The sequence below is a fragment of the Astatotilapia calliptera genome, chromosome 16 (genome assembly GCF_900246225.1).
Source record: "Astatotilapia calliptera chromosome 16, fAstCal1.2, whole genome shotgun sequence".
NCBI classification, from domain to species: domain Eukaryota; kingdom Metazoa; phylum Chordata; class Actinopteri; order Cichliformes; family Cichlidae; genus Astatotilapia; species Astatotilapia calliptera.
The window spans coordinates 3,405-67,500 of record NC_039317.1 but is presented as its reverse complement, the minus strand read 5'-3'; the positions used below and the strand labels follow the sequence as shown (position 1 = coordinate 67,500).

Below are 64,096 nucleotides of genomic sequence, written 5' to 3'. Positions count from 1 at the left end.
TATTTTAGGATGTAAACTCAAACTGTACATAGTGTTTAGGAATTCGTCGGTCATTTTATGCTTTTTTGGATTCAACAGGTCAATATTAAACTCACCACAGATAAACACAACTTTTTGATTTGTTTTAGAGAATATTTCCTCTATGAAGTCATTAAATACTTGAATACTAGAGCCAGGTGTTCTATATATACAGCTAATTATTACATTTTTTTCTTCTTCCTTATAAATTTCAATTGTTATACATTCTAGTAAATTATCAATTACAGTTGTCATACTTTCTACCACCTTGTAGTTTAGGTTTTTATCCACATACACAGCTACTCCCCCTCCACTCTTGTTCCTTCTATTTACAAAATTCACTTCATATCCCTCCAGTCCAAAATCCGTTCCTTTCTCCGCATTGATCCATGTTTCAGAAATGGCAATAATTCCAAATGGATTTGTCAACTCATTTAGATATTCCTTTATATTGTTGAAGTTGGCATACAGACTTCTGCTATTAAAATGGATTATTGATCATTTATTTTCCGTGTTGATGGTGTGCTTAAACTGTTCATCAGTGAAGTAGCAGCAGTTACAGCTGATGTTGTAGAAGAAATTATTTTCCGGGTCTATATCCTTTTCTAAGTCTAGAACATTATGGTCTGTGTATCGAAATGTTCTCAGTTCCAGATTATCATAAAGAGAATTCCAATGAGTTATGTTGATATTGTTGCCGGATGCAGATGAAGTTCTTTTGGACTGTGCCATGTGTTGTGTTGTGTGTCACGTCACATGTGTATTCATGAACTACCAGAAGGCAACATTGCAGACATAGAGGACAGTTACAAGTACCTGGGGATCCCGCAGGCTAATGGGAACCATGAAGAGGCCGCTAGAAAAGCTGCAACCACCAAGTACCTGCAGAGGGTCAGGCAAGTCCTGAGGAGTCAGCTGAATGGTAAGAACAAGATCCGGGCCATCAACACGTACGCCCTGCCCGTGATCAGGTACCCTGCTGGGGTAATAGGCTGGCCAAAGGAGGAGATAGAAGCCACTGACATGAAGACAAGAAAGCTCCTGACCATGCATGGAGGGTTTCACCCCAAGTCCAGCACCCTGAGGCTGTACGCTAAGTGGAAGGAAGGGGGCCAGGGACTGGTGAGTGTCAGCACCACAGTCCAGGATGAGACAACGAACATCCACGAATACATTGGGAAGATGGCCCCAACTGACCGAGTGCTCAGTGAATACTTCAGGCAGCAGAAACCCAAGAAAGAGGAGGGAGACGAGGAACCATCATGGAAGGACAGGCCCCTGCACGGTATGTACCACCGGCAGATAGAGGAGGTGGCTGATATCCAGAAATCCTACCAGTGGCTGGACAAAGCTGGACTGAAAGACAGCACAGAGGCACTAATCATGGCAGCACAAGAACAAGCTCTGAGCACAAGATCCATAGAGGCTGGGGTCTATCACACCAGGCAAGACCCCAGGTGCAGGCTGTGTAAAGATGCCCCAGAGACAATCCAGCACATAACAGCAGGGTGCAAGATGCTAGCAGGCAAGGCATACATGGAACGCCATAACCAAGTGGCCGGCATAGTGTACAGGAACATCTGTGCCGAGTATAACCTGGAAGTCCCGAGGTCAAAATGGGAGATGCCCCCAAGGGTGGTGGAGAATGACCGAGCTAAGATCCTGTGGGACTTCCAGATACAGACGGACAAAATGGTGGTGGCTAACCAACCGGACATAGTGGTGGTAGACAAACAGAAGAAGACGGCGGTAGTGATCGATGTAGCGGTTCCGAATGACAGCAATATCAGGAAGAAGGAACACGAGAAGCTGGAGAAATACCAAGGGCTCAGAGAAGAGCTCGAGAGGATGTGGAGGGTGAAGGTAACGGTGGTCCCCGTGGTAATCGGAGCACTAGGTGCGGTGACTCCCAAGCTAGGCGAGTGGCTCCAGCAGATCCCGGGAATAACATCGGAGATCTCTGTCCAGAAGAGCGCAGTCCTGGGAACAGCTAAGATACTGCGCAGGACCCTCAAGCTCCCAGGCCTCTGGTAGAGGACCCGAGCTTGAAGGATAAACCGCCCACAGGGGCGTGCTGGGTGTTTTTTATTTTTTCTATAGATATATAGATATATACACACACACACAAGGAAAACTTAGGCAAATGTGTGTACAAAGCTTAGAGGTAAAGGTTGGTGCAAAATGTTGCTGTTGAGGTGTGATCACTCACCTGCCTTTTCCGTGTCCTCTCCCAAATGTTTCCCCAGGGATCTGGACACCATTTAAAGGTTCTGGGAGAGGCCAAGGGTGGGAACTCTCTGTGCATGGGGTTTTTAGTGGGTTTTATTTTTGTAACATTGTTAACGTGTAAGGGTGAAATAAAAACCATTCAATCCCATAAAAATAATAAAATGTCTATTTATTTATTCAAATGGTGTATTGTACAATGTTGGGGGAAGGTTAGAATTGGGAAAACTTGCCTGACAGTAAAATAATGGTTTAGTCCTTAACAGCTGAGAGTATTTAGGCCTGATTGTTTGTGCTATGAGGCTTGAAATGGCCTTAGAGATATGTGGGCAGATAAACGCCTCTTGCTTCCACTATACTGTATCTTAGTCTTCCTCACTGTAGTTTCCTTCATATATTACCAATGGACTGAATTTTGTTTGTGTGTACTCATCTTTGTAGTAACCATCAACCATCAAAGAAAAGTGAAATCAAAGCCTGAAAGGTGGATCTAATGGAATAAATGTGTTATTAGCTAATTTCAAGGATCATCATGTAGCTTTGGCTTTTCTCTATTGTTCATGTGCTTCTGTGTAACTTAGAGTCTGTATGTATCACTGAGTGGGATTCTCCTTGTCAGCTTACCATTTCCACAACACTTGCCACTTCCAGGTGAGTCCACATCATGTACAAATTAATGTAAAAGCTGGCTTGCAGTAGCATACTACAAAACAGGCAACACAAGGTTCAACCAGTGAAAAGCACATGATTTATTTGTTTTCTCTACATAAATCAACTTCAAACCAAGTTCATTTCCATGGAAACTTAAAAAAATTGCCCTGCAAAAACCAAGAAAGGCACACAAGGTCTCAAGTATTAATCTTACCACTGACACATAATATTTACATGTGGTCTTGTTCCAAGGATATTGTCTTAAGAGTACCACCAAGATCCCCTTTAAAATACAGTTACATAAACCTATTTCATAGGTTAAATACATACAAGATATCACTCTTAATGATTAAAACACAAATCTGCAGAAAAATAAATCAATGTTTTAATTCATGATATACAGTTTGTGAATTTTTAATGCGTATAAGATCATGAGAACAAGAATTAAATGTAGTGTTCAGTCCTTCTCAATAAATATTCTTTAAATATTCTCTCCACCGTAAAACAGAAACAGTCTTATTCATCTAACATAAATACCCCCCCCCCCCCCCCCCAAATCACCACACAGATGTGTGTGTGTGTATAGAGAGAGAGAGAGAGAGAGAGAGAGAGAGAGAGATCAGCTACATTCATTTTATTACTAAATCACAGACTACCACAGGACAATGGAAAAGGAAACAAAAATGATTTTCAAAATAAATACACATGTAAACTAAACCAATCCCATCATCTCTTTGGTTCAACGAGGTGGTCTTTGTTTTCCTTCTTCTCTTCAACAGATATGATGGAATTAGTTCTGCATCACCGTTTCTAGATGACTGCTATCTGATTAAATTTAATTTCAAAAAAAGTTAACAGCTCTAGGCACGATATTAAGAAGTGGTTCTGTCCAGGTTTTGGGTAGAGGTATATGAATTTATCCCAGTACAACAATAAAAATAAAAATATCAGTCCTCCTCATAAGCCTCAAACTTTGACAGACAGCTCACATGGCACCAAATAAATGAACTGTATGAAAATTTTGCCAATACAAACACCAACAATATAAAACACTATTCATACAAAAAAGACAGTAAGGACACAGAGACCTAGCAACCTGTGGTGTTTCCAGTTTTAGTGGTTCTAATTGGCAGAACTACAATCGTTAAAGTGCTATTTATCATGAAGTCCTGGGCGAGTACAGTGTTACCTGAGACTCTATCATGTATGTTTTCTGTATATTTGCTACAGAACTACACAGGAAGTAAAGTGTAAAAACTGCATGCTTGCTGTTTTTGTAGCAGGTCTGACGTTTTTTTAGTCCCGGCAACGACCCCAGCTTTGATGAAGCTCTTCTTAATTCTGTGATTGATAACTTTAAAAAACAACTATCAAAGCTAGGTACCACTGTAAAAGGCACACAATTACAAATAGCCCCTTAAATTAACTGGACAGGTAAGGTTGAAAAAGTTCCAACATACAAGTGAGCAGCAAGACATACCAGTCATCAAGTTCAAACTGAATTCAAGGGCTAAGAGGGACATTGGGAAGTTAAGCAAGTACAGTAAGTGCACATGAGACTTTTAAACTGTGTGCCGCGCTGCTTGCTCAGCGCAGCAGCTACAGCTTCAGTCATAGCTCTTCATCAGTAAAGCACTGCAGCATGATTGTAGGCGCACACAAGCATACACGCTGGTTTATTAACAATCAGTTTCATCTGTCAGGGCAGTCCAGTCACAATCCATATCAACCTTAAGTGGTTTCATTGCACTCTGCGTGTAGGTGTGTACGCAGTGCAATCAAAGTGCTCAGTGTTCCTTCAACCTGTGAATAAGAGACAAACATTAACGCTGTGTTGATAAGTTGAGTCATTAAGCTTTACAGTCAACACCAGTGAACTTCCTGCCCACGAGGGAACATTACAGCTGGTTTGTTTTTAGGAAATAAATCAATCTGCACATGTTATGTTCACATTCAGCCCCGAGATAGAACACATAGTCGATCACTGACTGTAGTCGTACAAGGACAAGAATATTCCAGTCATGAACCAAGTTTGGACTGGTTTTTAAGAAACTCAAGTATAAGCTCAACCAAACACACACACAAAAAAAATAAGAAAAATAAAGAGAATAAGATGTGTAACATGTCTGGTGCTGGTCTTCCATAATCTTACAAGACCATAGAAGAATTTGGCACAGAGACAGCAGCAACATAATTTTAAATTATGTCTGAGTTATTTCAGATGTGCAGTTCTTGTGTAAACCTCCTGAACCAACCAAACACACAGAGTTTTAAATCTTTTGAAAGCCTGACACTTAGTTTGTGCATCTTAGCCAGAAAATTGGAAAAACAGTTTTATTTGCTGTAATCCATCGTCCACCTGGTTCTTACTCAGAGTTTCAAATCATTTTAAAATGATTATTGTGGGTGACTCTAACATGCATGTAGATAATGAAAACGACCGCTGAAACGCATCATTTTATCTGTTATTAGACTGAACTCAAACTCATCCCAGCAAACTTTGTGAAACCCAACATCTGCGTCATTCTCAAAACTTTTGGCCACAACTGGATATTCGGCATGTCTAACTGAAGACATGTCTGCCATTTTCATTCTCCACTAGTGATATTAAGATGATGTCGGTGTGTGTGGCTGCTCTTCTGCCACTCACACAGATTGCTTGTGTTTATATATTGAGCACTCAACAGGTAAAGGTGAGGTTTTCCCTGAGGTATGATTCTGCTGTTGTCTGACCAGCACATGGATGGCTCCAAAGATTGTTTTGTGCCTCTCCATTTCCCGGATTCTGTTGATACCTGCCTGGTACCCATGATCAGCTGTAATGAACTCTCCGGCCCTGCCGGCTATGCTCTGGCTAAACCTGCACGAGAATATCTCTGAAACCTGAGATTGCTGCACCGGGTCTCTCAGCTTTCCGAAGCCAAAGCTCCAGCTCCTGCCTGGTGAACACCAGATCACTAGTAAGGAAAACTTTTATTCTTCTGGACTTTTTCAGTTCCCATGATCTCGATGTTTTGTGTGTGACTGAAACATGCCCCCCCCCCCCAATAAGAACTTCATAAAGAACTTTCTGTGCTTCACTGACTTTTTAAATCTGGAACACTCTGTACCGGCTCTATGAGCATGGATATGTTGGTCACAGGCAGGCCTGTTGGTTTTACACATGCTGCAGTTACATGTTGTGCTCCTGTTTGGCCTTCGGGTTATTATCTCCCTTTTTTGTTTTCTGCTGTTTTCAATCAGCTCTGTGGCCATTCTGACTGAAAGGAGTTTAGTTCCTGGTTTTATTCTTGCTGTCAAACCATCGTGGACTCTGCGGCTCCATTTAAAAACCAGACAGCTAAAGCTAAACCTGAGCCTTGGTTTAATGACTCATGCTGTCAGGAGGAAATGTCGCAGAGCACAGCGCAGATAGGAAAGATTAAACTGCAGGTGTCGTTTTACATTTTAAAAGACTGCCGGTGTCATTACTGCAACGCTATCAAAAAGCCAAAAAAGAAATATTTTGCAAATGTCATTTCCTCCAAAGGCCATAACTCACATGTGTCATTTAACACTACTGACTCTGTCCTTAATGCTCCACAGCATGTCTGTTTAAGCTTCTCCTGATATATGCAATAATTTCCTGAGCGTTTTTATTAAAAGGCTGTCACCACCAGGGCTCTTATCACAGCTCTCCTGACCCCTCTGTGCTGCTGCCTTTACTCAGGTTGAGTTTGTGACTTTGTCCCTCTTAGAGGATGTGGTTTCCCATTTTAAGCCCTCATATTCCCCTCATCCCTGATTTTTTAAAAAGAAATTCAGCCTAGTATAAGGCAGTCTGTTCTTGCCATTATAAACATCAGTCTGTCCTCTGCTGTAGTTTAAACATGCAGTAATACAGTGACTGCCTAAGAAACCTGGACATATAAGCTCTTGAATATTCAGGCCCAGACTTATCTTAAAGACCTCATACGACCATATCACCCCAGTAGAGCACTTCACTCTCAGACTGCAGGCTTACTTGGGGTTCCCAGGAAATTTAAAAGTAGAACTGGATGCAGAGTCTTCGGCTTTCAAACCCCTCTCCTCACTACTTTTAAGATTAAGCTTAAAAATTCCCTTTTTGATAAAGCATATAGTTTGGGCTGGATCAGGTGACCCGATCACTCCTGTAGCAACACTGGAATGGACCTAGTCTGGTAGGGCTTCCCATGATGCACTGGTGTCCCACGCTGCATTTAATCCTTAGTTATTCTTAATCTGCGGCTCTCTTTCGTTGTTAAAACAGAGTTTTACATCTGATTGTTGTAGACATTTTACATTCATTACCATCTGTCATCTTTGCCCACTGATACTACATTAGCTACAATGAGTGGAATGAAGCTCCATGATGGCTTTGAGTCATGTGACTACCAACACAATCAGAAGCATTGTTTTCTCCATGTGAGCGATTCTGATTGTAAACTAAAAAAAGATCATAGTGATGGTAGATTAAGCCTATTTATTTTTGGGGGCAAAGCCAGTGTTCACACTAATCATGTTGTATTTAATCCATATGAGTAGAATTCAACTTTATTATCTGCATGTTTGAAAGATATAATATAAACATTGAAGTACTTCTAAGTGTATTATAACTGTTTTGTTATAAAAACAAAACAAAAAAAAACAGCAGCCCAACATTTGAACATCAAATTAATGCAGATACACAAGAATTACAGTACAGCACCAAAAGCAGCAGTCAGGCTGAGTATAATCATGATCGAGATAACAGGAGGACTTACTCTACAGTGGAGATAGGATGGGATTTAGATGAGGCCAGCTCCTTTGTCACGAGCCGTAGCAAAAGCTGCAAGGTTACACATTAGTATGAGCATCTGTTTTTCTATAGCAAGCAAGACCACTCGTCATTCAGTTCATTTTATTCATCAGAAACAAGGGTAAAAACACAACATTGTCTTAGTTTTCTCGACTCCAGCTCCTGAGCTAAATATCTGACTTTTCACTGCTTCACCAGCTGGTCTCTGCATCTGTCTGCTCTTTGCTGCTGAGCAGGTAGTGACTGATTTTCTGAAAACAGCTGCTTGTTGTTACAAAAAACCTTTACAGCAGCAGTGACTGAACCAAAGAGCTGGAAAACTATCAGTGTGTTCAAAGAGGCCAGTATTCTGTGCTAATGTGCACATAGGTGCAAATTTTCTGCTTTCGTTTTGTCATTTTGTAATCTTCTTATATGATGCAAGTTAAAGGCCTTACCAACAGAGCAAGAAAGTCAGCAGTCATCAGCATGTAGAAGACCTGATCCCAGCCGCCTGCAGACAGCAGTCCAGCTAACAGCGGGCCGAGTGCTGCGCCTGACATCACAAACATGAACAAGATTATTCGTGTACATGAATCCTCTCTTCACATTTCTACATGGGATGATTATAAATGAGTAAAAATAACACAAGGCATGCTAATGTAATCATCATTAAATGGTAACTAAACTGATATTTGTATCGTTTATAATCATCAAATCCAACAAAGCCAGAGCTTCGTTGTTTAGCCTGAGCCAATGAGATGCCCTCATTACTCTGAACTACTACTACATTGTACACAAATTTAAAATCAATTCTTGGCTGAGGATTCATGCACTTGTTAAATGTAATTATTAACAATTATTACTATCATACATATCACTAATAGGACCCTAATAAGACCCCTCATTCTCATCCAAACAAGCCGTAAACATAAGCTGAGCAGCAGTACTGACCTACAGATCCTGTGCCATCAATGATGGCTGTGACTGTAGACAGTGCTCTGGCGTTGCCTTTCAGGCTCTTGTGGGTGCCCTACAGCCAAATAGAAAAAAGGGGGGCAGAGGAAAAGACGACAAGGGGAGAAAGGTGATTTTAAAATGAAATAAATGATGATTTACAAACACAATCACACTGGAATTACAGTAGTGTTAAACATCCTTACCAAATCAGCAGACACTGCAGTTGTGATGAGCGCATACGGTCCATTCACTAGACCTCCGCACACTAACAGCATCCCTGAAGCACACAGATTAAGGACGTTTTATCCTGGTTGTAAGGAATGGAAATTCTGCAGCCACTGAAATCTTACTGCTGGAAACAAATGCATGCAGGCTGAGGTGTTTGTGTCCTCCACAAACCTGCCGGTAGTGTCTTACTAGCATGTGCACTTCTCTTCATTAGAATGTGTGTTCATGTAATTACAGTAAATGTGAGCTGATATTGCTCTGAAGGCACTACATTGTATCCCATAATGCCAACTTCCCTTGACCATCAGCAGCTCAGAGGGAATAACCAAGAGTCATCATTTATGCCACAGTAAACAAGTCACTTGTGTTTATTTAGATTTGATTGGACATTCAATCGCTGACTGATAACCTACTGTAATAAATGCAACCAGCTCATGTGACTAAATTTGTACGGACCTCAGCACCTGGAAACAAAGGGGGAGCTAACTCTAGTGCTGATATGAATTTATTTATTGTCCAACTCGTGAATCAAAGTGGGTGCTGGTTCCACAGAAGGAGGCCAGAAAGCTGCAGGCTCTGCCTCCCATTAAGTAACCTGGGAACCAGGAGTAAGCCTGCAGTATGAGAGGAATTTGATTGGCTTCTGTTTGAACAAACAACACATGACAGGTCTGGACTGCAGGCCGCTTTTGAACCTTTTACTGCAGAGCCATACTACTGAAGCATATGCTAACATGCCTTTATCCTTTCATTTACATATATTACAATTAAGGAACAGAAAATTGTTCCAGACCTACTGATTAACTATCATTCAGTGCTAGCTGGTTCTTACCAATCATTGGCCCCAAACCAAACTCACTGATCATGGAGAAGCCGTAAAGCTGCAGGAAAAGAATAAAACAGGACAGTTAACACTTATGTGTCTAATATCACCTCGTACTCTTACATGTAAGCCTTTTACTATAAAAAATAGCATGAAATGTGTTGTAATCTTTGCTCCTCAGCAATTATACTCACTGGACACTTTATAGGGGACACTTGTTCAACAAGTTAACGCAAATACACAGCCAATCACATGGCAGTAGCTCAATTTAGGGATGTAGACAAGGTCAAGATGCTGATGTTTAAACTGAGCATCAGAAAGGGAAAAGAGGTGATATAAGTGTCTGTGAACGTAGCATGGTTGTTGGCTGCTCGGCGCTGATGATGGCTGATGTCAGATGGGGGTCACTCCTCTCAGCAGTAAACTGAGGCTACATTTACTGTCCAAAGTTTGGACAACAAAAAACTGCACAGACTTGGTATTTTGAGACAGTTTCTGTCTGCTAGTTTTTTCACATGTGAAGTGAGTTCACTGTGCTCAAAGGGTCTCTGCAGTCACCAGATCTCCACCTGACAGTGTGCCTTCAGGATGTACTGGGACAGAAAATATACTTTCTAGACAATCAGCCAACAACTGAAGAATGTTTTGAGCACCTATGAAATGAAGAATCGCGGTAGTTCTGAAGGCAAAACGGAGCCAACCTGCACCACCTAATGAAGTGACTGTGTCAAGTGCTGCACAGCAGGGGGAGCCAAAAACCTGGTCTAATCTCCCCTGTGCAGGCTTCATAATCAAAGAGTGTTTTCACAGTCTTGCAGCACACAGTGGACGATGTTTCCTGACTGTTGCAGTACAGTGAAGACTTACTGTAGGAGCAGCTACCAGTAACATGACTGCACAGGTGGTGGCTCGCTTCCCCAATTTATCAGAGATCACACCTGCTAAGACGCCCCCTATACGACAGAAAGACACATTCAGTCGTTAATCATCATAATACTTCATGGTGATCATGTTGTACATTGCTTCATAAACCCTGACAGCTGGTCTCTATCAGGGTTAATTATCACAGACCAAAAACCACAGACATGCAAAGCATGCACGAAGCTTCCAGGTCTGAAAAGTGAAGCTGAATAGATTTTAAACCTGCATTCTGTCTGAAGGCCAGCAGGGAGAGACTCTTTCTGTGTATGCACAGTGTGCATGTCTACGGGAAAATGTCCCTCTGTTCTTTTGCTCTGTAAACTGCATGGCTTCATTTTCTAGATCACAAAAACAAACACAGTCTCTAACTTTGGGACATCAATTTTGTCCCCAAGCATTGCTAAACAGTGAGGCTGAAGGTCCACTGGGACAGACGAGCACACACAAACAGCACATACCCACAATTCCTCCCACATCAAACAGTGTGGACAGATCTCCAGCCTTTTTGGCATCCAGGTGAGCTGAAACACACAAACACAGAGTCTATTATGTCAGTTCTCCTTCTTCAGCAGTCTGCTGACAGTCTGACACATGAGTGGACTGCTCACTGTAGAATATCCTGAGGACAAAACATCTGCTCCGTGATCTGTGAGAAGCCTGTGCAACTCTGCCACACTCTGTATCAGCCTCTTTCAGTTTAACATACTGGTTTTATATCTACATAACCCAGTTACTACATTACAAACAGACAATAGAAAAGTCTTTAACTATGTTATATTACATGCTGACAATGTTTCTGTGGATTAATTACAAATGAAACCAGAAGGTCACAGTAACTCATGAAGCTCAAGGTCCACCACAGTTCACATGTTTAAGGACTGAAAGAACGTTTTGTTGCCACTGCTGGCTGTACTGCACAAACAATGAGAAGTCGAGGAGGCTTGCATTCATCTTCAGAACAACTTAATCTTGTTTCACTGACCAACACTCTGGGACGAGTCTTAACAGCTGTGGAGGGTTTTAATGCCTTGCCCATTCATAAGCTCATTGGTCGTTGAGTAACAAAAACAAGTTTCAAGCAGCACCCAAAGAAACCAAAATGAATCCATCTTCACACAGTCCTATAGATTTCTCTTTTTCCAGTGTGAACTGGCCTTTGTTGACCAAACCAGGCTCATAAAAACTGTTCAGTTTATGTAAGGACCTGGCTGACTGTCTGCTCTCACACCTACAGGACATTATCAGTATGACCTATTGTTTTTAACAACACATCTAGTATGTATTAAATTGCAGCACAGTAGCCAAACTTTGAACTTATGGTAATGTGTGTGTGTGTGTGTGTGTGTGTGTGTGTGTGTGTGTGTGTGTGTGTGTGTGTGTGTGTGTGTGTGTGTGGCTGAGCAGACTCCTCCCTTACAGTCATTCTGTTGCAGCTGTGTGTGTCCTGTGCAATATGCTGGCAGATGTGCAATTATCATCCTACCCAACAGTTTCACCATCTTAATGACTAGAGCTCCTTCACCCTTACTTGTTAAATGATGCCTTATCTACGCCCTCACAATGTTCTTGTATCTTATACATTGTGTAAATAGTGTTTTTTTATATTGTTGTTTTTAAACTTGTCACTTTCTTGCACCTTTGTGGTCTTGTTGGCTAATTTCACTGTACAATGACAATAAATGAAGTTCAAATGTTTCTGTTGACTGATGTCATGTTTTTTGACAGGATCAATACGGCTGTAAACACTACTCCAGTCTCTCAGTTGGCCAGTATTTTTGCAGATTTTTTTTTTGCCAATTTAACCATAATTCAGTGTCCTGCTTCAGATAGCCAACGTATAAATTTTGACATATTGGACGTCTGTCAATGTAATCTGTTTTTTTAATCCACAGTCAAAATCTATGCATGAAGTCGTGCCTGACGGGTTTCTATTTGCTCCTCACCTGCTTTGGTGATGTAGAGCGGCAGCCAGAAGAGGAAAGTATAGCTGACCAGCTTAGCAAACAGCAGACACAGAGAGAACTCCACCACTCCCTGCAGACAAACAAACGCACACAGTAATCAGACTTACTTCATAAGTTACGTTAGATCTGCCTCAGCTTGCAACTCAGATAACTGCAAGCTAATCGCTCCAAAAGCTGTCCAAATATAAGCCTTTCAGTGTTGTTTCTTTCTCACTTTGAGAGAAAAGATCTAAAAACCAGAGCAACTAAACAAGATGATTCTTCTGAATTGATTTTCTATCTTAAAGCACTTACACAACAATCTTACACATCCTGCTCTTACTTAGAGCATCACTCTTAAAACAACATCACAAGACTTTTGCCTGATAGGAGACTTGGTCAGACTTTGTTGCAGTGAAAGCATCAGAGTGACGCAGGTGATGGACACAGGTTCGCACGTGTGACTTACAGGTATCCGTAGCGCTCCCATGAAGCTGATGGCAGACGGCTCCGACTCACTCTTCACCACCACAACCGGCTGCATGGGGATGCGCTCGCTCTCTCTAGGCAACAGGAGCTCTGTGTCGTAGCTCTGAGGGAGAGAGCAGAGCAAAGATCTGTACCCATACCCAGACCACCGGACAGCTGAAGAACAAAGGGGACCCCGAGGGGTCAGCACTGACAGTACTTAGACTGGACTTTTGTTTCATAAATAAAATTACAAAAATAAATAAATAAATGGAAAAGAGTGAACTTAGTCAACCTGCAATTTAAGACCAATTATTGAAAGATTCTCCTTTCTAATTAAATAACCAAGGAATATTTCTCCCCTTCAGATGGTACAGACCAACACACGTCGTGTCACCATGTATGTGAAGTATAACTGTACGATTATGTCAGCAGTTTGGTGTTATACTGTAGATGTTTGCCAGCAGTGCATTCATGTAAAGGACCTAAGGATAAAACTCCCACTGATAAGTTTTGAGAGAACAGGAGCTGGAAAACCTCGCCCAACTACCTTCCAAACAAGGAGAAAAAAAAAGGAGAAAAATAGAAACCCTGCGGCTGAATCCGAATGTCCTGATTTTTCTCATATTTGCAGACTTGCTTTCTAAAACTAAGTCTGTGCAGACACACTGTGCTCTGCAGGGTAGGACTCGCTTTGATGACACTGTACAGATGTGGATAAGTACTATATTTAAATTCAAACATCTCCTTACATTAATACTAAAAAAAATCATGGTCATCAGTCAGAGCTCCTTGTTGCAGTCAGAGTGTGCTTGACTGCAACCCCCCATCACCTTTAATGCTGACCCTTTCTGCCTCCTTAGTAGAGTGGTTAAAACACGAGTTCACCCTGAGCATTCTTCAGCGCTCCAGTCATTCCTCATGTCCAGACATTTGGATTCAGCCTAGCAGTGATTTCACCCAGCATCCAAAGCTCTGACCACCAGCAGAGATCTCGGAAGAACTGACCTTCCTGTTTTGAATACTATCCTTGTAATAATAGCAGACCTGAATGGATTACAATGACATAATAGAACATGTTTCTGTGGTGCTGCATGACAATCGGTCCTATTAGATGCACACATGAAATTCATTTCTTGCTTCCAAAATGTGGCCTATACAGTTTATTGTTCAACAGTCTGAAATGTGCCACTTAGAAACTTTTCACTGACAAAGTATTAAAGTTTTATTTGAACATGGACAGAAGGCTGATTTTGTTCTAGAGTAAAGCAAAAAAGATTACAAGCTTATAATCTTGTAATCTTCTAGTCTGATCGATGATAGATGTTTGGAAATACAGTACATGCAGTCCACACACACAACATACTTGGCGATTAGTTCAGTGGTGCGTGCGTAGGATTGGTTATCCATCATGACCATGTGATGTGTGATGGAATAAGGCGTGGCCTTACAGTAAGTACAGTAAATAATCTCAGTTTTAAGTTAAACTGTGAGACACACCTGATTTTTGTTGTCCTTGTACTGTAGATACACCTCTGTGTGTCCGTTCACTCCATTCCAACTCTTGCTTGGGACCTAATCAAAGAGAGACATTCACAGCTAAACAGGGCTGCTGATTGATAATGCAAATAAAAATAAAATACTTTTTCCTTCATTTCCACATTTAATTATAAATGACAGAGTTAATATTACACTGAAATATTATTCATGCTTAATGAACCAAACTAGTCTTCATTATAAGAAATTAAAACAAACAAAAATTGTGTACTTACAGTCTTGCCTAGAGATGAATTTTGTGTATAGATGTTTTTTAGGTCATTAGGATCTGAAGAATGAAAACAGTGCCATCAGGTTAATACAACATAATCCATTTACAGCTATAAAGTCCATTCTTCAAAGAGCCAACGTACTGAAAAGACAATCACAGGAAGCAGCCTGCCTCAGCTAACTGAATCTAAATGCATTCATTTCATTTGATAGCAAGCATTCTTTGAGCAATGAATGTGTGCGCTTAGAAAAACAAGAAACTCCTTATAACACTCATCAGAAAAACATGATGAAGCTGTACTTACGCTCAATGAGAAAGAGAAAGCAAACCACGCCCATGATGATGATGATGAGCCCTGGTACGATGAAGGACATGCCCCAGTTGGAGGAGACCCAGTAGCCGGCAATCAGAGAGCCCAAGATGTTTCCCACTGAAGTGTGAGAGTTCCACAGCCCCATGATGAGTCCACGCCTGACTCAGAAACAGAGACCTTCGGTTCATACAGTGCTGACGCTGACAGAGACACAGTCTGCTCCACAAGTATTTGGGCAGTTGTTTGGTTTTTTTTTGATGCATGCTGAACTTTCCAGGTAAGGAAATCCCAGGATATTTGGAAAGAGTTTTACCCTCCGAATGCCCCCACAGTTGAAGCAGTTAAGACATGACTAAAGTAAGGACATGTATTCAAAGATCAATTGCTATTTAACTCCTATGGACAGATATTTCTGCTCTTTTCAGCTGTGCAGACGAGCTGAAATGAGCTTTCTCTGAAGGGTGGCTGGCTTCTCCCTTAGAGACAGGGTGAAGAGCGCAGCAGTTCGAGGGGCTCAGAGTAGAGCTGCTCTCCTCCACATGGAAAGTTAAGGTGGTTTGGGCATCTGACTGGGATGCCTTCTGAGTTAGGGGTTCCAGGCATGTCATACTGGGAAGAGGCCTCAGGGTATACCCAGGACATGCTGGAGAGATTATATCTCTTCACTGACATGCTAATGTGAGTTCCCCTGGCTAAGTGGAAGAAAATAGATGGATGGATCTTGTTCGGTCATAAAGTCCAACTTTTTATTTCTTTTGTTCTGCTAACAGCCAGTGTGCATTATACAGCCAGGAATTCTTAGACATTACCTTCCCTTTCCAAACCAGTTGCCGATACAGGTCACTACACTAGGCCAACCAGCGGTCTGAACCAAGCCATTGGCCACCTGCAAAATGACAAGAAGGTGAATCACTGTGCAGAACAGTTTGTTGTTATGCATTCCTTACAGGGTCACATGTGCACTTCCTCTGTATAAACATACACAATGGCAAGTTTATTGCTACATAAACCTGTCATTGTGCATTTTCGTGTGCATATCCACTTACACTCCTATGTGTGCTGGAGAGTCCTTGTAAAAGTAGGAGTCGTAGTAATGTCTCTGAGCCAAGTCAGTGTCATGTGAGGTTGTACCTCACCGTCCAGCAGCTCAGTGCTGCTGACAGTGAGGTCCACATCTGGCATGAGATGCCCAGGATATCACCCACTGCTTCATTAGGAGCAGGCCTTGATGTGGACTAGCCTGCCACATTATTTTTACACTTTTTTCACTTTCATTGTTTCTTTAAATTTATCCCTCTGTAGGTTTATAATTGTCATTTTCATCAAACGAAGTCTTTTAATTCCTATTCATACCCAGTCTATATCAGTACAGACATATCTGATGTTCTTTTTCTTTACTATTGAGCTCTGATGTGTGTTAACGTGTTACTTTAATTTTTTGAGCGGTGTAAATGAACATATCATCCTATAAAATGATCATCCTGCACCTCACCTGGACAAATATATAGAAGCTCAGGTTGTGGATGTTGTAGATGTAGCCAAGCCCGAATAGGCAAGTGAACACACCGCTGGCCAGCATGCCCACTGTGAGGTACAGACGAATGGGCAGGCGCTCCCCGATAATGCCGCTAGATGGATGCACAGTGATGACATCATATTAACCATCACACATTTCAGCACATAAAGTAGTTTAAATATTTGAGAGTTACTGAGAGAAAAAAAGTTTAATAATCCAACTAATAACGGCGGGTGGCAGATGGTTAGTATTGCTGCCTCATAGCAAGAAGGTGCCTTATTCAAATCCACTGGCCAGCTGCGGCCTTCTCTCTTCATCACCAGTTCACGTTTACTGTGTAAAATCATTTCCTCCTCCACACCTTGCCATCTTACCTCAAGTACATTCCAATTGCGTAAGCACACAGAAAGGAGTAGTCCATGGCTCCCAGCAGCTGTTTGTAATTGCTTTTATCTGTAAATATGGGGAACAGGTGTTTAATTCAGGACAGCACAGCAGGTTTTGTTTATCTGCGAGTTTTTACTAATTGCTCGACACATTCATCTCTGTTTTGCATGCATGAGTATTAAGAAACCTGCTGCTGATGATGCTTTAGTGTAAACTTGTAACATTATAAACATTCTAAAAAGATGAAAACATCTCAAGATAAGACAGACCAAAAGGTTTCCAGCCGCAGTCGACATCTGTGTGGAGAGATAGCAGGGAGGGCTGCTGGCTGCTGCTGGATGCAATGATGGCTGCTTCACTGACAGCTGAGCAGTTCTTATGAAGCTCACTCTGTAAGCACAAAACCATTAAGCCACACAGAAAACACAGGAAGAAGAAACAGGGGTCTTTACTATGATTGGGTAACTTTTCTCCCTGACTCCATGATGGTCGCAGTAGAGAAAGAAATATTTATGCGTTACCATAGCGACCAGAGAGCATTAAGGGGCAGAGAGGAGGATGTTACTCTCAATGTTGTTGGTGCATTTCAGGAGGACGCTGCTAATAAAGTTATTACACAGTGAATTCACGTTTATTATTATATTTACAGAATACCACCGTTTTTGTCTCGGTAGTATAATTTTATTTTGTTGTATTTATCTGCAACACCTTAAAGGCCGGTCCGTGACTATATTGTCTGACATTAAACCGGTCAGTGATGCCAAGAAGGTTGGGGACCGCTGCTGTAGAGCACACCACTCAGCGTCTACTCAGTCTTTGTCCCACCTCCGTTGATTTTCTGCATTGAGTTCTTTCATAAATTTGTCCCGGGTCCAGACTGCATCCATTCCAGTTCAGTGTTCTTTCTTACTGGGATTACAAATCAAGCTCCTTTGCTACCTCTTTTAGCTTTCTCCTGTTCTTTTCTTTGGGGGAGATTTGGACAGAGCCCAAGGCTGCGGGTGTTTATTAGGACAATGTACACCAGCTGGTCGTAACCAGCGAAGGCTGTAAACAAGCTGTGATGGAGCACAGACTGGAATGATGAGTTTATTTTATACGGAGGTCTTGACATATAAATAATTGCTACAAACATCTGAGATTTGCTATTTTTTCAAAGTATTCTTTTAATCTTTTGGAGCAGTGTACAAACATCGCACAACAGTGCAGCACCTATTAGTACAATCATTAATGCCATGTACTGTTTCTGGAATACCATATCTTACCTTGACAATACTAATTGGTTTCCTGGACAGGTGGAAACTGGTGTAGAGCAAGAAGGTTAGGATGAAGGTGAGAGCTCTGTACCTGAAGGGAGAGCACACAGGAAGGCAGCTCTGAGAAATGAGGGAGCTCATAACATGGAGATCACAGGTTTGAGATGTCCATAATTATGAGTCATCTGCACTACCCCAGATACAGTGGGCTACAAAAAAGATGTAACTGACACCAAACTCACAACTTTGAATTCCCCCAGGGAAATTATACTTAACAAAAGGATGTTGGGGCTGTGTTCATGTAGCACAGCCCCCTGCTGTGAGAGTAACAGTGTCACAGTGCTTTATTTTGTGCTTAAATGCTTTCTAGCTGTTACCAACAAACTCACACCTTGATGGGGCAATGTGGAGTTCAGTATCTGGCCTATGTGGTCTGGAGGAGCAGAGTATTAAACCTTTCTTCAGACTGTTGGGGATGAGGGTGGAGAGGTGCAGGTAACTTGGCCATTTCTCTTCTTTGTTTAATAATAGACTGTTTGAAGAACAAGGGTACAGTGCGCTTAGAGATGGACAGGCTGAAAAACACCATGTATACAGTAGCTGGCTGGTTGGAGTGAATTTAAAAAAATGGACTTAATAAGTGAGCACATTTACAATACAATAAAGAACACGTAATTGTTATAACATATTATTATTATTATATTAGCTGTTGGATGATATTTGTCAGCTTATGTTAAGTTATCATGGAAACGGTAAATCAGGCATCACTGTGTGCAGTGTGCTTACATTTGTGGTGGAGGAGAGTGAAAGTGCTACTCTAATGGTTATACATGAATCTATTCGCCCAGTCTGGTGACTGGTGACTGTCATTGGCGGCAGTAACAGTATCAGTCATCTAGCATTAGCCTATGGAGTCGACCGCCCAGCCCAAGTTTAAACATTGTTGCAGTTGTTGTATTTTTAGATGTTACTTTACTAAGAAAGTCCACATCTCAAACTGTAAAATGCACAAAGGTTCACTGCAGACATTTTGTGGCCCTACAAGGAAATGTTGCAAACTGATTTGATGCCCCAAACCTAGCTGACCAACGCTACAACATATGTAAATAAAAAGGCAAAAGTACTGTGAAATATTTAGGCAGATTAAAAATCTCATTTCCAAGAGAGACCTGGCATCAACTGATTAAATGTATCATGTGTTACAATAAGCAGGAGGAGCCAACAAATTCTATTACATCCTGTAATAGAATCCTGATATCCTGTACCTGGATTGCGTACTTTACTGTTTGCGTTACGTCAGTCATATTTACGCTCGTCTTTGCTCACACACGTCTGACTTGAGTGTAAGGTCATTTCTAAGCAGAGGCTGGCTCAAGACAGAAAGTCAAATGCAGTCAAATAAGACGTGAGAGAAGGTGTGGCTGTGCCCAAAATCCACATTTCATTTGACCCGCAGTACAGACTATGGTTGGCTTTACCAGGCTGTGCAGCAGAAACTCAAAATGGGCCGAGAAAAAGTTAGATACACTCTTATCCAGCAGTTGGACAGCATGTGGTTAGTATGTTGCAGCAGTGCATCCTGGGTACAGCAGGGTGACCAAATCCATCATCTGACAAAGCAGCTTGAAACCTGACAGATACAAAGTGCTCACAAACCACCAGGTGTGTTAGGCTGCAAACGTCTCACTAAGACATATAAGATGATAACTGTATGAAGAGAAATGTTCAAGGGTAACATAAGACATTAATGTTCCTGATGTGAATCACAGTGCGTCTGGAAAGTATCCACAGAATCAGAATCATTATTATCATTGTAGCAACAAAACACTGAACAATGTGCAATATGTGCAATTCTCTCAGTGCAAACAACCCGAGGAGTCTGCTCAGTGACAGGTTGCTTCTCCCAAAGTTTAGGACCAACAGACCTAACAACTCCTCCAAAATGTGTGCTACATTTAAATGAGATGACTTCTATGTTTAAACCTGATTCATTCTTGAACTAACATAGTGGGCAACAATTTGTCTTTTTTTTCCTTCAAATAATAAAAGCTAGATATATCCAGTGCACAGCAGTCTGAATTACAAGTAGCTCAAGTGAATAACAACCACTTCCACCAACAGTTTCAACCTTGTAGATGAGCAGAGCAGCTGTGCTTCCTACCAGCTGCTCTGATGATTAATGACCCCTACATTTAACGCATGGAGTGTCACATCAATGCCCCTTTCTGTATCACCAGTGTTACCCTAAATTGGTCATTTATAATAGGTGGCCGGGACCAACGCACTAGCTGTTCACAGAGGAGTGCACAATTAATCTAAGTTATATAAACACACAAGTAAGTAAAAAAACAAAATCCCACTATAACTTTTCAAAGGCTTAGTGAAGACAGTGTAACTAATGAAACCTTTACAAACCCAAACACAGGGTCAAATGTCTTAAACGTGTACCTTATTACTGCATTTGTCATGCAGTAGAAAGAAAACTTCGGATGTTTCAGAAACATTAAATAAGATATGTTTCCTATGAAGTCTGTGCCCTCCTGCTTTTGCTGAAAAATTATTGAACACATTTGTTAACAAAAAATGGGTTTGTTCCTGTTCATTCCAACGTAACTACTTAGATGATATTTCTGGATGCAGGCCAAAGATGAGCCCAAACAACTTAAAGCCTACTTTAAAAAAATCCTGATCTCTTAAAAAAAGAAAAGAAGAAAAAAAAGGAAAAGGAAAGAAAGAGATCAAAGTTACTGCTGTTCTGCTTATTCAGCATTATGGAAAGATTTTTAAAAATCTTTTCAACAAAAATATTATAAATAAATCAATCACAACCAAAAATAACAAACATTCCAACATATTTTCAGAAACCTGAAAGTCGAGTCTACACAAAGCATCAGGTATGTGAAACTAGGTGTAAGCACAGGTAAAACTACCTGCCGGGAATTTTTGCTGACGCAGCTCCAACAATGCCACTTGGCCGGCTGCAGCCTCAACGGCCAACTACTACGTCAAAGAGGCAGAAACTGACTGCTCGACCTTGTACAGTAAACTTTACAGGGTGATCAGAAAGATCGGTTTCAACGTATGCAGCGAGTAAAATAAATATTGAATATGTCACCAAATTTCTAAGTAAATATATCTCTAAAGATGTTATTGACATTAAATTATCACTAAATGTTGGTAGCAACCCATCCAATCCACACATGCAAAGAAATCCAACCATAGAAGTCCATAAATTATGTGTAATAATGTAATACTCACGCTTAGTGAAATGCATTTAATACTTCATACAAAAGCCTTTGTTGGTGATGACAGCTTCAACACACTTCCTGTGTGAGGAAACTGTCTCATGCGTTGCTATTAGTTTCATTTTAGTCTCATCTGACCACACTATGTTCTCTCAGTAGTTCACAACATGCTTTTTCCTCAGCAGTGCAGTCACGTATGTGAGCTTGCATACAGCCCACCGCAAATGTGACATTACTTATTGTTTTCTTTGAAACAATCATGCCTGCTGGTTCTAGATATTTCTGGAGCTCTCCATTGGTTTTGTCCAGTATGAGATGTTTCTTGTGTGACACCTTGGTAATGAGAGCTCGCCAGTTGGGACTGAACCAGTTGATATTAATTTGCACTAAGTGAGAGGTTAGTTTTGTAATTACTGATAGATTTCAGCTGGTAAAATCTTTCCAGGCCTTTTTGCACCTTTCTTTCTTTATGTGTTTCTGTACTATTTCCCTGTTCCACTTCTCATTATTACATATAATTTATGGCCATCTATGGTTTGATTTCTTTACATCTGTGGACTGGGTGGGTTGTTACCAACATCTGGTCAGAATTTAATGTCAATAGCACCTTTAGACAGCCAGTCCAATTTAAACTCACCATTGGTCCCTGTCAAAGGACACCAGCAGGCGGACCCCTGGAGGAACAGGAGCCATGTTTGAACACAGGTATGGACAATCCCACTAACAGGCAGCTAATGAGGGCTCAGCATTCAAATCTCTTCGCGCTGAAGGAAATCATGAAGTACATGCAGACATGGCCCTGCTGTCTCTGTTCATATCCATCTTCAAAAGAAACTACAGTCAGCTGATCCACAAAGCCATGGAGCTGGTTGGAAGATGTCAGCAGTCTGAAAGGATGAATAGAACAGTGAAGAAGAGATAATGCTAATAATAAATAATAATAATAATAATAATAATAATAATAAAGATATTAAGAGGGCAAGAAAAAGCCTAGTTTACAATATGACATTTTTTTACTGCACAGCTTAATTCAGATGTGGTCCGCAGCTTCATACTACCTCACAAACAAACTCTGAGCTGCTAACGAGTATGTGTGAGCCCATTCAGTCCACTGAGTTGGTCAACTTGACTTCAGGAGGACACGTGGGTCATTCCATATTAATTTACCAAATTTCACAAAAATTCCCAGTTTGACCACCTCTGATTTTCCAGAACAAAATTCAAGGGTGATGATACACTTTTTAATAGGAAAACTGGCAAATTGTAGACCTATAAAATTATTAGTTTGATCATAAAAAAATACTTTTGCGATAGGTCACAGGGCGATTTTCAAGCCTTTTCTGTGGCTGAACATTCAACGATATAATAATACTCTGTACTAGGGCTGGGCAATATTAATGGATCATTATTATATTATTATTATCATCATCCACTTCACATACTCACATAAAAGCTTCTCTAAAAACTATGAACAGACTCTGTAACAGGACACCAGGACAGCCCTGGTAGAGTAAAACACGTGTGCAAGAATGAGTATGACTTATTGCTGGCAATGCAGACCAAGCTCCTGCAATGGTTATACAGGGATCAAATGACTCGTAGTAACAAGCCAGACACCCAGTATCCTGAGGTCAGCAACACCTCGCCCCCATCATACACCGTGCTTTACCTTCCATAGTCACTTGACAGTTTGCTAGAATAGTTTTGTGGCAGGCCGAAATTCTTTTTCCATGGCCTCCCCAAACTCCTTCCACGCCTGAGTTTTTTGCTTCAGGTGTGGAAGTGGAATTGGCCTGCCAGTATCTGTCAGCTGCTTCCTAAGTCCTACAGGCTGAGAAAAGCCAATAGGACTCCAACTTGACTGCTCCCTTCAAAGAGATGTTAGAAATCCTCGAACTACAGGTTTGACCTCTAGTTAAGGGTTGGTTACCACCATGATGGTCAACCACCTTGCAGCCGCCTCAGCAAAGGAGTTGCAGAACATGGTCTACAACAAGGTCTTCATGTGCCCAGCCTCCCCCCAGAATGCTGTCGAGGTTCTGCCAGAGGTGGGAGTTGAAGATTTTACAGACTTGGGGCTCTGCCAGGCGTTGCCAACACACAGGTAAAATTCTTAAAGGAAAGGTGCCTCGAGAATGCCAGGTCCAAAAGGAGATGGCACTTAAGACTCTTAGCTTTACCAGATATGGAAGACAAGAACACGAGAAGTGGTTATTAGAATATTCACTCGCATCACACTGGGATGATTCAGGATACAGTGGATACAGTGCCTCAACTGGGCAAGAAAAACAATGCAGAGAACTGTCATCATCCACCTCTGCATGCAGAATGTATGAGATGAAGCTGATGAAGATGCAAAGGTCTGTAAAGAATCGTCAGAGAGACGATTTCCCGAAACAGAAAGCAAAAAGTAGTCATGTCATGACATGTCAGACTACTTTTTTGAGTGATCGGAAAACCCAGAAAACCGATATTTAAATGGGAGTGCATCTTCACTTACAACAAAGCAATCAATGTATTTCACTTCCGAGATCTCGATTAGTTACTAGCCTTTCATAATCACAATCACCAAAAACACTCACAAATCTCAAGTGACATCAATATCACATGATATAGGTTTAACAATCTTCTGACATTTTAACATCCAACTATACAGGCACAACTCTCCTAACAGCGCGGTCACCGTTTCTGCTTCCTTGAAAGAAATTAATATAGCCAGAAAGGAGAACGTGCTTCCGGTGTTCCAGATCTACTGGCGTTTAGATCAACTGGCGTTGGTCGAACAGATGTGTGGCAGTCTTGCGTTTCAACACGTCGGCCCCCGGCAAAGCTTACTCGGACACTGATGAGAAACGGGTTAATGCACCGACTGTGAGATTTGGCGATATTTTCCCTTCCTATTTGTAGCTATATCAAAACCGCCCTGTTATCTGTAAACCATTAACAAAGGCAAAAACGAGAGCCTCCAACGTCTCGGAGTAGCCCTTCGATCCTGTGGGAGCTTCCGATTCATTGTAAAGACTGCTAGCTAAACCGCTACAACTGTGGCAGCAGCAGACATCCAACTGCAAACAAACACGCCATAGCTGCTCAGGGGCTTACCTCGGAGGGGGAAACTAGCGCTTCACGTTCGTTGCAGGTTTCCCTTCAGTGACATACCCTCCACTTCCTTGTTGTACGAAAGCAGGCGACGAACTGTCACACACTCTCGCGCGCGCGCTCACAGCTGGGCTTGCCCGGGCTGTCGTTGACGTCATCATCGCTCTCTCGCGCTCGTGTTCAGATGACCCTGTCTAGCTTGCTTCAGGGCTAAAACCAGCTCACGATAATAATAATAATAATAATAATAATAATAATAATAATAATAATAATCTTGTGAAAAATAATAATTCAAACTCACATGGGATATTTCATTTTGAGCTTGAGTAAACTCTACAGATGACAGCAGGACCAGAGTTAAAAATCCCTAACACAATATCTAAAACACACGCACACAATGATTAAACCTCAAAGTAGCGATGTGAAGCTGAAGCTCCAGCTCATGTGTCAAAAAATAGACAGCGCCCAAGTGATCAATGACGTCCGAAGATTTATTTAGCACGTCACAGCTCCAGTACCTGATTCAATGGTTTATAAGGAAGTGAATCGTTGGCCGGATTTATGTTGTGTTTGGGTGGAGAAGGCGATCCAGTGTGCAACATAATGACATACAGCGAGGGAGGGAGGACGTTCTGCTTCTTCATAAATAAAAACAAGTTCATATGCCATTCTAAGCCCAGGTCTAAAACCCACATAGTTATAATTATATAAGGTATAGTATATTATATACAGGGAGAAGCATTTATATGGATACACCGCAATAACATGGGAATGGTTGGTGATATTAAAGTCTTGTTTGTGGCACATTAGTATATGTGAGGGGGCAAACTCCTCAAGATGGGTGGTGACCATGGTGGCCATTTAGAAGTCGGCCATCTTGGATACAACCTTTGTTTTTTCAATAAGAAGAGGGCCATGTGACACATCTAACTTATTGGTAATGTCACAAGAAAAACAATGGTGTGCTTGGTTTCAATGTAACTTTATTCTTTCATGAGTTATTTACAAGTTTCTGACCATTTATAAAATGTGTTCAATGTGCTGCCCATTGTGTTGGATTGTCAATGCAACCCTCTTCTCCCACTCTTCACACACTGATAATAACACCGCAGGAGAAATGCCAGCACAGGCATCCAGTATCCGTAGTTTCAGGTGCTGCACATCTCGTATCTTCACATCATAGGCAATTGCCTTCAGATGACCCCAAAGATAAAAGTCTAAGGGGGTCAGATCGGGAGACCTTGGGGGCCATTCAACTGGCCCACGACGACCAATCCACTTTCCAGAAACTGTTCGTCTAGGAATGCTCGGACCTGGCACCCATAATGTGGTGGTGAACCATCTTGCTGGAAAAACTCAGGGAACGTGCCAGCTTCAGTGCATAAAGAGGGAAACACATCATCATGTAGCAATTTCAAATATGCAGTGGCCTTGAGGTTTCCATTGATGAAGAATGGACCCACTATCGTTGTTCCCCATATACCACACCAAACCATCACTTTTGTTGTTCCAACAGTCTTGGAGGCATCCATCCAGTGTGGGTTAGTGTCAGACCAATAGCGGTGGTTTTGTTTGTTAACACCATTCACATAAAAGTTTGCCTCATCACTGAACAAAATCTTCTGCGTGAACTGAGGGTCCTGTTCCAATTTTTGTTTTGTTCATTCTGCAAATTCTGTGCGCCGATCTGGGTCATCCTCGTTGAGATGCTGCAGTAGCTGGAGTTTGTAAGGGTGCCATTTGTGAGTAGCTAATATCTACTGAAGGGATGTTTGACTAATGCCACTCTCCAGTGACATGCGGCGAGTGCTACGCTGTGGGCTCTTGCTGAATGAAGCTAGGACAGCCACTGATGTTTCTTCATCAGTGACAGTTTTCTTGCGTCCACATTTTGGCAAATCCAACACTGAACCAGTTTCACGAAACTTAGCAAGCAGTTTGCTGACTGCAGCATGGGAGACGGGTGGTCTGGTAGGATGTCTTGCATTGAAATCTGCTGCAATGACCCAGTTACAATTTCGATCCGCTCCTCGACATGTCAATGGCTGTGAACAAAGAGAAACTTGTAAATAACTCATGAAAGAATAAAGTTACGTTGAAACCAAGCACACCATTGTTTTCTTCTTTTTTTCTCTCTCTTTTCTTTTAAGCAGGGAAACAGTTTGCCCAGCACCTGAGCAACACGTTATCCATTTTTTTAATCTCCTTTCAAGTTAGTTGAAAATCATTTGCCCCTTGTGTCATTTGTATCATGTATATTTATATGTAGCTAATCTGCAGCATGAGTACTGTCAAGAGAGATAAAAACGGATCCAGATTGTTCTTGAAAATGTGATGCTTTCCAAAAATCTGCCAAAGTTATGCTCTGATGCTATCAATTGCGTTATTGTAGCATATTTCATATTTACCATAAAGACGTAAAGAAAACATCTAGAAAGGGACTAGCAATCCTTTTTGGCAGGTACTATTCTCTTTTTTTTTCCATTTGATTCACCTTTTATTGTTTATTTTATTTTCACTTACTGAACATGGGACAGACTTGACTGGGGGAAAGAAGGGGAGAAAGAAAGAGGGAAAGAGAAACAGCTGAGAAGAGGGACGGGGGAGAAGGGCACACCATTGTTTTCTTGTGACATTACCAATAAGTTAGATGTGTCACATGGCCCTCTTCCTATTGAAAAAACAAAAGTTGTATCCAAGATGGCCGACTTCTAAATGGCCACCATGGTCACCACCCATCTTGAGGAGTTTGCCCCCTCACATATACTAATGTGCCACAAACAGGACTTTAATATCACCAACCATTCCCATGTTATTACGGTGTATCCGTATAAATGGCCCACCCTGTATAATTGCGCCTGTCCACTGGTTAAATACAATTTTCTAGATCCGCCAGTGGAGGGGCAGTTCAGGGAGGCTCTACAGCACGGGGGTATTAGTCCCAGCTCCCAACCTAGTATAAGATCGTGTTGTAAAATATTATATACAATGTATTTTTTTTTTTTTTTTAATATCTACTGATACAAAACATCAAGTCACAAGCAAAGGGGGAACACAGCATGCCACATGTTTAAACAAGGGAAGTTTATTCATTAAACTATTTATGAATCAAATAGAACATAGATTTTCACCCAAAAACATTCACAAGGCACCAAGTCCGGTATCACACAGACATGTCACGTGATATTAAACTGAAGCTGTCAGCTCGGTAGAGTGGGCAATCCTGATAAAGCTATTCATTTTGTAGACTCAAGCTGCTCTTCATTACCGGCCACTAGATGTCACCAAAAAGTGCTGTGTTGAAAAGCTTCGAGTAATAAAGCTTTTTTCAATACAAGCTTGATTTAGCCATCAGTACTTGGTTGCAATAAGTAGATATTTCAGTACCTACATTTCAGAGGGTAAAGATAATGAAATACTATCTTAACGATTTAATTTTGTTAATTGGTTTCTTTTACTCATTGTTGCAATCTTGAAAACAAAACAATGTTTATCTAAAAAATACTAATCATTTTGCATAATATTTGCATAACATCTTAGAGTTTACAGTTAAACTATTTCTACCTTTACTTATGTCAACATTTCAGCACATTTTAATCCTTAAATTTCATTTTTCAAGATTGTGAGCACTTCAGGTGAAAGCGTGTCCCTGCCACAAAAACAAGACGGCTCATCTTATGGTGGGATCAACAAGTCAGTCCAGTGATGATTCTAAAATATTTTCAAGGATTAGAAAGGAGTTCAAGATTAACTGTAAAATGAGTTCACTTCTCACTGAGGATGCTCGTGTTTTTCTTAAGAAAAATTGAGGCTGATAAACCGGAAAACTATCTTCTGAGAACTTGTCTCTTTGTGCAGCAGCGCAATATCTTCAAACTCTACTAAGTACAGCAGAAAAATGGTTTAACACAACTGCGGTTAAAAGGGCAGCCAAGGTAATTAATACAACGGTTATTCATTTATTGAATGGGTCACTCTATAAATGACTAATTTCAAAGACAAAACATTCACAAGCTTTGTGGTGTCAGCATTATTTAAGCTTTAATATGATTATAGATATGGTCAAAACCACTAACCACTCTGTTAGTGTTGAGGCATATTACACTCGGTATCCCAGAGCCTGTGTTCATCTACCCTGCAACGTCTTCATAGTAGGAGTATCAGGTGGTGCGCTGGTGAATATTGTCCCTACAAAAGCATGTGTCCCCCACAACGAGTGTCGGATCACTTTGCAGCAGCCCAGGTCCTCAATCTGAAAGCCCAGGTGACGGTATCGGTCATCTGTCTCATACAGTGTGTTGTTGGTGTACGGGCCAAAGTACTGAGAAATAAGAAGGGACACACAAATATGAGACAGTTATCTGATCAAGACCATCGCCTGAAAAGCAACAATAGTCTCTATCTATTGTGTGTGTGTGTGTGTGTGTGTGTGTGTGTGTGGGGGGGGGGGGGGTGGGGAGTTGCAATTGCACACCGCTGTCTGCACAAGTTTGTCCTGCCAACATTACAGCTTCCAAGAAATTTTCACCAGTTTTCTTCTGCAGAAATGTACATTTGTTATACACACAGCGCACTGCCACAATGAATCACCCTTAAATACCAGCCCAGGGACAGTTACTTTGAAGGTTTGTTATTCTGCAGCTGAATGACTGTGGAACAATCCAGAAAGGCAGCGGCCTGCCAAGCTAGCTGTGGACTTAGAAACAGCTTTTATGATGTCCTGTCTTCAAACCTACTGAAACATGTGAAGTTAAGCACAAAGTCACGCCTGTGCCAGAAAAGCAAATACATCAGCTTCTGTCTGGTGACCAAATATCTAACCAGAATCATGGTGCAGCCTCCAATGGACGTGTTTACATTTGATCATGTGCTTATTTCAGAAAACTCCAAATAAATCTAAATGTATGCACCAAAGACAAAATACCTGAAGATAAAAAGAAGAATTTAAAGGAATCACTAAAAGCGCCACACTGTAACTGCATATCTAAATGCATCTGTCACAGACAGCTACCTGCATCTTGACTGTGCTGATCGTGGCTAATTCAGAGTTAATTCCATGTAACATGAGCTTCTAACAGATTTCTCAGATTTATACTTTGTCATTTGATGCCATGTGATGTCTACACCCAATCAGCCATTTCATTTGTTGTTATTGTGATAAAATATCGTAAAAACACTGAACAGTTGTTGACAGGCAGAGTCAGAGATAACTTACAGCGAGGCCTGACGATGGGTCGATGAAGTCTGCCCAGAATCCTTCTCGCTGCAGCGCACAGCAGATCTCCCGTGCACCTGCAACAAACTACACAGCAGACACCACAATCATTAATTACTTCATTAATTACTGTAAAATAAATAATAAAGTGTCTCCTCCCCTTTCTCAATGAAACTCACGCATTTATTATCCGTTTCATTTTCACTTCTTTTCACACTACAGATGGGATGTACTACATGGATGTGCTACTACTGTTTTTAACATTAGTAACATCTCATATAATGCAGTTTCTGTAGTTCTCCAGAGGTGGACAGCTTTTCTAATAAACTCTTCAGCTCATCAGTGTTTCTTTTACAGACCTCTAATATTTGCAGTGCTTAGCTGTTGTAAAAGGTTTCTAAAATAACACTTACATTTATTTATTCTGAGTACTTGCTGTGATAATGTAGGGAGAAACCCTGTGATGTCTTATTATAGTGTAAGACATGTAAAACAGCTCAGCTTAGCATTTAACCTTGTCAAGCATCTGCTCTCTCTCATCTTCCACCTCAGCAGACCATGACGCCATATCGTTCTGCGTCTTCTGGGTAACCGTGACAACCATCATACCACAGGATGGAGCTTCAGGAAACATTGACTGGAAATCTGTTTATAATTAGGAAACACTCGCATTAGACAGGAACACAGCTTCTCATGAGAAATACAAGCAATTTCAAAGTTATGCAAGGCTGAAAAATAAATGTATGAAGGATGCAGTTACAGCGATGTACCTTTCTTTAAGAGTTCAGGACACGCCTGTGTGGCACACTCTACTCTCGAGTTGTCAAAGTACTGTTCAGCTGTGCTGACTTTGCCAGAGGACGCAGGATTGCCCTTGTTCTAAGAAAGAAAAACACAGCTGTCAGAAAAGCGAATGTCACCACTCTCAGCGTATGAGCAACAACGCCAACGATACAAAACCTGGATATAGTTTCAGCATACACTGTTTTAATGTCTCTTCATTCTAAAATATTCAGACGGATGCTGGAGGTCTGGCTGCATGAATCATGTCACACCCACGATTGGCTAGCGTTACATTTTTTACACTTGTTAGCACCACTAAGTCCACACCACACTCCAATGAAAAGTTCATTTTTGACTGATTAAAAATGCATAAAAAAAAATGTCACACATCATTTTATCTTAAACATGTGTACGTGCTTGTGTTAGTCCGCGTAGGGAAATGACTCCTCTGCATTTAACCCATTCAGCCAGTGAAGCAGTGGGCAGCCACCGAGGAGCAGTGTGTAGGGACGTAGGGGTACCTCAGGGTAGCCGTTCAGGGGAATCAAACCCCCGACCTTCCAATCATGGGGCAACCACTCTACCTACTGAGCTATCCCTGCATATGATTATTCATTGATAATCTATACATACTTCAACATAAAATTCCTCTGACATTTATTTAATTGCACCAGTGTTTGTGAAATTTGTAGCAAGATTAACATTAGTAGTAATAACACAGCGTAGTTTGGTCCATATTTGTTTTGATTATTAAAAACATTCATAAGGTTCTCATTGGACTTACAGAGAGCTCTCTAACAGACTGGGCTAGAAGCCACTCATGCTTCTGATAGCAGGATGGAGCAGACAACACATCTGGTAGCATTTTGTCTGTCAGGCTCTTCTGTTGCTCTGTCAATCCTTCCAGCTGGCAGTCAAAGCCCACATTACCGGGCAGCAGGAAGCGCTGGTCCTGGGGCCCGAACGGCGCCATTATGTCATCAGGCCGTAGTGTCTGCAGTCCTTAAGCACAACATAACAAAGAAAAGTAGCATGCACACAAACTGAGTTTACACAAAGAAATAAGAAATTACAAATTTTGGTCAACGCCAATATCACTTCATCAGAGTCCGAGGTAACGACTCTGTGTCAACCTCCGTATATCTCAATTTATTTTGTGTTATTAGGTCTATACCTAATACCTAATCTATACATAAGATGCATTAGATTAAATTACTGACTAGAAAAACATGTTGTAGTTAATTAATGTTCAAATGTATAAACTTAAAATAAGGCCATACCTTTAGCAGAGTGAGAAGTGGCCAAAGCGGGCTCATTTAAGCCTGAAGAATCAGCAGCAGGGAAGGCTCTGCCTCCAGCCACACGATACACCAACACATGGAGCCCTGGAAGGTAACTTACCAACCTGCTTCTGCTGCAAAGCACCTGCACATGCAAACAAACAGTACAACTGTAAATGGCAGTCTCTCAGGTACTAATAATAACAATAATAATAATGCTGCTGAACTCAGACACCTGAAACACCACCAAAGGTCTACATCACAGGTGTCAAACTCCAGGCCTCGAGGGCCGGTGTCCTGCAGGTTTTAAATGTGTCCTTGATCCAACACAGCTGATTCAAATGGCTAAATGACCTCCTCAATATCTCTTGAAGTTCTCCAGAGGCCTGGTAATGAACTGATCATTTGATTCAGGTGTGTTGACCCAGTGTGAGATCTAAAACCTGCAGGACACCGGCCCTCGAGGCCTGGAGTTCGACACCCCTGGTCTACATGGTCAAAGGTTTACAGCAGGGGCCTCGAGCTCCGGTGTCCTGCAACTTTTCCATGTGTCCCTGACGCAACACACCTGAATACAATTAGTAGATCATTCGCAAGCAACCTGACTGCATGCTGAGGTGGCAATTCAGCCATTTCATTCATGTTACAGCAGTTCATGAGTGAATGAACATGGTGCAATAAATGTACTGTTAAAAGTGTATTTTCCTTAACACTTACATTTACTTGAGTAGGGTTAGAGGTTGCCACTTCAGCAACTTCAGTTCTATACTCTTGCTAATGACCTACTAATTGCATTCAGGTGTGTTGCAACAGGGACACATGGAAAGGTTGCAGGACACCGGCCGTCGAGGACTGGAGTTTGAGACCCCTGGTTTACAGCTTCATCTTGTCATCTGTCAGTTTGGAAAGTGATACAAAGGTTTTGGGATTCTAACAAAGTTTTTCCAGGAGTGATCAATGACTCATCCAGGAACTGCAAGCTTCATCTGCCTCAGGTCAGAGTTTCAACAATGACATGAGGGTCCCAAGGCAGAAATGTAACCTTTTGGAAGGTCTCATTACATATAGAGAACAGAAAAAAAAACATATCAACAGTCAAACGTGGTGGTAGTGTTAATTGATGGATACATGAATTTTGCTCTCAACCAGAAAATCCTACAATCCTGAAGTCCAGCCATAAGTTTGTACCCTGTAGCTCAAGCACACTTGGGTTATGCAGCAGGACAGTGATGTGAAAAATTCCCATTTTAATAAATGAATAAAAAAAACTAAAAAAAACTGAAGTGCTTAGACAAAGTTCAGACTTTAATCTGAAGATGCTGTGGCGTGGTGTTAAACAGGCCATTCATACTGAAATACCCTCTAAAGTTGCCAAGTTAAAATAATTCTCCAAAGTGTCTCTACAGGAATGTCAAACATTAATGGCCGTTTATTGCAAACAGTCCAACCAGTTATTAAGTTTATTCAAAAACAAACAGAGGTGGTCTGGCATCAAACTGAAGCTCCCTACATCACCTCGTTCTCTGGTTATCACATTCACATACTCGTCTATCCAGCAGGTTGAAAAAAATACCCCAATTACATTTTGTATTTACTCGGGTTATCTTCGTATAATATTACAAATGTTTGTATCTAAAACATAAATGTGAGAACTATGCAATAAATTTAAAATAGAAAGAAATATTTCACGTTATTCAGTGTTTACAGTGGTGCTCTGTGATGGTGATCACTGCAGAGCATTAACATCAGAATAAGATGAGAATATTACAAACTGTTGTTTGACAAACTTACACTGGTCATCCTAGCGTGCTTCTGATTATCTGCAGTATCCAGTGAAGTCTCTGTAAGAGTCCAAGACTGTGTCATCAGGAAACATTTCCAAACAAATTCATCACAGAAGAAACGCTGTACGACTACCACACCATCCTGACTGATCCGCTGCTCAGTCTGCTTCACTCCTTTTAAATCTCATCTATTCTTTTTGAATCAGAATTAAGGAAGTTATGTATGAATCATATAAGCCACTCTGAAGTCCAGCAATCCTAATCAAAGATGAGGCATGTTTGCATAGCTAAGTGGACTGCTGCCCCCACGACTTGGCCCCGGATGGATGGAAATCCACTGACTGGATTGGTATCAATGTACGTCAATAGCATAGCTCTGCCACTGATCTGCTTAAATAGCTGGATGTAAGCATCTTAAGAAGCAATCGTGGTTTGAGAAACACACTGTTGGTAGCCTAGGATAGCCGATGGTAATGTGAAAAACAACTTATGCCAGGTGATGTATGGGGAAACAAACATTAGCATTATTTTACAAATTAAAAAGAAATCTGCAAGAGTTCAAGGCACCGGGATTTTGATTAGGAGAATAAAAGCTATTTTAGCTATTTATAGATAAAAGGTTGATCCCACTACAGCTACTTCACAAAGATGCTTTTATTCTTTGCGATGTTTCGTTATACTGAGCAGAAAGCTCCCGATGTCAAACGTGGGCGTGTTTCCTAAACCAGCAGCTGACGGAGCGAACAGGTGTGTGCAGGTGAACTCGACACATCGTCGAGCTATTCAGGAGTGTGTCGAGGGCAAAATGTCAGCTCATGATTTGAAACACGGAGGTACGACATCAAGCGGAAGCTGTTTGATAAATTAAAATAATCTCATTGTTGTCAGCAGATAATATTGATAATATTGAAATCTGCATTTGCACCAGCTGGAGATGGAGAGAGTCCTTTAATCTTGTCAAACTCCGAGACAGATTTGCACACAGAGTCGACCAATCGGTAAATATGACGAATCTGCGGATTGAATGTGTAAACAAATCTAACCAGTTAAAGTAAAACCAGTTAACTACTGTAATCTTTCGGCTTTAGATACATCTGGGAACTTCTAGTGAGTGTAATAGCACGTTTCACACGGTTTATCCTCACAGCGGTATGACAACCGATACATTTTAGTAAGAAACGCTATCTGCTGATAAGCTAACAAGAGCAGAACATAACTTACAGGATTTTAACAAGTCCAAACCAGATGACTGCGTTAGTTTGTTCCTATTTATACTTCCACAAAATCGTAGAAAAACAGTCGACCTTTGAAAACATGAAGACACTGTCCAAATGAACGCGGGCAACTCACTCTAACAACATTTCTGGCTTTGACCTCGGGGGAAGGGGGGGGGGGTTCTTCGTTTTAGTTTCAAATGAGCTTAGAGGTGCATTACCGCCCCCTCCTGGACAGGAGTGTGAATCAGGAACTTGGAATATTGGGAATAAAAAAAAAAATCTGCAGTATTGAACCCTTTCTTATCACAACTTTCAACAGTTGGCCATAGATGTGAGACAGTGCCTTTCCAAGCAGGGTTTCTACAGTGGAATGAATCTTCAGCTCCTCCTATTAACGTCTTCCTGTCCAGGACACAAGCCCGGCATACTAACAGTACATGCTGAGCAGATTCCATTTTTTTGCAGTGGGCACACAATCCCATTGGGTGCTTGCCTATTAGCTGTAGTGTTTTATTAAGCCCTGTATGACCTATCCTGAGATGGGTAATTGTTATTTCACTATTTTGTGACCGTGACCGAAATGTATCTGAATGTTGCAGAAATCAATTCCTGTATCGCTGATATCCCAGTGCTTCTGCCAAATTCAAAGGATTTGAATCCTCAGTGCATGAATCATTTTCATCTGTGCATCTGCTTCCCCAGAAAGTGCATTAAAATCCCCACAACATATTATTTTCCCTAGACCCATGTGTAGGGAACACCTACACCCTACACCTACATATTAAACACCTATAGTGTTTAATATGTCCCCAGTGATCTTTTTACATAATTTATAGTAGTTGATCATTACTGCCTCATCTTCCTCCATCCAAACCTTAACTGTGATTGTCTTGTGCTCTATATTTACACTGACTAATCTATATCATATTCCAGTTCACACAAATGTGGCCACCACCTTCTTTTGTATCATTCTTCATAGCTGTATATTCATTTATAAACAAAGTACCACTCTGCTTTTATCCATGTTTCCATATTACACAAGGTTTTCTTTGCAGATGAGATACTGTTTTAGTTCCTGCCCATTAGCAATAAGACTTCAAGCATCCCACTGCAGAATATTTAGGACCACAATGAACTGCCTCCTCCTGGCTGTGAGCTAGGATTTCTACCACTCAGCATTTCCTGAGCTGTCTCCCACACAGACCCGTGATTCCCAGGTCTGTAGTCTTCACAATTATTTGGATTTTTTCAGTTTTCTTGTCTGTTTGAGTGGTGCAGTTTATTACAGCCTCCATAAATAGCACAAAATCATTTTTGTTCATAACCAAAGCTTCTTTTCTGCTTATGCATGCCATCAATGGATTTTACTCTCTGGATCTCTGCTGCCCTTTTACTTGCCTCATAACCACGAAAAGCTGAGATATGCTCACCTCCGCAATTGCACCACTTTAACTTTGCTCTTTTTCACATTTACCATACTCGTGTCCACCTCCAGTGACATGCCCATATCTTTGGCATTTAAAGCAAACCAAGGGAGGGGGAATATAAGGCTGAACATCCTAATTCATATAACTAATGAAAAAAGTTTGGATGGTAGCCTTTCCTCCATAAATTTTTAAATTACAGCTACACTGTCACATTTCTCTCAGAGTTTTTAAGCACTGTGCCTCGATAACCTTGGATCCTATTATATTTCCTTTGACTTGTTCAGCTGAAACAGCTGTTGGTACACCAGAAATGACTCCAAAAACATATTTCTGTCCTCAATCAAGCACCTTCCTGAGAGAGTTTAATTATTACCTTGGATTCCTCATTCTGCTTCCTCGATGCAGCGCTACTCTGATCACTATCAGTGCCATCTGTATTTAAGGATACCTTTTGCAACTTACAGTGGCTTGCAAAAGTATTCGTCTCCCTTGAACTTTTCCACATTTTGTCACATTACAGCCACAAACATGAATCAGTTTTATTGGAATTCCACGTGAAAGACCAACACAAAGTGGTGCACACGTGAGAAGTGGAACCAAAATCATACATGATTCCAAACAGTTTTTACAAATAAATAACTGAAAAGTGGGGTGTGGTAATTGTTCAGCCCCCTGAGTCAATACTTTGTTGAACCACCTTTTGCTGCAATTACAGCTGCCAGTCTTTTAGGGTCTGTCTCTACCAGCTTTGCACATCTACAGACTGAAATCTTTGCTCATTCTTCTTTGCAAAACAGCTCCAGCTCAGTCAGATTAGATGGACAGCGTTTGTGAACAGCAGTTTTCAGATCTTGCCACAGATTCTCGATTGGATTTAGACACCAGACAAGTCAAGGATAAAGATATTGAGACATTTAAAGCAGGCTTAGGCTAAAAAAAGATTTCCCAAGCCTTGAACATCCCACGGAGCACTGTTCAAGCAATCATTCAGAAATGGAAGGAGTATGGCACAACTGTAAACCTACCAAGACAAGGCCGTCCACCTAAACTCACAGGCCGAACAAGGAGAGCGCTGATCAGAAATGCAGCCAAGAGGCCCATGGTGACTCTGGACGAGCTGCAGAGATCTACAGCTCAGGTGGGGGAATCTGTCCACAGGACAACTATTAGTCGTGCACTGCACAAAGTTGGTCTTTATGGAAGAGTGGCAAGAAGAAAGCCGTTGTTAACAAAAAACCATAAGAAGTCCCGTTTGCAGTTTGCCACAAGCCATGTGGGGACACAGCAAACATGTGGAAGAAGCTGCTCTGGTCAGATGAGACCAACATGGAACTTTTTGGCCAAAATGCAAAACGCTATGTGTGGCAGAAAACTAACACAGCACATCAATATCTTTATCCTTGACTTGTCTGGTGTCTAAATCCAATCGAGAATCTGTGGCAAGATCTGAAAACTGCTGTTCACAAATGCTGTCCATCTAATCTGACTGAGCTGGAGCTGTTTTGCAAAGAAGAATGGGCAAAGATTTCAGTCTGTAGATGTGCAAAGCTGGTAGAGACAGACCCTAAAAGACTGGCAGCTGTAATTGCAGCAAAAGCTGGTTCTACAAAGTAAAAGTATTTGTAAAAAATGTTTTGAATCATGTCTGATTTTCGTTCCACTTCTCACGTGTGCACCACTTTGTGTTGGTCTTTCACGTGGAATTCCAATAAAATTGATTTATGTTTGTGGCTGTAATGTGACAAAATGTGGAAAAGTTCAAGGGGGGCGAATACTTTTGCAAGCCGCTGTATGTCTCCAACATTTCTTACTACTGTTCACTGTATTCCAACCATTTTCCTTTTCGTTAACCAACTCCTTCTCTAGTGGATCACTACCTCATCCACTGCTCTCCTCTGGTAAACAATCAGAAGTTAAATTCTCGTGATTCCTAATGGCTTTCATAGCTGTATAGCTGTTGCTCAAAATCCACCCCTAAATATTCCTAGAGCCTGAGCTTATTTGAGCCAGTCCCAGCTGTTACTGGGTGACAAGGGCTAAGTATGTCAATTTCCAAATATTTCAAGATTCAAGGTTCTTTATTTGTCACATGCATGGTTATACAGATATAACACGCAGTGTAATGGGACCTGATACACTCCTCGACTGTGCAAAAAAGAGAGGGGCATGATTCAACACACGGATGGCCTGAGGATAAAAGCTCCTCTTGAGCCTCTCTGTCCTTGCCCGGATGGTGTGGAACCTTCTGCCTGATTGCAGAAGTTGGAGCAGTTAGTTGCCAGGATGGGACGGGTCCTTCAGTATCTGCGCTGCTCTAGTCCAGCACCTCCTGGCGTAAATGTCCTGAAGTGGGGGGAGAGCAGTGGCGAGAGGACACACCCCTGTGGTGCTCCTGTGTTGATGGTGATGCTGTTAGAGACGCATCTACCCACCCTCACCACCTGAGTTCTGCCAGTGAGGAAGTCCAACACCCATGCACACAGACGGCTGTTGACTCCCAGATCCCTGAGCTTTGTGAACAGTCTGCAGGGCACTATCGTGTTAAACGCTGAACTGTAATCAACAAACAGCATTCTCACATAGTTACCCTGTTTCTGGGTTCAAAGTATATGACCATATAACTTTGGGGACAGTAGTTTCTCATAAAAATGTTATGAAAGGTTCCCAGAAAGTTGATTCTGTTTTTCTGCACAGTTTACTGTTTTCTTTTGTTTGAGTCATCGTAGACCTACACGAGGTTTTATGAGTTTATGTGTAATGAAATGTGATATATGAATAAAATTAACATTTACTCACAATGAACCTAGTCCATGCACGATCTTGGAATGTGGGAGGAAGACAGAAGCCTACTAATAAGAAGGTTGGTCTGCATGTCAGATATCCATGGACAAGATACTAACCCCAAGTTGCTTCCAAAGCAGCCACTGGAATATAAATGTGCATGAATGTTGGAAAGAGCTTAGAAAGACGTTCTTGTATGAATGGGTGAATGACTTTGAGTGGTCAGTTAAAGCTCTATATGAGAAGCGGTCCATTTACCATTTACAGAGGGAACAGTGGTGTGAGGCAACAACTAATAATGTGCTAATGATCATGCTGCCCAGCCAGGAGCCACAATAAAACAACATGTGACTCTGGCAGCAGTGCTAACACTGTGGTTACCAATGCAGCTGCCACAACATAACAAATATAACTCATGTTACTCTTTCAGGATTCATTAACTTTATTAAGCACAGCATAGAAGACAGTTGAGGTACTAGTTCAAATTGCGAGGATTTTCTTTTTACACAGGATGACGGTGTGTCTGAAAGCTTCCTTTGCAGGTTTATAGAGCTAAAAAGGGCAAGCCAACTAGCTCAGAGATAGCTGTAATAAAACTGCAGTTCTCACCTCTCAAGTGGTAATTTACCAACAGAAAATATCATGTCATCCAGCACATTACACGTTTGTCTTCTGACATCCCAGATTTACAGTTAGTTACATTAACTAAAGGAAATACAATTCTCTGACTAAAATAAGTGATTAGATAATGAGATGTGAGGCTTTCAGCCTACTATCAGCCTACTACCCATCCCAGTGTTTACATGTTCTTATAAGAACAAAGACAGTACTGTCTTTGTGTAGGTTGTCATTAATTTTACTGACTGACTGCATAAAATATCACACAGGTTCTTTTTCAAGTGATATTCAGAATTTCTTGGATTTATCTTTTAACATAACTCAAACACCCCCAACTTTACCACATGGAAGATTGTAATCAAATGTATTAAATGCACAGAGATAAAGTATCGTCCCGATTAACCCAGCAGGAGAGCAAATAAATGAAATCTCTACAATGTATCACTTCAGGTTGAGCAAGACATTTGGAAATGATTAGAAATATACTTTAATACAGGTGGAGCTCGTCTTACATGTCATATATGTATTAGAGGACAGTTCATGGTGGTTCACAGACTGTCGTCCTTCTCCTCTGTGCTCTCACAGAGAAAGGCCTGCAGGACTTTCGGTTTAGCGATGTACTTGATGCTCTCTATTTCACCACCACTGTTGCTGGGCTTCTGAAAATGGATTTCCAGATGGTCCTGGAGGTCTTCCTCATCAACCATGTCCTGAATGTCATCCAGGAGGATGGTTCGCTTCGGACAGCCGCAAAAGGTCTGAAATAAATCATAAAAATTTGCTTTATTGTTGCTCTGCAAACTTTTAACAACTTTTACAACAACACACACAAGTTTTAGAACAACTTGTGTGTGGGGGTGGGGGGTGTCGTTAAGACTTAGTCATGTAGGCGCGTGTGTATTTGAACACATAAGAAAGCCCGCTAACACTGTTTTTCTACAGACTTAGTAATTGCAAAAAAATTTAAAAATGCAAATACTGACACTTACATGTTATAATATAATATTTCTATAATTATATGTTTGTTACAAGTTGTGAAATAATTACATATTTTTGTCAGAGAATAATTATTTTACTATAGCCATAATAATTATGTATTATGAATGTTTTAAGTCATAATACACAATGACTATGTAACAAAAAAAGGCTTTTAAATTTAAAGAAGACTTGCAACTGCCAGTGTTAGTCCTCACTGTCATAGTTGACACACCCATAGTATCAATTTCAAAATCCTACGCCACCCTGTTCTCAAGTTATGGCATTTCAGAAAACTTGATCTCTGACCTTGACTTGATGTCTCGGTCACTAAGATTTAAACTTGGTAGCCGCACCTGTGGTGTGCGTAACACCCCATCAGCTCTCAATACAACTTAAAAATCCTCAAAAAACAAATACTAAGATAGCTTGAAGTAAAATATAACTATTTTTTCTAGAAGTATTCTTGTTTAATCTGAAGGCAACTGAATGCAAAGTTTTATACCAGTTAAGCATTTTTAGTGCTAAAGTGAAATAACTATCTTTCATTAAACTTGCATGGATGCATTTACATAATTGCAAAAAGACACAGCCTCCCTAAATGTAGAGGTTTTATTGGTTAATGTTAATATTAAAATAAACAGGAAAAATTTCTCCATATGTCTCTGTTGGTGAAATTTTAAGAAATTAGTTTCATGACATGTTGTGGATTCTGACGACTAGGCTAAGTAAAAGAAAGGAATTATCCAGCAGCAATGGCTATTTTGTTAATTGAGTTAGTGATTCCCATTAGTAGCATGACCTTTAAAGGTATGTGGGGTTTGGTAAGTATAGTTTTCTGAGTCATAAATACATTTTTTTTTAATATTTTGTATTTTGAAAAATAAAGAGGTTTGAAAGCGTCAGCTTGGGAATTAAAGGTAAACTGCCAGTGTGGGGCCTCTCTGCGTGGGCCCCTGTGTGCTCCAACAGTCCAAAGGCATGCACTGGTGACTCCAAAGAGACTCCCGGTCTAAAATGTGAGCATGAATGTTGCCTGTGTCTCTGTGTCAGTCCTGCAACAGACTGGCAGCCTGTCCAGTTAAATTTTGTACAAGTGATAAATTGTGCTTTTAACTAAGTTAACAAAGTGCTTTTAGTCTCAGTGCTGTAACTTACCTGAAATCTGCGCAGCTGGTATTCGTAAATAGGTCCAACCTGCACCTTTACCTCAGTGTCCAGCTCGACGTCGTACCTTCCCCTCAGGACAAGGCTCTCAGTAACTGCACACAAATGCACATACATTTGAGCATTAACATACTTAGCTTGGCTACAACTATTGTAATGATACAGAATAACTTAGAACAACTAACTAAGAATAATGTGTAATGTCGCACAATTATCTTATAGAGTTTTACCTCCAGGTTGGAGAAATGTGACACACCCAGTCCCAGTGTTCTTGTCATACTCCACTTTCTCCACCTCTCCTCCTCCTCTACTGGGCCTGGAGAAACTAATTTCCAGTCGGTCTTTCATTCTCTCTTCTGGCATGACATCAGGGACGTTGGAAACTTTCAGCTCCTTTCTGGAAACGTCAAGGTGGACCTACATCGGTGTGAACACACACTGTTTACAGGGTGTTGATCATTACAAAACAACACTCAGTGTAACATAGTCCCCCAGCAGTCTACACCTATTGCAGCATAACTAAAGTAGGAGTCAGGGTCACCTGGTCCAGCCCTAACGATATGCTTCATCCAAAAGGAAAGTTTTAAGCCTAATCTTAAAAGTAGAGATAGTGTCTGTCTCACAAATCCAAAGTGGGAGCTGAAGGCTCTGCCTCCCATTCTTCTTTTAAATGTCCTAGGAACTACAAATACACCAGCAGACTGAGAGCAAAGTGATGTACTTTGGTATATGGTACTATGAGGTCTTTAAGATAAGTTGGGGCCTGATTATTCAAGGGTTTGTGAGGATTTTAAAATTATATATATATATATAAATATAAAAAAATTATAAGTGGAAGAAAGCAGTCCTATATATCTGTTTGCTGACCTCATGCTTTGAGTTTATTATTTTTGTTTTATTAATTATTATATTTACTGTATAGTATGTTCTTTATGTTGTCACTTAGGTTTTCACATTCCAGCTTCATTTTCCATTTTCTGGATATTAGGTTGTAGTTCTAGTTGTTGTTTGTCCCAGGAGGTCATTTTTCCTGCTCTTTTGTGTTCTCGGTGTCAAGTTTACGTTCCTGTGTTCCTTGTTTAGTTACTTCCTGTTTTAATTTGTTAATTCTGACCCTGCCGCACACACACACACACACACACACACACACACACACACACACACACACACACACACACAGAAGGCCATATTTTCCATGGGAATGACTCAGGATGGATCTAGTTCTGTATTGTTAGGGTCTTAACTAAAGCCAAAGTTTTTTGGCTTTAGTTAAGAAGTATTTTTAGGAAAGTATTCTCTGTGTGTCATCACAGCAATAAGTAACCCTGGAGAGGTGTACTGTCTCACTCCTACTCTGTGGACAGATTTGAATGACCTGACAGTGTTACAACTGTACAAACTATAGACAGGAAACTAGAGACACAGTCAACATAAAAAATAAGGCTCTAGTTGCTTTTTCATTTTGAAACATGAGGCTTCATTTTCTAACTGAAGCATAAAAAACCCGATGATACTGTTGCAGCATCTACCTCAAACTTCACAGCAGGATCCATGGTGATTCTTCTCGGCTTCACGTCCAAACTGCTGTTCTCACAGGACACAGAGCACTTGGCAATTTTCAGGATCTGGCGAGCCACTGCACACCAAGAATATGACAAAAAGATGTGTATCATTTGCAGTTGTACTGAGAACTCCATGTTGTAAGGTCTGAGTCATGATCGGGTTCATTTTGACATGCTAAGCAGGTTGATCACAGAATAATCTGTCTATAGACACACTATGATAGGCTGACATTGTCTCTTTATTCTTGTCTCTCAAGTGTTTGATTTTATTATAGCTGTTGTTGCAGAGATTTTTGATCTGATCTTTTTATGCTGACATGATGTACGTTAAACTAAAGAGATGAACATTCGTGTGGCAGTTTCAGATACGGTCCCAATCAAACGTTTAAGACCACTTGGAAAATGGCGTAAAAATCATAATTTGCATGGTTGGATCTTCACAAGGTTCCAATTAGAGCTACAGCATGCCACAAGAAGCCATGGGAGTGAGACAAAACATTTTCTTGAGCATGAAATGTACTGAAAATAACGCTTAAAGTGAAACAGGCTGTTTTACAGCTGATCCAAAGTTTACGACCACACCTCCAAAAAACGCGTCTGTCTGTCTTCATTTAAATTGCTTTTTTCAGGTGATATTAAAAATAAGAAATCATAATTTCATATTTAATATCTGAAATTGAAATGCTGTTTTTTCACTTGAGCATTTAACTGTCTTGTATGTGTCTTTTTCCAAGTGACAGTGCAAACTGTCATTGTATAAATATCTTACACAGCAAAGCATGGAAAACCATGAGGACTCCTTATTTTTGGTTTTATTAACATTAACATAAGTAAGAATGAACCATATAGAGTACTGAAGTCAAATGACGTCTACCTTTCTCCTCCTCAAAGGTGATGAGAGCCTGTCCTCCCTGCAGAAGCACAGCAGCTCTCTGGCTGATGGTAAACACTCCTCTGATTGGCTGACTGTCCTCGTCACCCTCTTCCCTTGTCTCTTTATTCGGAGAAATAAATTTCACCTCTGTGTCTGGGATCTGGGCGTAGATCTGGACAGATGGGACAATACAGAGTTACAGGCCGTTATCTGTTTCAATGTGTATACAGCTGTGGTCAGGCGTTTGTGTCCGCTGATCAGGAACATGAATGTCACAGTTTTATTTGGGGCCGTGAACTGCCTTTCACAGGGTGGAATGACTGTAGAGCATAGCTCTTGAAGGAATTTTAAAAACAGGGATTGGATGCACAAGTTTGAATTGAATCCACACACACTCAAAAGAATATATACGAGCCTGTACGTCTATGCAGTATCTCACAAAAGTGAGTACACCCCTCACATTTATGTAAATATTTTGTAATATAGTTTCATGGGACAACACTGAAGATATGACACTTTGATACAATGTAACAGTCTACAGCCTGTATAACAGTGTAAATTTGCTGCCATCTCAAAATAACTCATCAACATGCAACTTGCTAAGAGACATCTGGATATGTTTGGTGATGTATTTATAATGTGTGGAAATCCCATAATTACCATCACATTAATGCCCGTGATTAGTGTACGTAAAAATGTGAGCAGATGGACAGATCTGAAAGTGTTCCTGGTTTTTACCTTGAATTTCTGCTTTAACTTGCGGGACTCTGTCTTCTTAGCCTCCAGTTCATCCTGACATCTCTTCAGTTTCTCCAGCAAATCTTGATTGTATCTAGTCAGCTTCTGGATTTCATCCTATGGAAAAGAATAAAGTGGAATATTTGGTGAGAGTTATGTACTCTCAGTTTCTCTGAGTGTAGTGTAGATGTTACACAGATGACAATAAGTGTACCTGAACTGTTCTCATGCTTTCATTAAATTCATCCTGGGTCTTCTGTTGGTTTTTGACACAAGCGTTCATCTCCTGCTGTGCATTTGTCTTGGCATCATCTTCCGTCAGCTTTTCCAGTATCAGCCTGGCTTTCACATCATCCGCTTTTTCGAATCTAGCCTTTAAGAGCAATAGGTGGTGTTCAGAGAGAATACAACTGGAGCTGTGGGCAGTCTACAAAGAGACTACAAGCTGCTCAAATAAAATTATTCTCTCACTGACAGATATTTAAACATGGCCAAATATACTCAAGTCATTCTGAATGATATAATACCACTGCTGATAAGTAAGAAAAGTACAGAACTGGAAGAGAAACAAAGCTTTACTTAGTTTTTGTCTTTATGGTAAATGGTAAATGGCCTGTATTTGTATAGCGCTTTACTAGTCCCTAAGGACCCCAAAGCGCTTTACATATCCAGTCATCCACCCATTCACGCACACATTCACACACTGGTGATGGCAGCTACATTGTAACTACAGCCACCCTGGGGCGCACTGACAGAGGCGAGGCTGCCGGACACTGGCGCCACCGGGCCCTCTGACCACCACCAGTAGGCAATGGGTGAAGTGTCTTGGCCAAGGACACAACGACCAAGACTGTCCAAGCCAGGGCTCGAACCGGCAACCTTCCGATTACAAGGCGAGGAAAAAATGGAAGAACTGAAGCATTTATATCAATTTGATATAAATTTAAAAGAGAAATCCTAAACAATGTTGTGCACTTGACTCACTGATGAAACTCAGTATTCGTGCTGCATCCCCCTGGTGTTGTATGCCTGTATTTTAGTTGACATTAACCTTATGTATCTTTATTTATTTCTATATAAACAGGTTCCTGAGCAATCACTAATCAAGATCTGTACTGATCATTGCAATTGTGTAGGTTTCACAAGATAATGGTTCTGCCCTTCACAAACTATGACCAATCTTTCCCCCAAACAAAAGACAAAAAGACTGTTTATTCATTTTTGGTTGTGCTCACTTCACCTGCGCCTCGTTTGCTAAAGTGTGAGCCATCAAAATAGTTTTTAGTTGAGCAAATATAGACCTACAGCTACACCCTATGGAATGTTGCCTGAGCCCATTCCGTCTGACTTTCACTTGCTGAAATGAGCTGCTTTATGGTTTCTCCCTGTTTACTGCAAACTGCATCTTCTGTGCAACCAAATATAAGTAACCATTTAACTTTAAGCTCAAATGCGTAAATAAAATGTATCCAATGATGTCTCAATGCTAATAAATGTATATCAATGGAAATAATGACATCTATTATAATATGGGCATTTAGATAGATTCTCTCAGGCTTTTCAGTCTAGTACGTTTATTTGTAGAACATACTTAGTTCCGGACTTGCATTCACGATGCAGGATTGCATCTCGACTTAAATAAGAGATCTGAGAACTGTAATTACTATTTAAATCACTCAGATCACTCACAGTACTCAGTAAACAAACCACCTTCTTCTATAAACGGAGGATGAAGACATTTCCGGCTGAGCAGTTGTCAGCTTTCTGCGTTTTCTCATAAATTTATTCTGACGGTCGTGAACTTATTTTACTATTGAACTAAAACGCTGCGCGACTTCACACCGGCCTACCTTCCATTCCTCCAACTCTCGCCTGGCCTCCTTTAGTTCACCGTCTTTATCCAGGCCTCCTTCCTTCTGCCAAGAAAGAAAGACATCGTTAACTGTGGAGCACTTGTTTCTTCTTAGACGGGCTAAAACAAGCAAACAGACGAACAGATTATTACTCACCTTATCATTTAGCGATCGACTGCCGAAGACCTCAGCCATGATCTGATTGACAGAAAAGAAACAGATATGAAAACTTCACTTAGTAGCTACGATCCAAAAATCAGCCAGCTGTGGCTGCACTGCCTCTTTTCTGTCGAAGTCAGAAAAAACAAAGTGCCCCTGTTGTGCGGCAAACAGCTCCAAATCAAAAGTGAAAGTTACAGCCTGGTGTGACGAGCTTCCTGTATGGAAGACCAACTGCGACACAAGTTCACAGTTAAACAAATAAATTAATAAAAACGGCTCGTGTGTGTGAGAAGCTACTGATTCTTTAGATAAAGGACAAAACATGTTCGCCAGATAACACGCAATTTTGTGGCTAAAAATTTGTATAAAAGTCTTAACCCAATTAATTATACAAACAAATAAAAGCAATGTTTTTACAAAAAACCCAAAACGATTTTACTCATTTTTTGTACATGTATTTTATTTTAAATATGTTACCAATATGTTACCTAAAGAATCCATAGACGGGGGAACATGGAATGAAAGAAGAGAAACATGAAAACAGAAAAGGGAAACAAGACACAAGGACACACATGCACACATAAACACAAACGCACAGGGGGGGACACAGAGGTCAAAGACTATGGCATTATTTTTGTGTCACTATTCTGAGCGCACATTAAAAAAAAATTGAGCACACGTAAAAAGAAATTGCGAGTACAAGTGTTGCATTTTGAGGAGAAATTTATTCCTGAGCAAGGAAAATCTAAATTTGAGTGAACAAAATTCATTGCTGCATACAAAAAATGTATTTCAGTGTTTGCTATTATCCATATACACACACAATAGCAGCCCCTCTCGCTCAGTTTTTGCATTTGCTCTTGCTCAGATCTCTGCGGACCCGCTCGCAATGTGTTGCTCGCGCTCTCAACATCTCTGCCCCTGCACGCTCAACTCTTTCTGTACAGTGTTATATTTGTGCCACAAAACCAAAAAATCACAGACTTGGATGAAAAAATTCTCATTGGCTGTTTTGGTCACCATCAGCTCACTGGCTACTGTAGCTAAACCCAGGCAAACATCCCAGTATGCATTTCGTCCAAAGCTCAAACGAGACGGAGGAACGCAGAGTGGCGGTGTCTGAAATATTACTCTTTCTGGATGACAAAATACTTGTAAGACATATTCAGGCTAGAAAGCAGGCAATATAAGAATATAAGAAATTCAAAACAGACGAGACTTAAGACTACTGATGAACCTAAAACATAAACATACTACAAATTAACACCGAAACACAAGAAACTCAGAATGCTGGGTCAACATGACCCAGAACCATGACTCTCAGGTGACAGTATAATGAGGCTCATTAAGAGAAGGCCGAGGGTTTGCAGCAAAAACAAAGCAAAGGGTGGCTACTCTCAGGAGTCTAAAATATAAGACATTGTTAGAGTTATTTATCAATTTTTTGATAAAAAACAACAAATTTATATTTGTATCACTGGCTGTTATGGGGAGACCCTGGAAACTGTTCAGCTGTTCACATAGCCTTTCTTTTATTCTGCTCGTGCTTCACACATGTGCTGCTTCTGCAGCTCCAGGCTGCACTTTACAGCAAAATTTCTTCTGGTAAAGCTCACGTCTGCTTCTCTGCTGCCACACAGGAGGAACAATGTTGACGGTTTTTTTTCAGAAGTAAATATGTTACAGAAGTAACAACAAATAAGAAGTCAATAAGCTCATCTGTTACTGCTCAGAGTGGCACAGTCTAAAGAAGTCAGTTTCCTGGATGGTTATGTGTAAGCAGCTACTTTGTAACACACATTGGAAGTTACTGTGAAAGCAATGGAAGGAAAACTGAAAAGATAGCAAGTCAAATGCAGCAGTTCAGTTCAGCTTTAGTGGTGTCTTTACACACTACAGGTGAGTAAGTCATGGTCAAAGTCAAAGACAGCTCAGTTCATTTCATGAAGATCGCAATATTACTATCATAATCAGTGGAGCTTGCCTCAAAACCCTCATTATGAAGACTGAGAGAAAACTTTTAGGACAGAGTTTTGGCACTGTGCTCCCAACTTTGAGACATCTACACAAAGTGCTGACTACACACTTTTTCTTATTACACTTATTATTCCAGGTGGTGTACCTGCTGCTTTAGGCAGTGCCATTTTTCCATGAAACAGAGTCATCTGTGCTGAGTTAATGTTTTTGATACTACTGCTTTGATTTTTATAGGTGCATGTGTAAAAGAAACAATACCCCACCTTTCATTATTATTTTTGCTGTGGATTGTGAAGACCAATATAGACAATCCAATCACTTAAACACTGGAATCAAAAGTGTAATTAAATAAATATTAGATTGATATATAAATATCTTATTTAAAGATTACTGTCATATAGATGAGAGGAAGCGAGAAAAACAGACTGGTGGGTGAGCTCCATTAACTCATATCAGCAGAGAGAGAGAGGCACTCTGTGCTGTAAATTAATTAAAATGTCTTAATAAAACTGCCTCTGCTTTCAAGGACAAAATAGAACAGGAGGAGTCTGTTGCTTTCAACAGAAAATCTTATTTGCAGCAGTAAGTGACTTCATCCTCATGATAACCTGTTACCCACATACTGTGCTGCCATAAGTAAAATATTTATACTGTAAAAATAAAATCTAGAAAAAAACCCACACTCGAAATGACAGATTTTTCTTTTCCCTTTTTTATTCACTTCAAACATCTCATACACAACAGGAGGCTGCAAACATCATGCCAGTGTTACAAGATACAGCAATAGAAATTTAAGGAAAGTTCCTTCATGGTTCAGAGGTTGCACAGCAGAGTTTAAAGATAATGTGTGAAATGGACTCTTAAGATTGGTCAGAATTGGCCAATGAAAACATGATAAATGTTAATTTTTTACAAAGAAGGAAAACACATTTCATTTAAATGAATATGTTGCACAAGGGTGCAGGGGAGACATTCCCCCCCTCTCTGTCTCCTTCTGGCCACCTGTGCCTCAATTTTATCTCACAACTTAGACATCCACATTACTTACACTCTCATAACACACACATATATATAGGGCCTTGAGGGTGGGCAAGTTAACGGCGTCCAGTGGACGGTCTGTGTACTCAAACCTACCACGATGATCCATTTGGCAAAGTAAATCCATTGGGTATCCTTGTTGGTCTTCAGACAACAATTCTGATGGCTAAAGAACCAAATGGGACAGGCCAAAAAAAAAAAAAAAAGAATATTTTTAAAATTAATTTAAAATAAAAGCAAATGTTATACCAGCTTCTAACTTTACTTGACAGTGTGGAGAACAAACCTGATAACTCCCAGAAAACTTAAAAATCAACCAAACACATCCGGTCTTTGAGGGCTGTGAGCAAAAACGAAGCCGGCCGAGGCCCTAAACAGCTGGAAGCCTGTGTGGTTATTACAGTAACCCCAGCAGTCTACTCTCTGTATGATTTAATTTATACACTGAGTTACTGTGAACAACACAAATGTTAACAGAGGGAGAATTTTGTTGAAGCGCAGTTTATTACGATCATAACCTGCTGTCTTTAACAGTCTCAGTATTGCTCTTTCTTTGTTTGTGTGGGAGTTTCTCCAAAACATGTACTCATTGCCATTATTGACTGTCTGGTATTATAAGTAGTTCTGCTTGGAATTGTGCAGGGCTTGTCTGCGTCAGTGTTTCACAGAACAGCATTATCAATATGTGGCGTTAATCAAATTGGCCAGCAGATGTCACTGTGGACATGTGGTTTTCCATTATTTTGAAGCCGTGACCGACTCTAATGCTTCGAACGTTACATTTTGCTTTTGTTTTTTGTTTGTTTGTTTTTAGGAACTTTATTGAACAAACAATGAGTATACTATCTATCTATCTATCTATCTATCTATCTATCTATCTATCTATCTATCTATCTATCTATCTATCTATCTATCTATCTATCTATCTATCTATCTATCTATATATATATATATATATATATATATATATATATAGATATAGATATAGATATATATAGATATATATACACTCGGGGTAAAGGGATCAATGCCAATTTAAAATTTATAATTTGATTTAATGGATTAGATTTATATAGCGCTTTTCAAGGCACCCAAAGCGCTTTACAATACCACTATTCAGTCACTCTCGCATTCACACACTGGTGGAGGCAGCAGTTGTAGCCACAGCTGCCCTGGGGCAGACTGACAGAAGCGAGGCTGCCATATCGCGCCATCGGCCCAAATAGAGCGCATTTCATTTATAATGTTGTAAATCCAAGCCCATTATGTATTCATGATTTGAATCCTGCACTGTAAAATATAACTTGTTGTTTCAACTTAAAAATATCAGGCAAAGGGCTGCCTTAAAAATTTAAGTTAAGTCAAGAAATAGAGTTTGTTCTTGTAACACAACCAAATGTTATGTTGATGAAAAATCACATGTTGTCTAAACTTTCGTCTTAGTTTAGTTGACTGAGATTTGTTAGTCAGTTCAACTCCTTTAATTGTCATTTTTACTTGGGAAAACCCTTTCAGATAAATTAAAATAATCTATTGTTTAAACTCTTGTCCTAGTTCAGTTGACTTGGGTTTTTTAGTTAATTCAAATACTTTAGTAGTTCTTTTAACTTAGGAATCTATTTTAGCTTAACTAACATAATCTGTTAGCTAAGTTGATTGATGTGCGATCGTTGGCAATTAAAATCGACGAGCTCTCAGCACTGGTACGGAGTCAGAGGGAATACCGAGAGTGTAGCCTGATGTGTTTCACCGAATCATGGCTGCACCAGGACATTCCCGATGAGAATGCTTCCGTGGAAGGCTTCCACACTGTTCGGGCGGACACGGACAGCATCGCTAGCGGTAAGCGTAAAGGAGGTGGGCTTGCTGTTTTAGTTAACAACCGGTGGTGTAACCCTGCCAACATAACAGTCAAAGAAAGGATTTGTTGCCCGGACACTGAACTGCGTGCTGTTGGACTCAGGCCGTATTATTTACCCAGGGAATTCTCTCACGTCATCTTGGTGGCTGTTTATGTTCCCCCCTCTGCTAACCCCACAGCTGCATGTGACACTATCCACTCTGCCATAGCTCGGCTACAGACTCAGCACCCGAGTGCCTTTATTGTGATCTCGGGTGACTTCAACCATGTATCACTGGACAATACACTACCAACATTCAAACAATATGTGGACTGTCCCACCAGGGGAGAGAAAACTTTAGACTTACTGTATGCTAACGTCAAGGATGCATACAGCTCCTCCTCCCTCCCCCCACTTGGTAGGTCAGATCATAACCTGATTCACCTCACCCCCCGCTATGTGCCAATTGTGAGGAGGGAACCTGTGACCACCAGGACTTTTAGAAGGTGGTCAGAGGAGGCAATAGCAGAACTACAGGGCTGTTTCGAGGTGACCGACTGGGAAACACTCTGTGAGCCTCACGCCGAGGACATCAATGGGCTTACTGAGTGTATCACAGACTACATAACTTTCTGCACCGACTCCATTGTTCCAGCTCAGACTGTTCATTGTTACCCAAATAACAAGCCGTGGGTGACTAAGGACATCAAAGCCCTCCTCAACAACAAGAAGAGGGCTTTCAGAGGGGGCAACAAAGAGGAGGTGAGGAAGATCCAGGTGTTACTAAAGGACAAGATCAGAGAGGCTAAGGACAATTACAGGAGGAAGCTGGAGTGGAAACTCCAGCAGAACAGCATGAGAGAGGTGTGGAGGGGCATGAAGACCATCACTGGATTCAGGCCAACCAACAGCAGGGGAGCTGAGGGAGGTGAGAATAGAGCCAACGAGTTGAATCTGTTTTTCAATAGATTCGACACCACAGTGTCTGCTCCCACCCCCACAACCTCACCTGCAGTCAGCCTGGAATCCAGAGCCACACCACTGTGCCAGCCTCTCTCTTCACATGTTGCCTCCTGTGAGAGTCCTGACACCCCTCCCCCACCCATCACCTTCACTCAATACCAGGTTGAGATGCAAATGAGGAGACTTCACTCAGGCAAGTCTGCTGGACCAGACGGAGTGAGTCCCCTCGTCCTCAAGACCTGTGCCCCCCAGCTGTGTGGAGTCTTTCATAAACTGTTTATGCTGAGTCTGAGTCTGCAGAGGGTCCCGGTGATGTGGAAGACATCATGCCTCGTCCCTGTACCAAAGACGCCACGTCCCAGTGGCCCCCAGGATTACAGGCCCGTGGCACTGACCTCCCACATCATGAAGACCCTGGAAAGGCTCATCCTGGACCAGCTGCGACCCATAGTAAGACCACATCTGGATCCCCTTCAGTTCGCTTATCGTCTCGGAACAGAGGACGCCATCATCTACCTGCTCAATCGTGTACACCCATCTGGACCAGCCGGCGAGCACTGTGAGGGTCATGTTTTTTGACTTTTCCAGTGCTTTCAACACCATCAGGCCGACCCTCCTGGGTGATAAGTTAGCAGCGATGCAGGTGGATGCTTCTCTGGTGTCCTGGATTGTTGATTACCTGACAGGAAGACCACAATATGTACGTCTCCCACAGTGTGTGTCTGACAAGGTGATCAGCAACACAGGGGCACCACAGGGGACTGTCCTCTCCCCCTTCCTCTTCACCCTCTACACCACAGACTTCAGCCACTGCACAGAGACCTGCCATCTTCAGAAGTTTTCTGATGACTCTGCGGTGGTTGGATGCATCAGCAGGGATGATGAGACAGAGTACCGGGCTGTGGTCGACTCCTTTGTCACGTGGTGTGAGCAGAATCATCTGCAGCTCAACGTGGCAAAGACCAAGGAACTGATCGTGGACTTCAGGAAGACCAGGAAACACTTGACCCCTGTTTCAATCCATGGGGTAAGTGTTGACATTGTGGAGGACTATAAATACCTTGGAGTACACATTGACAATAAACTGGACTGGGCTAAAAACACCACAGCACTTTACAGGAAGGGCCAGAGTCGTCTCTATTTTTTGAGGCGACTGAGGTCCTTCAACATCTGCCAGAAAATGCTGAGGATTTTCTATGAGTCTGTTGTGGCCAGTGCGATCCTCTATGCTGTTGCATGCTGGAGGAGCAGGCTGAGGGTCGCAGATGCCAACAGACTCAATAAACTAATCCATAAGGCCAGCAATGTTGTGGGGATGGAGCTGGACTCCCTCAAGGTGGTGTCGGAGAGGCGGATGCTGTCCAAGATAAAGACAATGTTGGATAACACCTCCCACCCACTCCATGACATGTTGATCAGTCACAGGAGCTCGTTCAGTGAGAGACTGAGATTACCAAAAAGCACCACTGAACGACACAGGAAATCTTTCCTGCCTGTGGCTCCCTGTACAACGCATCCACTTAACACACTGTTTGCTGCTATAACTACACATGTTTCTTTTTAAGCTATTTATTTATGAGTGACTTATGTATGTATGTATGTATATATATGTATATATTGTACTATTCTTAGTTAGTGTATTGTCTGTCTTGTCTTAATGTTGGTTTATAATGGAGCACTGTAACAAAAAATTATTTCCCCCAGGGATCAATAAAGTATTCTGATTCTGATTCTGATTTAAGTTTATTAATTAACTGAGCTCCTTAAGGTATCTGAGTGAACTTGTAAATCAGTTTCATTTTAATTATCAGAGTTGATTGACTGGATGTAAAGAAAAATGTGTATTGAACATCTTAAGTTTTTTTTTAGCTTTCCAACATCCATTTCAGCAAAACTACCTGTTAGGTTTATCTTAGATCTCAGGTTTAAATATCTACATTCCTTTAAATTTTCTGTTGTTTACAGAAAGAAAGAAAAACCCACAGATTCCATTAAAGTGTATCTGATCAATTCAGGCAGAAAGTTTGTTTTAAGAACATGACAAGACAATTACTCATGAGCACGCAACATTCAACCTTTATTGTGCCATCTTAGTCATCTGAGAAACAGAGAAATCAGTGACGTAACTCATCAGGCTCACAATCCATCAAAACTCAAAAGTTGCTCGCTGTGAAACAATAAATTTGAACTTGGGCTTGAGCCCAGTTTGGGTGAAGATTAAATTCTGACCAATACTCTAGGAGCAGCAGTGATTCTTGTGAAGTAACAACATAAAGTCTGCATTATTGTAATGTATCAACGGGACACTTGCTATTTTAGAAAAGTTATTCTTTACATTTGCAAAATTTTTAAACGTCATTGTGCTCAGTCACACCTGTTAGCATAAAACTTGAAATATTAAAATAGTACAAAACCTTTGATAAGTGACAGTAAAGATCAGTTTATAACAACTAAGACATCAAACTCTTGTATTTGTCTTCGTTTACAATTGCAACAAATTCCACAGAACCAATATCTCTGAAAATGAGTGCATGTTTCTGAAACATTTGATAATATGAATATTTCAGCAACATTAGTTTGAGTCTGCTCAATTGCAAAACAAAGGGAAAACTACTGACTTGATGAGATAAGCATCTGCAGAGTCCACCATTATATTGTTGTTCACATAAGTTTCTTAAACCATGAACAAATGAGTAATTGTCTAATCTGGAATGTAAAGTGTAGTCATTTAGTGACATGCAAAAGTGAGAATGAGAACTTGCAAGAAAAAACAAAACAGTAAAATAAAAACTGTCCTTAACACTAAGGCAATTGTATGCTGTGAGCATACAATTACAGTTCTGTATGGCGTTCTGCAAGAGTCTGTTTCTTGGACCATGCACTAGTGAGAAGCACTGCCTTCCACCAATGTTCATTAGGATGTTCTGAATGACTTCAAAGATGCCCTTAAGTTCCTTTGGATAGTCTATGTTGAGGGCAAAGAGAAGGCCCATCAGCATGGAAATGGCACTTGAGACATCCCTCAGATTAGACAGGATTACTGTCTCAACGACAACCAACACATCGATGATGTCTTCTTCTTTCACCATCACAATGGCAACTTTCATCCTCTTAGAAAGCGTGTCTTCAATACCTGTCGGCTATAAAAGGGTTCAAAGACAAAAAATTACACAATTACAATTACACAATATCCCTCGTGCTTAAGAATTCATGTCTTTCCAAAGAAGAGCCATACCGATACTTTGGCTGATGCTGATTGGCTTTGGGTAACACTTATTAGTTGTTAAAGTTTTTTCAGAATGAGATATGCACCCCCATGTTACAAATCCATTTCTTGCTTTAAACAAAGACCATGTTCATAAATAACTGAGCATGTCTTCAATTGCAGAATTCAAACAAAATTTTCAATTAAAATGGTAAATGGCCTGTATTTGTAAAGCGCTTTATTAGTACCCTAAGGACTCCAAAGCGCTTTACACATCCAGTCATTCACACACATGGGTGGATGACTGAATCGTGGCTCAAGAGTTGACAGTTCGTCTTATAATCGGAAGGTTGCCGGTTCGAGCCCCGGCTCCGACGGTCTCAGTCGTTGTGTCCTTGGGTAGACACTTCACCTATTGCCTACTGGTGGTGGTCAGAGGGCCCGGTGGTGCCAGTGTCCGGCAGCCTCGCCTCTGTCAGTGCGCCCCAGGGTGGCTGTGGCTACAATGTAGCTGCCATCACCAGTGTGTGTGAATTTAAATCTACTTACGCTAAATATTGGCTGTGCTCTAAACCAAATCTGTCTGAGAATACATGAAATGTGCAAACTGCAGCTACACTACAGGATCAGATTGTGGCTCCATAGACAATGCTTCTTTAATCAGTTTATTGATTAAAGTTTATTTTTTCCCTTATATTAACATCATGAAAAAAAGAGCATATAGACATGGCTGGACACGTTGCATAACTGGCACTGAATATCAACATCCACCTTTACCCAGCTGCCCAATGACTCTGGGCCAGTAACCTTTAATTGCTTACCCAGTCTACACAGTCTCTTTTCCAGGGTCCAGGACATTTCACCAAAGTATTGCCCCCCACAGCTGTAGCAGCCACTGCAGGCCCTTAAATGTCCTAATATCTCAGCCATTACTATATACAATGTGAGAAATCAAACGTAAAGCTGAAGTGAACAGTACAGCAGCGAAATGTCAAAGACCCTGGTGAAGACATGAATAAACACAAGACACTAATAATATCAATGCTAGCTTGCCAGTTAGTTTCTCTGAAACCCAGACCAAATCCAGTGTCAAAGATCTTGTAATAATACATTTGGTGAGGAAGAACACATGTTCTAAACACGTGGCATCTATGAAACAATAGATGCCACGTGTTTAATTTAAAATCCACTGTGGTGCTGTCATTATTAAATTTACTAAAAGAAACAATGCTAACCTTCACAGTCTTGAGAGTGTGTGAGGGATCTTCCTTTAGAAGATGAGGCCCTCTGTCCTCTTCCTTTGTGTAGGGCTCTGGTCAAAGAAGTCAAAAAGAAAACAAAAACACTTTTTAAACAGTGTTTATGAAGCATGCAGACAGCTCCAAATTCACAGCTTTTTGATACATAATTCCATCAATATATGATTATCATTGGAGATTTTGAATCAGGCTTATCAGGACATTCAAGTAGAATATGATATCCAACCTACCACCAATATACACAGATTCTGTAAAAGTTACCACACTAAATGTCCTAAATGTGAAAATATGATGACAGACTTTGCTTATCAGCTTTCTTTCAATGAGTTCATCAGTTGAACTGGATAACCTGAAACTTAAACAAAGGATTAGATTTCGCAGTTGAACACTTACATCATCACCGAAGCATTTTATGAGCATTTTATGAGCCTAGTCCCATGCCGCTCTTGATTTTGTACAGCTCCACGAACCTCTCCATAATGGTCAAGCACAGCAAAAAGGAACCCTTTCAGGTCAACAGATGTAAGACGGGCAAATTCTGCTTCAACCTGAGCAACAGAAGAAGAGGGGTGGGGAGTACAGGCAGAATAAAAAAAAGATTCTTTGAGACCCAAATTTAAGCAAACTGAGGCTTAATCTCAGGCCCATTAGAGAAAACACAAACACACAAAAGCAAACAAACAAAAAGATGCACTTTACCTGCCGTTCAGCGAACAAGGAAGTTCAGAGAACAATAAGCTCTGTCTTGAAATCTTTTAAAGTAGAATGATTGTGAAAATGACTTATGTGATGTAAAACTTTAGTAAATGTGTGATTAAAAGAACACTGAGTAAAAGGACAAGTAACAATTTCCTTATTCCTCAGATGTTTACCTTGATGAGCAACACATTGCTTTAGTCCAACTGCCTCATTAAAGTTACACAACAGGCTTTTTACATTAAAGCCAGCGAGTCCATTACATACTCCCTTTTTATATCTGAAATACTGTGCACATTCTGTGTATATGTAGTGGACAGCAATTTACCCAGAAAAGTCCACCTCATTTAAATGACAAAGTCAGATGTGATCATCTAGACCTGTGAAAATAAATTAATGACAAACCTTCAGTTATGGATGTTATTACAACCACAAGAACCTAAACAGTCTGCTCCATTGATTTGTTAATGAATCATGCGTTGGTAGCACGTCTGAATATTTACTTTATGCCACCTGCATGCGATCATCAATAGTGCAATATTACTTCTTAAGAAGTACCCTGACACTACAATCTTTATATCATTTGTTCTACAGAGCTATTAAGTTACAATATAATCTGTGGTGTTTCCAATATGACAAAATGCACAAATTGTAACTTACCATTTGACTCCACTGACAAAAATAAATCCCCAGCATCAAGTTTGGCTTCACAGACCTAAAATAAGTAAAATAAAAATATATGTTATAATTATATTGTTTTCGCCATTTATTCATGTTTGCTAATTTTCTGACATATAAACAATGTTAGTTTTGTTACAATACAGGGAATGCAGTTTAATTAAAAGGTAAATTATGCAAAAAAACAAACAAACAAAAAACTTCTGCAGTATATCATGCCAAAAATCAGTGTCTCTCATGCCAATTATTTTATCACTACAGCTCTTTTAGTATGGAAACTCACACAATCTAGTCATACTGATCACAAGAGTTAAAAAATAAGTTAAAATAGTGAGCTGTTGTTAAGCATAAAGCATTTCAGGGTAACAAATAACTGCACAATATAATAAAAGCAAAAAATAAACACACTGGAGGACTATCTGATACAAACTAATATAATGCTGGTTTGTAGACCATATTTTGTCTCAATCCTCAGTGCACTCTTGCAGCTCAGAGGCGGAGCCAGACATTTGAAACACCCGGGCTTAGCCCCGGGTGTTATTTAAGACCTGATTATTTAAGACCTCGCATACAAGGTCTTAAATAATCAGGCCCCATCTTATCTTAATGACCTTGTAGTACCATATCACCCTATTAGAGCACTTCGCTCTCACACTGCAGGCTTACTTGTTGTTCCTAGAGTATTTAAAAGTAGAATGGGAGGCAGAGCCTTCAGTTTTATCTTTTGTCCTGTCTTCCTCTGCTCATCCCAACAGGTTGTGGCAGATGGCTGTCCCTTCCTCAGCCTGGTGCTACTGGAGGATTCTTTCTTTTAAAATGGAGTTTTTCCTTCCCACTGTTGCCAAAGCGCATGCTCATCAGAAATCATATGATTATTGGGTTTTTTCTGTATTTTTCTCTCATCCACATCGAAAGGAGCCAGTTAAAGTGGTTCTGGCATCTGACAAGGATTCCTCCTGGGCGTTTCCCAGGTGAGGTGTACTGGACGAGCTCCCACCAAGAGGAGGCCCTGAATCAGACCCAAGACATGATGGAGTTCCCGTAGATAAGCTGGAGGAGGTGGGTGTGGAGAAGGAGGTCTGGAGTTCTCTGCTTAGGCTGCTGCTCCCACAACCCGGCCACAGATAAATGAAATAAGTAGACCAAATATAACTTGGTGTTCTAAAGAATATTGTTGTTTCCTTGCAGGACACCAGGAGAGATGAGCCCTCCATCACAGATGGTGTGGTCACCTGCAGGTTCAAGGTCATTGCATCTCCAGCCCACATCTACTGCCACTGTACTTAAGGGAAGTTGGGACAATGTTAAAGACTTTCTTCAGACAATTGCATTTGGATGAGCTAAATTCATGACAGGCACTCAAGCAGTAATGCCTCGACTGACAAACGAACATACCAAGCTTCTGTGTTGTTTGAGCCAGAGACTGCACTTGTGGATGAACAATAAAAACATTTTATATTTATTATATTAGTAATGTAACTTGCAATAAAAAGTTATGGGAAGCTTAAACTTAGTTTCAGAATAATTAAATCTGAGACTTTGTTTTATTGAAAAGTTATTAAAGTTTTAAAGTGTGTGACAAATAAAATAATAAATTATTAAGTAACACCAGCTACAATATTGGAAATATGTGTGTTGTTCAGCAGAACAGTGTCCAGTATGTTGGCTGAAATGCTTTAAATTTGAAAATAAAAGTTGGGCTGATTTTAACGCATTACAAGGAGTGTTTTAATTATTATTTTCTAAATAAGCAGTGTTTATATTACGTGTAATGAAATAAGTTCAAGGATAATAAAAGGTAATGAGATTTAATTGCATTCAACTTATGTGCAGCAAAGCTAAAAATAAGTTACGGAAGTGTTCAAATAATATGTGTGCTTTTAAAAATGCTCGTCTATTTAAAGACTACACAATCTGTGTTAATTCTAATTATACCACAATCCCTTGCCTGTTGTGTTAAATATACATAAACAGTATGTGTTATCAGATGAAAGTACAAAACTCTCAAGAACCCCCCTCCTAAATTTCAGGTGGCATTTTAAAAACATGCCATGACATAACACACAGCTGCTATAATCATTCAGTGAGGTCAAATGTCAATTATCGTTATAGGTTCTTGCTATATGTTATAACATAAACACAGCACAGTTGTAAGAATAATAGTTTCTAGGTTCTAAGGCTTTTTGTCAGTTTAATAGTGAGCTTTACGAGACTCGTTTTCGTGCCAAAGGCTCGCACAGGCCTAAGTTCCCTTATGACAACTAGAGCTGGAAACAAGACCTCAAGCGATCCTAAGGCTAATTAATTAGCACGGCTAGCATTTTAAAAACATCTGTTAAATGTTGTCATTGCTAGCATATACCTGTATTACAGCATGGTAAGTAGCGAGAACGCAAAGTTTTTGTTACCTTTGAAAAGAAAAATGTGAAGCTGTAATATTAGCATGAGCTATGCTAATGTTATTCACTGAAACAAACATCGCAGGTACTGACTTGCTGCTTTCTAATATCTGTGTTTATTTCTGGATATACCTACATGGTTATTAGACATCCCACATAAAGGGTGACAAAGGCAGTAACTATAAATGACCATAACTTTACTGTAAATTACACTGATGGGCTCAGTTCATATAGTTATATCACGTGCACACGCATGTTAGCAACCGTAACCATGCAGGCTGTTGGTATATGAATGCTGCGCAAGGTTCCAGCTGTTCCTTTACACTTGCTCTTGGATTTGTCTTGACCTGCTCCAAGCTCAGCTTGTGGAAAGATAACTTTTGGAGAATATTTCTACAGAAAGCGGATTTTACTACAAAGCGACAACAACTACTGCATCTTTGGATCTTTTGTACTTGTGTTTCATCATAACAGCAAAGCTTGAAGATCGTGGACCCCGACTCCTCGACAGCCACCAGGTACATTTCAAAATTTCTTCAATTATTTCAAGAATCACTAGATGACTATAGTAATTTTACAGGTTCCAGTGTGAATATCACGTTTTAATGTGATCAAAATAAGTGTGTTCTAAGACTTTTCCTGGCAAATCGCTTTTATGCTTTAAATTTTCCAGGAGAGGTGTAGAATTTATTACCGACTGGTGTATGAATGTGAAAAAAGGTTTTACTTTGATTTGAAGCCTTCAAATTTGACACTTTTTCCCAATGAAATGGTTAAAATGAGCTTAAAATTCGTAAAATGCCCCCCTCCCCAAATATACATATGTATATGTGTATATCGGTTTCTATGGTAACAGCATCTCCTCACAATGTTAGGGACATATAGGAGTAAACACACCAGGTCCCCTGTAGGTCCTGACATCATTTTCTTCTCTGGATCAAAGGCTTCATTTGAATAAACTATAACTTTTCCCCAGCTACATATGCGATGATAAATAAAATAAAATGAAATAATATAAAAAAGAATATTGAAAACATCAATCATAGTAAAAAATATTCATGAAGTCAAACTGTTACAAAAATGTGTTTTATTTTTAAAATTGTGTGTGGAGTTCTACTGCCTTTTTTGTATTAGCAATATTTAGGACATGGAATTGGTACATGGGGAGATTAAATGTTGCGTTATATTTTACATCGTTAATGAAAGAATTAAAAAAAATATGAGAATGAGCTGCTAAATTATTTATGGATTTTCTGCAGTATGCTATTCATGTCCAGTTCTTTACAAATCAGTACCTATTATCCATGACCTAGTCCAACGTAGTGTTTGCATAAAGGTTTAAAAAGAACAAATAAACAAAATGAATGTATACAAAATACAATACTGTTACCTTAAAAGTGTAGTGTGCACAGAGTGAGCTGCCTTGGCAGAGATTTGGATGCTTCACTTAATGATTGTGGACATAGTTGAAATCTTGTTTTCTTCTCACATGAACAAGTAAAGTGTCATTCAGTCTGATATGAGTGTAGCCTGTAGCTTTAGCACTGGGTGCTTACTACATTCCTACTGTTATTTTAAACTTTGTTTCCTTACAGGCTGCCTTGACTACATTGTTGAACGTCCCAAGAACGACACTTTTCTGAAGTCATCAGGATCCTTGATGACAGTCTCCTGAGCGCCATCTCTTCTGATGAAGCGTGGGACACTGATACCGAGCGTGTCAGTAAAGGTGAGTACATCGCCCTCTCATCCTCCCCCTCTTCTCATAAAGAACTGGATGCTGATGCGTGTCAGTGAAGGGGAAGGTGAGTACCCCCTCCCCACCTTTCTTTCTTGCACTGAGGTCTGCTTATTGTAAATATCTTGTACTTGTTTTTACACCTTTTAATGTCAAAGTTGGCCTCTGTGCTTTTTCCGTGTTGGAAAGACTCTTTCTTGCACTGAGGTCTGCTTATTGTAAATATCTTGTACTTGTTTTTACACCTTTTCATGTCAAAGTTGGCCTCTGTGCTTATCAGTGTTGGAAAGACTCTTTCTTGCACTGAGGTCTGCTTATTGTAAATATCTTGTACTTGTTTGAACACCTTTTCATGTCAAAGTTGGCCTCTGTGCTTATCAGTGTTGGAAAGACTCTTTCTTGCACTGAGGTCTGCTTATTGTAAATATCTTGTACTTGTTTGAACACCTTTTCATGTCAAAGTTGGCCTCTGTGCTTATCAGTGTTGGAAAGACTCTTTCTTGCACTGAGGTCTGCTTATTGTAAATATCTTGTACTTGTTTGAACACCTTTTCATGTCAAAGTTGGCCTTTGTGCTTATCAGTGTTGGAAAGACTCTTTCTTGCACTGAGGTCTGCTTATTGTAAATATCTTGTACTTGTTTTTACACCTTTTCATGTCAAAGTTGGCCTCTGTGCTTATCAGTGTTGGAAACTCTTTTTCTTGCACTGAGGCCTGCTTATTGTGAATATCTTGTACTTGTTTGAACACCTTTTCATGTCAAAGTTGGCCTCTGTGATTTTTCCGTGTTGGAAAGACTCTTTCTTGCACTGAGGTCTGCTTATTGTAAATATCTTGTACTTGTTTTTACACCTTTTCATGTCAAAGTTGGCCTCTGTGCTTATCAGTGTTGGAAAGACTCTTTCTTGCACTGAGGTCTGCTTATTGTAAATATCTTGTACTTGTTTTTACACCTTTTAATGTCAAAGTTGGCCTTTGTGCTTATCAGTGTTGGAAAGACTCTTTCTTGCAATGAGGTCTGCTTATTGTAAATATCTTGTACTTGTTTTTACACCTTTTAATGTCAAAGTTGGCCTCTTTGCTTATCAGTGTTGGAAACTCTTTTTCTTGCACTAAGGCCTGCTTATTGTGAACATCTTGTACTTGTTTTTACACCTTTTAATGTCAAAGTTGGCCTTTGTGCTTATCAGTGTTGGAAAGACTCTTTCTTGCAATGAGGTCTGCTTATTGTAAATATCTTGTACTTGTTTTTACACCTTTTCATGTC

General features: G+C 40.5%; 4 protein-coding genes across 6 annotated transcripts in view; all 4 read right to left on the bottom strand.

The window, feature by feature from the left end:
• Window positions 1-2,244, bottom strand: part of pde9aa (phosphodiesterase 9aa) — a 43,249-nt gene extending 41,005 nt beyond the window's left edge. Inside the window, exon 1 of the mRNA XM_026144684.1 lies at window positions 2,228-2,244. The gene's annotated coding sequence lies outside the window, so the exon portion shown is untranslated. The remainder of the gene's footprint in view (window positions 1-2,227) is intronic.
• A 1,229-nt stretch (window positions 2,245-3,473) lies between these two features.
• slc37a1 (solute carrier family 37 member 1) lies at window positions 3,474-24,759 on the bottom strand. Of its 2 annotated transcripts, XM_026144865.1 has the most exons (21): window positions 24,603-24,759; window positions 22,138-22,387; window positions 18,265-18,346; window positions 17,269-17,389; window positions 16,987-17,065; window positions 16,589-16,724; window positions 15,906-15,982; window positions 15,088-15,254; window positions 14,788-14,840; window positions 14,516-14,590; window positions 14,024-14,062; window positions 13,017-13,139; window positions 12,548-12,638; window positions 11,063-11,125; window positions 10,551-10,636; window positions 9,693-9,741; window positions 8,836-8,909; window positions 8,627-8,705; window positions 8,131-8,228; window positions 7,659-7,723; window positions 3,474-4,698 (listed from the first exon to the last, which is right to left on the bottom strand). In XM_026144865.1, the coding sequence occupies exons 2-21, from the start codon at window positions 22,191-22,193 to the stop codon at window positions 4,683-4,685; spliced, it is 1,629 nt and encodes a 542-aa protein (XP_026000650.1). In that variant the 5' UTR covers window positions 22,194-22,387; window positions 24,603-24,759; the 3' UTR covers window positions 3,474-4,682. The 2 variants fall into 2 exon arrangements, with proteins under 2 accessions (XP_026000650.1, XP_026000651.1); XM_026144866.1 differs by lacking the exon at window positions 14,024-14,062 and having other exon boundaries at window positions 24,603-24,757.
• Window positions 24,760-28,614: 3,855 nt separating this feature from the next.
• Window positions 28,615-35,038, bottom strand: mmadhcb (metabolism of cobalamin associated Db). Its single transcript, XM_026145577.1, has 8 exons — window positions 34,883-35,038; window positions 33,669-33,718; window positions 31,878-32,022; window positions 31,382-31,599; window positions 30,585-30,693; window positions 30,329-30,459; window positions 29,815-29,901; window positions 28,615-28,920 (listed from the first exon to the last, which is right to left on the bottom strand). Exons 2-8 carry the CDS (start codon window positions 33,675-33,677, stop codon window positions 28,726-28,728), a joined length of 894 nt encoding a protein of 297 aa, XP_026001362.1. The 5' UTR covers window positions 33,678-33,718; window positions 34,883-35,038; the 3' UTR covers window positions 28,615-28,725.
• A 4,466-nt stretch (window positions 35,039-39,504) lies between these two features.
• On the bottom strand, window positions 39,505-47,261 carry nmi (N-myc (and STAT) interactor). Of its 2 annotated transcripts, none has more exons than XM_026145731.1 (9): window positions 47,030-47,261; window positions 46,871-46,933; window positions 45,235-45,393; window positions 45,021-45,137; window positions 44,283-44,454; window positions 43,376-43,482; window positions 42,077-42,263; window positions 41,838-41,941; window positions 39,505-40,462 (listed from the first exon to the last, which is right to left on the bottom strand). In XM_026145731.1, exons 1-9 carry the CDS (start codon window positions 47,066-47,068, stop codon window positions 40,253-40,255), a joined length of 1,158 nt encoding a protein of 385 aa, XP_026001516.1. In that variant the 5' UTR covers window positions 47,069-47,261; the 3' UTR covers window positions 39,505-40,252. The 2 variants fall into 2 exon arrangements, with proteins under 2 accessions (XP_026001516.1, XP_026001515.1); XM_026145730.1 differs by having other exon boundaries at window positions 46,871-46,936; window positions 47,030-47,260.
• Between the last annotated feature and the right edge of the window lie 16,835 nt (window positions 47,262-64,096).

Bases quoted from the DNA above. Each gene is read 5' to 3' on its own strand.
- slc37a1 (XM_026144865.1), bottom strand. From the start codon at position 22,193: ATGGCTCCTGTTCCTCCAGGGGTCCGCCTGCTGGTGTCCTTTGACAGG. The intron at 15,983-16,588 runs GTGAGGTGCAGG...GTCATTTTGCAG, and splicing joins GCTTCTATATATTTGTCCAG to GTGGCCAATGGCTTGGTTCA. The intron at 8,910-9,692 runs GTAAGAACCAGC...TGTGTGCTTCAG, and splicing joins TGGTTTGGGGCCAATGATTG to GGATGCTGTTAGTGTGCGGA.
- mmadhcb (XM_026145577.1), bottom strand. The intron at 31,600-31,877 runs GTATGGCCTTAT...GTTGTGCTTAAG, and splicing joins CACTTCTCACTCTGCTAAAG to GACTGCAGACACTACGGCCT. The intron at 29,902-30,328 runs GTTAAATGCTAA...TCTGCTGTGTAG, and splicing joins GAGAGCAGATGCTTGACAAG to TTTGTTGCAGGTGCACGGGA.
- nmi (XM_026145730.1), bottom strand. From the start codon at position 47,068: ATGGCTGAGGTCTTCGGCAGTCGATCGCTAAATGATAAG. The intron at 45,138-45,234 runs GTACACTTATTG...TCTTTTCCATAG, and splicing joins AAAGCATGAGAACAGTTCAG to GATGAAATCCAGAAGCTGAC. The intron at 44,455-45,020 runs GTAAAAACCAGG...CCATCTGTCCAG, and splicing joins AGTTAAAGCAGAAATTCAAG to ATCTACGCCCAGATCCCAGA.